The following is a 72,089-nucleotide window of genomic DNA, read 5'->3' as shown; positions in this document are numbered from 1 at the left end:
ATCAGAAGTAGTGGAGTGAGAAGAGGAATCGGCCCCTTGTGTGTGTGTTTCCTTGTTATATAGAGGTTTCAAGAGAAAGTTGTTCTACTGCTCTATTCTTTCTTAACACGTCACCAGTTAGCTGCAGGGTTAGTAATCATACATCATACATCCATATTATAGGCACAAAGGGCCTGACACTGAACTGGATGCATATGCATTCAAATAAACACACATAAAAAGTATTTACTCACTAGTACTATATGTGCCAGGTTTAGGTCATACGCACTTCAAATACACTTACACCTAAACAGGTCATAAGCACAAGAATAATTTTTTTAACAGTTTTGATAGCAAAAAATGCATTAGCAATTTAGGTTTAATTGAAGTTAAAACCCCTCTATAATACAGCAGATATCATCTTCTTTCTCGTGATCGAAAAACAAAATTCTGAAATACTCTCTTAAAATCTCATAATATAGTCACGATTGATGAAGAAAGCACTATCGGCTTTAAAGGTGCATCAACAATCAGCCAATCAGAATCCGCTAGCTAGAGCTGGTAACTGTCATCATCACTGTGTATGTGCCTCAGGCACCCACATGTGAGAGGGCTACTAGCAGGCATACCTGGTCTCTGTGTGGGTCTTCCTAAATTGCCCCTTGCCTCACCTGTTGTTGCTCTCCAACAGCAAGGAGGCGCAACTGTCAGATCTGCATACGGACGCAGGAGTGCACTTTTTTTTTTTGTAGGTATGTGCATTGCAAATTTGTGTATTTTACACTAGATAAATTGATATACGACCAACTCAGCTTCACCCAGAAAGTGTTTAATGTTTGAAGGGAATTCCTTGTTAGTGGATCTAATTAATTTGTAACTTTCCCTTTATTTATTATTTTTTTTACCCTCCAAGTGTAAAAGACCAGCTAGCGATGTCATGTTTATCCATCACAGTTTCTTTTTTCATTTTAGAAATACATACATAAAATATATACCATAAGTAATATTGGTACATAGTGTATATATGTTCTAGATGAGTGTTTCTTAAACCTGGTGGTCAGGACCCCTAACAGTGCATGTTTTCCATATCTCCTTGCTTTAGCACAGGTGTATTCATTACTGTCTGACACATTGTAACAGATCCACAGGTTCTCTTGTCACCTGGAAAACATGGTCTGGTAGAGGCCTGAGGACTGGGTTTAAGAAACACTGATCTAGATGACATTCCTCTAATATTCATTAACAATACTTGTGCATTATATGGTATATCATAAACTCAATAATGTTAAATACAATTATTTAGATTTACATTTATAGTTCCAAGTCGAGTGTACGTTCTCAGATTTCTGACTTGTGCCGCCATCTATTTAGTTAACTCATTGACAACTTCTAATAATCTCAAACAAAAATAACTAAACCTCAAAAAGTATTTACCAATACGTTTGCACCGAGCACTGAATTCATTCAAAATAAATCACTGTAAAGTGTCTGTTACTGGCTGACGTAGGGGTCACTTACAAGGTAATCTCTGTGCTTCTTAGACATTGGAACTCTATGGTTCTTGCAGTTGAGGAATGGGTCAATCTGGAAACAAATGTGTCTAGAAGGCTATGTAAAATTTAGGTAAATTCTAAGGTCTGTAATAATGTAATGTCCGTGGTGTAAGGATTGATTAGCTTGTATAAACCTCACCATGCTGCCTTTAGTATGAGTGAATCCTGGGAATTGTTGTTGGTTATTTACACAGAACCACTATATTACACAGACTTGCCAACTCTCCCGAAATATCCGGGAGACTCCCGCATTTTGCGAGAGTCTCCCGGGCTCCCGGGCGAGTGTGGCAATCCCCCGCATCTGGATAATTCTGCCCACTTCCTAGTGAAGTGGGCAGAATTAAGTCCCAAACGCCGCGATTCCCGGTGAATCGCGGCGTTTGGCCCCGCCCCCCCGCTGTCAAATGACGCATTTTGCGTCATCACGTCATGGGGGCAGGTCCAAAATGACGCCACTTGGAGCCCCGCCCCCCCGTTACGCCCACCTCCTCTGCAGGCTCCCGGATTTCACCAACAGAAAGTTGGTAAGTATGATATTACATAGTGCTTTCCCTGCCTCGTTGGAGCTTACAGTCTACATTCCCTACCACAGACACACAGGAGGAGTCAATTTACCTACCAGTCTGTTTTTGGACAGCGGGAAAAGCCATGCAAACAAGGGGAAGAAATCATGCAAACGCAGGGAGACAAACAAACTGGTTGGAATTAAGCTCATGACCTCTGTGCTGTGAGACAGCAATGCTAGCCACTGTGCCACCACTTTTCTAGGTGTAGGATTAGAGTGCTAGGAAAATCCCCAAGTGTGTAAAATTTAATCCATGGTGCCTCCAATTTAATTTGGTCGTTATAGCTGATTGCATATGTTAAGTACATGCAGTCAGCTCTGTCATTTGCTGCATTGGTTTCTTTTTCCTTCACTGAACATTAGGAGCCAAATTGAGTTCACTAAAGGTTGGTATATTCTGATTACGAAACTGGCTGCTGGTGGCAGAGGGGAGGGGGTAGGTGGGATGGTTATAGGGGGCTTATCATTATGGACTGGGCACTATGATGTGTATTGGGCAGCACGGTGGCTCAGTGGTTAGCACTTCTGCCTCACAGCACTGGGGTCACGAGTTTGATTCCTCACCATGGCTTTATCTGTGTGGCGTTTGTATGTTCTCCCCGTGTTTGCGTGGGTTTCCTCCTGGTGCTCTGGTTTCCCCCACACCCCAAAAGCATAGTAGTCGGTTAATTGGCTGCTATCAAATTGACCTTGGTCTGTGTGTGTGTGTGTGTGTGTGTGTTAGGGAATTAATACTATAAGCTCCAATGGGGCAGGGACTGATGTGAGTGAGTTCTCTGTACAGTTCTGCGGAATTAGTGTCGCTATATTAATAGCTGATAATAATGATTGGTTATCTGAATGGGGCAACTATTATGTGCATTGGTCTTTTGCATTGGCTCTTCTTTGATTATTGGTCACTTAAATTGCCTCTGTATTCTGTATTTGTCAACTGAATGGTCTCTGGATTTGTAAATCAGTCTGAATAATGTGCTCTATATTACACATTGCTCAATATATGTGCATTTTACTCTTCAAATGGGTGCTGTGTTTTGTATATTCTCCCCTGCATGGCTGCAGCTCCATATTTTGGCAACTTTAATGTATTCTGCATTGTGTATTGTTAATAGAATGTGGTCTGTGCTTTGTGCTGTCACCAGAACGGTGGATCTATTGGGATTCCATCGTATATTGATCACTTGAACGGCTCTACTTTTTAAATTGATCACCAGATGAGGATTGTTGCTGAATATCTTGCTAACTATCAATGTAACTCCTATCTTCTTTTATCATCATCATCATTTATTTATATAGCGCCACTGATTCTGCAGCGCTGTACAGAGAACTCACTCACATCAGCCCCTGCCCCATTGGAGCTTACAGTCTAAATTCCCTAACACACACACAGACAGAGAGAGACTAGGGTCAAATTAATACCAGACAATTTACCTACTAGTATGTTTTTGGAGTGTGGGGGGAAACCGGAGCACCTAGAGGAAACCCACACAAACACAGGGAGAACATACAAACTCCACACAGATAAGGCCATGGTTAGGAAATTAACTCATGACCCCAGCTGTGAGGCAGAAGTGCTAACCACTTAGCCACCTGTACAGCGCTGCAGAAATATTGGTGCTATATAAATAAATGATGATGATGGAACAAGTTCAATGATGTATAAGAAACTTCTGGAAGTGTTTTCTGATACTAATATCCTCCTTTTAATCAGAATAAACTTTCGGTTCATAAGGCAAATATTAGACCAAACAGGCTGATGTAACACAGGGCTACCAAACTCTAGTGTTTTACAGCTAATTTTAAACTGTCTTGCACTTTTCATTATCGGCTAGGTAGAGCTGCAAGAAGCTCATGTACAGCTGTTAATTGCTCATGTGACCTGAACCCAAAATCCATACAGATTGTAATGTTAGACTAATGCAAATGGTACATTGGAAATGCAAATGCTCTAGCTATAAAATACCCTAATTGTGTATCCTGTGCAAAATAACTGTTGGTCACATTGCTCCATTATCTTTGTACTGTCAGTAAAAATATTGAGGGTTGAAAAGTTGGCTGTAGTTCATGGCATGTAGTTCATTATGGCATGTGATTAAACACATCTTTGTGGACTTTTTTCCATTTTGCAAGTAAATATGTCAATATAGCCCTATTCTATAAGTAACCATTGGTTAGGTGCACTCTAGTAAAGTGAGTGTAAGCTATACATTTTCTGGCAGCTTTTTCATCCTCAGGGACGGCTGTATGTAGTCCTTTGTACACATGTGGAGCCTACCGCCGTGTTATAAACCCACCATTGGCATACTCAGTTTAAACCAGAGTTTCGGTCTCTGTTATCAGCCAGCCAAAGCAGAAGGGAAGGTGAATGTTAGATACACTCTTCTAGAGAGTGCATGGAATGGGATACGGGACTTGGGGTTATATTTACAAAGCCCCTTCTGCACGTTTAACCGTAAAATAAAAATCTCTAGAATGCAAGGGCAAAAAAAAGTGAAAATAAGTGTTTTTTCCTGAACATTTGTAGAAACATAAGTTGAAACCTATGAATTTAGATCATTTTTCATTTAAATTAGGACTAATCTAAAAAAAAAAGTAAATGTGTAGTTAGAAAGGGACTAGTGTTGGGTAGGGGTTGTAACCATAATAGATGGACAGGTAAGTCCATGTGAGTAGGGAGACTTGAGTTGTTAGAGATAAGAGGAAGGGTGGTAGCTGGGGGAACAGAGAAAAAGGGCAGACTGTAGAGAAGAAGTCAGACAGTATTATTTCCGATAACCCGAGGATCAATTCCACAGGACGTAGAACTTAGCTAAAAGAGAAACACAGAAGGAGTCAACAGAGTTAGTACAAGTAATCCAGGATTAGGACAGATATGGCAGACATCTGGGGTTAAATGTATCAATCTGCGAGTTTCCAGCAGGTTTGAAAAGTGGAGATGTTGCCTATAGCAACCAATCACATTCTAGTTCTCACACTCCTGTCCTGGACTGGAATTTTGGGCATAGTCTTTCCTCTGCTTCCTTTGACTTCACCTCTTGCTTGTTCCCATTTGGCCGCTACTTGTGACATCCACAGAAATCCTTCCAGTTCTACCCACTCATCAGTTTCATCTGTACCATCTATATGATTGTGTAATGGACTTTGTGCCTGGTACCTCTCCATTTGGAGGGTATAATTCATCTATTTCCATGACCTGAGATATTTCCTAATATAATAGAGAAGACATGGGCAGAGAATAAAGACCACACTCTCAGACCCTGCTTAGAGCTCAGAGGCCTAAACAAACTCATTGTCAAAATAGTTATTCTCTTACTTTTGTTATCTGAGCTTTTTTATCACGTTTGTAGAGTTTCAGTAGTCACAAAACTTATAGGAAGTGCATAATTTAGCCCAGACTAAAGCAGACAAGTACAAGGGCATCTCATTGATTCATTGTTTTTGTAATCTTCCATATTGTTTTATCATTTTCTCTTTGGACAATATTTTCATTTTCTCTTCAGATTTCTTCTCTGATCACCAACATGCCAATGTGATGACAACAGTCTCTATGTGATATGAGAAAAGTTTATGTTTGAATAACTACAGGTTTTATTTTTAGGATATATTATCTCAACATCTGGGGGTATATTTACTAAACCGTGGGTTTGCAAAAGTGGAGTTGTTGCCTATAACAACCAATCAGATTCTAGCTGTCATTTTGTAGAATGTACTAAATGAACGATAACTACAATCTGGTTGGTTGCTATAGGCAACAACTTCACTTTTTCAAGCCTGCATTTCAGTAATTATACCCCCTGGACTTCTGATAGTTCCTAGTAAGGGTTAAGAGATAACGATTATATCTAAAAGCCCACCAGACATTTCATGACTCTGAAACTTTTCTTCAGTATTACTCACATAACGGCTCTCACGCAGAAGGGAGTGAACGTCATAAACAGGAGTGCTTCTACAGCAGACCTTCTACAGGAGTCCTTCTACCGGAGACCTTATACCTTTATTTTAGAGGTTGATGCTTTCTAGTTGGAGTAAGAGTGGTGTTATCTCAGATGAACAAAGTTGGAAAGAATCATCCGTGCCGCTTAAAATATTTTATGCAGGAGAAAAAAAAGTTACTCCTTAGGAGATTGGGAACTTCTGGTCATTAAACTGGTATTAGTATAATGGAGCAATTGATAGAATTAGAAGAAGCATTATTTGTTAACACAATTTAGACTGATCAAGCAAATTCGCAATGTCCCCAAACAGTACAACAATTGAACACAGGACAAGCATGCCGTGCACTCCAGTTCTTTCTGTTTAATCTATTGTTCACTCTCTGCATTGGTTCCCAAAATGTGGAAGCAGGTGCCTTTTCTCGGTTGTTTGATTGTTATAATTCAGCTTCTGGCTAGTGAGGCTGGTTATGGGGGCCGTGACTTGCGTTCCCTATGACAAAGTCCATCACTCCCTTGTGGGGGTCCCTTAGCGTGACGGACAATATGTTTGAGATTGCTTTATATAGGGCTGGAGACACATGATCTGCTGCTCATTGTCCGCAGAATAGACAGCATACAAAGGAGTATATTATCTAGAGGACCGAGATTTGAATCCTGTCTGGTCATAAAAACAAAGGACATCTTCATGAATATTTTAGTGATTTCTCCTTGTAGCCTGCATTGCTGCTACCAAGACAGTCTATGTTTCAGTTGACGTTAGTGGCTTCATCATCATCATCATTATCATCATCATCATTTATTTATATAGCACCACTGATTCCGCAGCGCTGTACAAAGAACTCACTCACATCAGTCCCTGCCTCATTGGGGCTTACAGTCTAAACTCCCTAATATACACACAGACAGAGAGAGAGAGACTAGGGTCAATTTGTTAGCAGCCAATTAACCTACCAGTATGTTTTTGGAGTGTGGGAGGAAACTGGAGCACCTGGAGGAAACCCACACAAACACGGGAAGAACATACAAACTCCTCACAGGTAAGGCCATGGTCGGGAATTGAGCTCATGACCCCAGTGCTGTAAGGTAGAAGTGCTAACCACTAAGCCACCGTGCTGCCAGCCGGGCTTCTAAATTTTATGATTAATCCAAGTTGTTCTGACATTCGAGAAAAGTGGAAACGGTACTATTCACTTCCTTTAAAACATATCAGAATGTTTTATTATGAGTATACTTTCACCATAAGTATGGATACATGTAATGCTTCATTCCCAAACAGTGCCCTCTAAATTAGCATCAAGTATGCTCTATGGCTAACAATTGCATTTAGACAAATTACACAAGTGGGCTTGGAATGGGCGTGTTGGCATATTCATTTATATTGGATTAGAGAATGGGGATGCAGTACATGGGAGCATATCGCTGCTTTCCTGAATAACACAAAGCGCAGTGCTCCAGGTTACTGTAGAGGAAAAGGCTGGTTGGAGACCTTACCGACCCATTATCCTGTCCTTGTCACATGCTGGCAGATTAATAGTAGTGGGGATTGCTGGAGCCAAACCTCTGTTTATCCTAAAATCTGGGGGACTTGGTTCTCAGGACTGCAATGTTACATCACTGCCCCCCTCTTAAAGAGCGTTGCACATTCATATTCTAACTTATAAAGAGGAGCAATTGAATGTGAATAACACAAAAACTTTTGCAAAGGGAGATTAAAAGGAAGGACTTGTATACATAATGTTCCACAGGTTTTATAATGTTCTCCTGTTTATGGCGCTATTTTCCTGCAGTGCTAGAAACATTTCTGCAAGATAATCTCTGTATAAGATGCAGAGGAAATGGCAAATTCTGGTAGAGGAAACCCGACCAGGTTCATTTTCCAGGTGGCTGAAGGACTGACCCCAACTAGTACAATGCAAATTGTGTCAGACCAGCAGGGTCAGGGAAACTTCTATAAATATAGCAATGCTGAGGGGAGGGCCATTCCAAGGACCCTTTATCTTGGGGGGAAAAAAAAGTATATATTCTATATACACTGTATATATAGGACAGGTCCACTTGTGGCTTGTCCTTTGAAATATAACTTGATTAGTTGATTTATATTACCCTTCTTGTATTATTGGTATTAATAGTTACCCATTTGCTTCAGTTCTAATTGTGCATTGTACATTATTGTGACCCTTTGTTTATGTGACACCCTAAAAATAAATACTAATAATAGTATAGTACATACTTGCCTACTTTCTCGGAATGTCCAGAGTTCCGGAACAGTAGACATCCTCTGTGGGGGCGGGGCTTAATGAATCAAATTTGCACCATTAGTCCTGCCCCCTCTTAGGCAGCGCCATTAATTTAATTTCCTAGTGATTTTCTAGCAGGGGCTGGGCTACGTGGCATAATGGGTCACCACACCCCCTAATACACTTGTCACATGACCTTTCCTCTGCAAGTATGATGCAGTGCACACAAGTGTTCATAAGGAATGGATAGCAGATCATTCCCAGTTAAATATAGGCTGCTATAGTATTGTCCCATCATTAATAATCATTGCTATACTGGGCCTGTTTTGTATAGGCATCAATTATTTTTATTTCTTTTTCCATTTGGTGACTTATGAACTCAGTGTAGTACATTACTTTTCCATACTCTGTGTTCACAATTTTGGCAAAGTAGGCTGGTATGAATACCATTAGAAATTCTATAAAAATTCAATGACAGTAACTATATAACTTCCAGGGGTATATTTACTAAACTGCGGGTTTGAAAATGTGGAGATGTTGCCTATAGCAACCAATCATTTTCTAGCTGTCATTTTGCAGAATGTACTAAATAAATGATAACTAGAACCTGATTGGTTGCTATAGGCAACATCTCCACTTTTTCAAACCCACAGTTTAGTAAATATATCCCCCAGTCTGCTTGTAATGCAATGTAGAAAAATGGCAGCATAACCCTTACTTTTATGGCTGTTTCCCTAGAGAATCCATTGTACGTAAGATGTAGCCATCAAAAGAGGTCACACAGTTAACTAAAGCAAGTAGTTGCCCTTATAATGGAATTTTCATTTCTATCCGTATATATAGGCCAGTACTGATCATTTTCAGAGTGATTCCTTGGCAGCCTCCAAAAACTAAGGTTGTATAACCAATTTAAGTAGGTATATATTATCCTTTTTTTAATTGTCTATAGCCTTATGAAATGCTTTTTATATGAGCTTGAATATTTTCTATTAATTTTGACAGCTGATTTGATCTATCTATCTATCTATCTATCTATCTATCTATCTATCTATCTATCTATATTATAGGCTAAAGTATACGTGCCCTCTTCCCCCCTTCTAGGGTAAGCTTGATAAAATCTTGTCATTGTTACACTGGTTGGTTTGATAACCGCCTAATCTGTGCTTATTTAATTCTCATTGCTGTATAATGTTCCCTGGTAGGGGGTAAATTTGTCTCCAATTTCCATGCTGGCTCCACTCTGAGCCTTGTTTCATTGATGAGCTAGTGAGATGAAATCTCCTGCAGCGAGATGTAAATCAGCACTATTAGGAAATTAATAGGGAGCTGTATGGTATAACCTGCCATGATGCCTCTTAAACCCATCTTCACATTGCATGTAGTGGACACAGTCAAGTACTGGCTGTTTTTAATTTTTTTCCGCAGCCTGTAGATTTCAATGCAAAGACGTTAATTGTCAGACATATGCGCAAGTTGTAGCACTATGTCAGCTCTGTGTTTTGTACTACAGTTTCCCACACATTGTAAGATATATTATAGTCTATAAGGAAACATACTACATATTGTGCCGACACTGAAAGAATCACATTATTCCATAATATTCCTTGGAAAGAACTGTGCATTTTACATACTCTCAGACATGTCACAAGCATTTTGCTTGTAGCTTTTCTATGTGTTTTTTTTAAAGTAATAATCATTTGTTGTACCACAATACTGTTTGTTTGTAGTGTACAAAGCCCTGCTCACTTCCATGTTCCACGGTGGAAGTGTATCACGCTCATACATAGGAAGAGCGACTACAGTAGTTCCAGCAACCTGCTGCTAGACAAACATGATTCTACTTTTCTTTTCATACTACTTGATTGTTCTTTATTTCATATACTATATATGATGTATTCATTTCCTGTTCTAAAGGGCTCGGTATACAATACAGGCATTCATTAAATGCCTTCAGATAAAATGTATTTTCATCTACTACAGAAATGGTTAATATGCCTGTAACGGAACTAAGACAGTGATGGCTAACCTGTGACACTCCAGGTGTCGTGAAACTACAAGCCCCAGCATGCTTTGCCAGTAGATAACTAACTAATAGCTGGCAGAGCATGCTGGGACTTGTAGTTTCACAACACCTGCAGTGTCACAGGTTAGCCATCACTGAACTAATAAATATGGGGACATTGTGGCCAGAAGCCACTGTCTAATGAATCACCCCTCCAGTTGCAAAACCAAAGGCTGGCTGGGCTGGGGGGACAAGGGGGTATCTGCCCCACCCCCCGCCCCCTGGGCTGGTCCCATACTGGGCAACCTGGACTTGGTCATTGGGCTTCCTGTATCTGTTTTTCGATTTAAAATGTTGCCATTGACTGAGCTCTCTATTATTTGTACAACCACATCCACTGTTTTGTATAAGGATGGCTTTGAATTTTGGGTTCAAATTTGTTAGTTTAGTCCTGGGAACAAGCTTGTCTAGAGACATCCCTGTCTGATAGTGACCAGATAAGCTGCATTTTAATAGACATTGGTTCTGCTAAACAAATGGTGGTTTCCACTTTGTGCCAGTGACAGGTGCTCTTTAATATATTGCCAGGACAGTTCCTGGGAAATAGTGACTGTTATTGCCTCTCTATTAGCCTATATCAATTCATTTATTTAGATTGGTTCATGCATGAATTCTTGTCAACTTGCATGCTGTGATCTAGACTCACTCTGCTGTGTGTAATACACATGTCTATCGTTATTGACTCCCCTGAAGAAAATAGTGTGCTTTTGACAGTTTTAAAACACCTATCTCTTCTTTTTTTTTTTACAATACTGGATAATCCTCCTTTCACTGACTTGAAATGAGAGTATTTTTCACTCACATTTCCAGACTCAGGCCCATGATGAACAGCTCCGAGATCCCCATGAATCATAATCACATAAGTCACATTTGTTAAAGGCACTCTCTACCCGGGTAAAATATTATTGCCAACGTATTTACAATGTCCGAGCGGTTTGATGTATCAGACAAGCAAGAGTATTAATGTGCCGCGTTTATCAATTATTCTATGTTACTTCCACCAGTCCGTCAGATAAATGGATGGGGCTAAATTATGTATAGAAAATTCCCTCAATGCATTCCAGTCTCATCTGGAGGAGGAAAGGAGAATGTAGCAACATGAAAGGAGGAGAGAGAGAGGAGCGTGTTTTCTAGAGAACGAGGATAAAAGTTAAGGGTCAAATTAAAATAGAAGAAAGAAGGAAATATTTTGGAGGTAAAAGTACAATTAATTTCACTCAACACTCGTCATTGCATACAAGTTGGTGTCAGTTTCCCTATCCCTAGTATGAAAGGAGGAGGGCACTGCATGCTATAGATAATGTGGTTAGATATAGCTTGTAAACTGTACAGTGAGGAAAGGACAGAACCCAAAGGACAGAACTCTTTCACTATAATGGTTTAATGTGTGACGCTGTGACTGATGGGTTATCAGTCTCACTGGAGTAGAACGCGCTATATTAAACGCCGGCTGACATGTTTACAAGTCTGAACTTTCCAGTGCTGTCACTAGAGGGACAGATCAACTATCGTCCTGCCCCAGGACATGCACCTTCCTCCAAGGGCGCATTACCTGGTAATTAGGACCTTAAACTTCCAATTTTCCTCAAAATGCTAAGTGTGCTTAGCAAAATGTCTTTAAGAGCGTAGTAGGAAGCGTTTTTCCTATTATTTCCCCCCCCCCCCCCCTCAAAACTTGGACTCGACTTCAAGCATCGGGCCTTTGACTAATTAAGAATTGTGGTAGATTGTCTAATTACAAATCTATAGACCTCCTCTTCTCCCTCTGCCATAACTAAAGGCAGGGAGTATGAGAAAAGCAGAATGATACATAAATTATAGCCTAATTTTTACCTGCTTCAACTGCATTGCTCTAAAGGTACAGCTGCCTCTTAAATCTATCAGGCCAAGGTATTTTGCTCCTCACATCTAAGCAAGCAGTGGGATCTTGTGGTAATTTATTGGTTAGAGCAGTGACCAGGGCCTGTGTGACTGTCCCCTGCTGAGCTAATTACATTTTTCTGCATATATAATGTGAACTACAGACCATTCATTGCCAGAATCGGCTTATTTGTCGCTGTTAGAATATTTACCTTTGCTTCTCTCCTCTTTATGATTTTGACAAATTTAAATTCAAATGCTCCTTAGGTTTCTAGTTAACCCCATGAGTGCTCAAGGACCTCAAAACATTAATGAGACTAAAGAATGAGACATTTCTGTTAATAACTAGAGAGTCCCTGTAGACAAAACCACTTAAACGCAGACATGTGTGCCTCTGTAACTCTACACTTGCCTGCAAAGAGTTAATAGTCTTGGTTCCAGGCTGACCAATAGTAGTTAGGTGGGAGTGTCCTGGATTTCTATATAGGTCCCCTCTGGCTGTGTAGACTGCCCCATTCTTCTTCACAAGATACCCACCACCCAGCCCAGGTGACAGACTAGCCTGCAGCCGTGCAATGTATGCTTTAACCATATCTTTTTCCCATCACCACAGAGCAGGCACAGTTGGTGGAAAGGGCACTACGAGCAGCAGCTGATACATACTGCGCTATCGCTGATTGGCCGCAGGTCACTGTCCCCTTCGAGGTAACGTGACTCATGGTCCTTTAGTTGGAGGATCCCTTGATCTGCCATTGAGTCTAGAGGGGGTGTACTAGACACTCTCACGCCAGATTTAGCGCCGGCCAAGCAGTAAGGGATTAGCTCTTGGCGTTAAGTGCATTCAGGACCAGTTCGCCATCCACGCTTGGTTCAGGTAATTAGTTGATTAGCTGCCCTAGACTCAGCAGCCTATTAGGAATATTTTGAAGGAATAAAAATGCAGGTGGCCCAGTGACCCAGCCCAAGGTATCCCACTTTGTGACCAGCCCAGGAGGCAAATGCCCTCCTGCCCCACAGCCAAGTCTGCCCCTGCCAGCAGTGCACTTTCTCCACCACCAAGATTTAGTATTAATAAACTGTGACCTATTTAGCCACTTTATACAGTCTCTGTGTCTTTATTAGATAAGTTAAGATATGACAATAGAAGGTTATTGTGAAGGAGAAGAAAAGACATCCAGAAAGATATGCATTCTATTGGTACAGTGACAAAATTCAATATTCAAACCAAATTCCAACGTTTATTGTCCCGTCTCCAACTTTGGAATGATTATTATCTGTTGTAGTGCCAATTTGCCCATAATAAAGGACAACTCTACCCTACACTTAAAATGTATAAGATATTTAAAAATAGTTGCAGAGAAGGTTCCAACTGTTCAGTGTGAGTGGAAAGTTCCCAGAAGAATGGGGCTGGGGTGCTGCCTCTTTGATATCACAAAGTAGTAGTAGAATAGGGGCACTGTCAGAAAGGTCTTTTTATATCTTGGTGAACTACATTTGACATTTTTGAGCGGAATTCTTCTTACGGATCAACTCCACGCTATTGCTTCTTGTGTTCTGTCTGTAGGACGCAGTTCAGAAAAGGTGTTCTTGCCCTCTGCACAGAATATAATCCAGTGGTGTTGCTATTTTGTGGGCAGTAGTAACTAAACTAAGAGCACATACATAGGGATAACCTATTAGACACATCTGCGACTGCCCCACTTCAGAATGTATCTAAAACTGTTTGTAAATGTTGGTTTTACAGTGTGATAACAGTTTAGAATAACTGTTTTATAAAATGAACCACTGTGTAAGAAAACTAACAAAAACTATATAACTATATTTATCTAAATATATAAAATAACCCAAAATAAAACATTTATGTTATCAATAACATTTTAAGCTTACTTTCGATATAGAATAATAAACAGTTTCTTGCAAGACAGCCAGAAGAGTATATGTCAGTGACAGTGATTAAGGTAGTTTGCATTTTCCCGTTTTCCTGTTTTCTTTTCCCTGTGTATGAGAGGCCAGGGCAATCCAGTTCTATTGTCCCCCTCCTTATTGCAAAGCAATTAACCCACTGATGAACCCACAGAGATTCCTCTACAGAATGAACCAAACCGCAGCATAATCTGTGAATGATGTGATTTATTGATCGTGTGAGAGCGAAGCATTGGGCAGTGTATGTGTAGAGCAGCATGTGTATATGCATTATATAGGTTGAATCATGTATGTGTGTGTTCTTAATGGAGGAAAAACTGGGATTATTAACCCAGAGCAGTGTGTGTATTGGTATCATACACAGAGCAGGACTGCATATCTGTATTATATCCAGAACATTGTATTCAACGTGCACATCTGTAGTCTGCTGTATCACATAGGTTGAAGAGGTCACTGCATCAAGGCATGTCTGTAGAGCCCACAGACACAACTGGTCAGGACCACGGACAGTGACGTCTTAAACCTTCTATTACACATTGATATGTGTCAATCATTACCTATATAGCATAACAACATTAGCTAGCAAGGCTCATACAGTCTAATCATCCAATTGTGAGCTGTTTACCATCTGATAAGTATGAAGACCATAAGACTTGTGGGTCTAAAAAAATAACTCCTGATATATCTTTCCTCCTATAATTTCTAGGGAGTTAGGTATACTTTTAGATTATTGGTTGTTTATGTCGAAGTATATAATTTTATTAGAGATGCTCAGGCTCGGTGTTCCGAAAACTTACCCCCCCCTCCCTCGAACATCGCCAATCTGAGTACCAAGCCGAGCTCGGTACTTTCCCGCTTCCTTGGATCTGAACTGAAGAAAGAAGTCATTGTTGCATCGTTGGATCTCGCGGGTTTTGGATTCTATAATTACCTCCCTCCCCAGGAGATCCAGCGCCATTGCTCACACAGAAACAGGGGTAACAGTGTTCTTGACACTCTCCATTCTCCAGTGACATTGCTCAGTGCCATTGTTCACACAGAAACAGGGGTAGCGGTGTTCTTGTCACTCTCCATTCTCCAGTGACATTGCTCAGTGCCATTGCTCACACAGAAACAGGGGTAGCAGTGTTCTTGTCACTCTCCATTGTCCAGTGACATTGCTCAGTGCCATTGCTCACACAGAAACAGGGGTAGCGGTGTTCTTGTCACTCTCCATTCTCCAGTGACATTGCTCAGTGCCATTGCTCACACAGAAACAGGAGGGGTAGCAGTGCTCCTGTCACTTGACAAAAATTGACTGGAAATCACTGGAAATTAATGTTATTGAGGTTAATAATAATGTAGAAGCAAAAAAAGAACCAAATTATGGGATTTTAGCATTTTTTAGCAATTTATTTAAACAAAATACAGATCTAAAACCAAAACACGTGAGGGTGTTTTGCCAAAACCAAAACACAAAGTTAATACAGATCCAAAACCAAAACACGGGGGTCAGTGAACATTCCTAATTTTTATATACTGTATCAAAAGGTTTTACTCAACCCCGACAAAATGCTTCCTTAGCCAGATAATCTTGTTTGCCGGCATTAATGGGATGCTCTGGCATTTTAACTGGTGTTAACAAAGCCCTCTTCTCCCTTATGTGTGACACTGACATGTGTAACCAGTAGGGTGTTAATTAATGTGTGTAAAATAGAAAGACACCTTGTTAGCTTTCTGCTCACCTTTTCCAATATAGGGTTATTAGTCAGCAGCAAAAAAATATATAGGCTCTAAAAGTGGCTGCCACATATGGATTATCTGCCAAAGTGTCTTTTCTTAGGTATTTATGTACTAGCTGTACTCTGTCATGAAGCCCTCTTGTTTCTTCTAAAAAAAAAAAAGCCATTGTAAGCATATTTTCCAGTTATGTTAAATGTGGACTGTGAAATATGACTGTCAATTGATTCACAACTGTTTAAAGTGGGAAGAAATATAAGCAGGTGCTTTCATCTCTGAAGGGAATTGTAGCAAAAAGCACATTAAGGGATTGTACACCTTGAGACAACTTTAACATTAAGGGATTGTACACCTTGAGACAACTTTAACATTAAGGGATTGTACACCTTGAGACCACTTTAACATTAAGGGATTGTGTACCTTGAGACCACTTTAACATTAAGGGATTGTACACCTTGAGACCACTTTAACATTAAGGGATTGTACACCTTGAGACAACTTTAACATTAAGGGATTGTACACCTTGAGACCACTTTAACATTAAGGGATTGTACACCTTGAGACCACTTTAACTTATTGGCTTTCCTACAACTTTTAATACATTTCTGGCTTCTTCTTTGTAGCTGTCCAAGATCACAGCACTAATCCGACCAGTCTCTCTTTCTCCACTGTGTATGCACTTTATAGTCAGTCTGCATCAAAAGTTCTCTATCAGATATCACTGACACGTTATCTCTTGTCAGGCATCCAGAGACATAGAAGGTGCGGAGGTTCATCACTGGCCCTTGGTGCTCCGCAATCACTATATATATCTGGCAGCGCATTGGTCGTGTAGCCAGATTATTGAGTTCTCACAGCTGTATCTAGCCCTTCTCTTTCCTCTGCGTTATGTGTACCAGATCCAAGCTTTTACTCTGACCATCGCTATCAAACCTTGCTTACACTATTGTGTACCAGACCCTGATTTTGACTCTAATCATCTCCGCCACACTTTGCTTCCACTATTGTGTATCAGACCCCGGCTTTGACCCTGACCACCACTACTAACTTGTCTCCGTTATTGTATACCAGACTTCAGACTGTTGTCTGTACCACTGCTGCCAGTTAAATCCTGAATAAGATGCACGTCTAACTTCCAGTCATTCTCTGGATCATATTATTTATCCAATACGCATTGGCCTACCTGCCATGTCAAGGCATTATTCTATTGGATTGATATCTAACTCTAACAGCAAGCTTAACCAAAAGAGCCTAACTTAACACTGTCATCATAATCCTTTATTTAAATAGTGCTACCAATCCAACATTGCTGTACAGAGAAAAATTAGTCTTTAACATTTGTCCCTGCCCCATTGGAGTTTCGAGTCTAAATTCCCTTACACACACACACACACACACACACACACACACACACACACACACACACACACACACACACACACACACACACACACACACACACACACACACACACACACACACACACACACACACACACACACACACACACTAGGGTTAATTTATGTCTGTAGCCAAATAACCTACCAGTATGTTTTTGGAGTGTGGGAGAAAACCCACACAACCACAGGGAGAAAATACAAACTCCTCACAGAAAAGGCCATGGTTGGGATTTGAACTTATGACCCCAGCACTGTGAGGCAGAAGTGCTAACCACCATGCAGCCATATTACTTTGGTCTCCATTGTTTATTATACATGCAATCTCGTCTAGAGGCTACAACATCTCCGTCCAAAGGGTGATATGCTCACTTGCTGAGTCCAGGATCACACATTGAAGATGTAATACCATCTAGGAAAGGACACCCAAAAAACTGCAGAACAAAGAAAAAGCTAATTTAATCCATTTATAGCCAAGTGATCACAAGGAAGGGGGAAATCATTGCACAATGGCACTCGTTGACCAAAAGCTAAAAACACCTACCTTGAAAATAAATAATAAAACCAGAGAACTTAGGTTACGGACATTTATAGGTGCATCAATCTAACTCTGTCTTTAATTTACATTACACTGAAAAATTCTAACTACAAAGTCGCAGCACTAATCTCCGGTGCCAGTCTATTTTTTTACAGTGTTCAGTGTTTATTTAGCATCAATCTCTGCATTCCTGCACTGTGATGTTCTCAAGGGAGAGGAGGGTATTCCCCCCGGCCAAGACCCCACAGGGCATCCTATAAAATCTCATTTCTAAATCCAGACAAGAGTAAAATATACCCAAAGATGTGACGGCTTTTAAACTAGGTTACTGCTGTGGGTGAGCCTGGTGGTCTCGCTTGCAGGATAATCTTCAAAATTATTTATTGTGCTAATGATATAGAAGCAAATATTTAACAGGAAGGTTTTAAGGGAAAAAGACTGAATTCATTTAATATTAGTTTAATTTCATCAGTATTTGAATATAATTATAATTAACCATTAGAAACACTAATGTTGCTAATGCTGTGTATCTATCTATGTTCATATCTTTCATTGAAAAACATGTATCTTAGACCAAAAACGTACAGGGTATTACAATGTTTTCCTTCAAATCATTGTTACACCAGCATAAATGTCTTATTATCTATGTAGAAAAATGTCTTCTTGCTATTTACTATAGTATTACATACAGTATTACCTTATTGTCAGCATGTTGCACACCATAGACGATATATGAATGATATATACATACAGCATTAATTACATATAACATACTTTTATTAAACTAGTTTAATGTGGACTCCCCATATGTTGGTTGAGGTAACTTTAATAACCCTTTATTCACATTTTTCCAAATAAAACAGAGCAAAGCCTAAAAAAATGACATAATATGCCTACAATTATCATAGCAATACAACAATAATAAAAGGAAAAAATTAAAATATAAAAAAAAGACCGGAAAGGAAGGAAGGAGGTAATCATAGTGCAGGCTATACAGCCGAAGCTCAATTAGTCAATATATGTCCATAGAAATCAATGATTAGACATTTAGTTATCTAATATCCCCTAAGGTATTCCGTGGCGTCCATACTTTTTCAAAGATATGCATGGTATTTCTTATTCATGCAGTTAGTGACTCCATATGCTTAACATACTGTATTCCCTGAATTGGATGCATTCAGGATGGGAGTTCTGGATGTTTCCAGTGAAGAGTAATCAGGCAGCGAGTTGCCGTTAGAATATAATTGACCAAACGTTAAGAGTTTTTCAATTGCGGAATAGGTTTAGCTATTATACAAACAGAGCCAATAAGGTGCAGAGTGCCAGAATGAATGTAAATGAGCTACCTCTTCCCAATATGGCTTAAGCTTAGGGCGTATATATCAGTGCCTTTAGAACTATCATTTTTACAGGACAAGAGAGAGGCATTAGGCTATATTAGCACTTCAGTATTTTATAGACATTTCTCTTAGATGTACATGGAGGGCTTCTGAGTATGTTCCATAGGATTTCAATGAATAACTCATTTTGCAAATATCTATTCCTAATATAGAAATGCTTTGGGAAATAATAAATAGTTCACTGTGTATGCTCTTCGCTCTACACAATACCTCAAATAATATAAACAACTTATATAGAATAAAGACACGGAGACTTGAGTAAAGTGGCACTAAAAATATTTTTATTATAACCTAATTAAACCTGGTGGCGGAGAAAGGGCACTGAAGAGCAGCTCCAGCGATACCCAACCAAGCGTGGACATGGCAATATAGCCTTAAGTCCACCCACTTCTCTCATAACCCCACTGCTTGGCCGGCCCTAACCTGACGTCAGAGTAAACTGCACTCACCTCACTACTCACTCCCCCTCCCTTACTGAGCCGGGCGAGGCCCCTCCCCACAGAAGGGACAAGAGTAACCGATTGCCTTGTAAGGGGACAGATACCTGCGCCAATCACGATAGAGCCGTCTATATCAGCCGCTGATCGCAGTGCCTTCCTCCCCACCAAAACTGAAAACCTACCAACCGGCTTTATGCTAAACCACCATAATACACTAAAGCTTACTTAAAAATGGCGTGGGTGGGTGGGATTTTGCCAGCCGAGTGACTTACCCAGGAAATGCATCACCTCTACAAAGCCACAAGGACCTCCCCTCAGCATCACTGGCCAGACCCACACCCCACGTTAACTCTTTCAGGTAACTGCAAACACGAATGCAACACTGTCACTATTTAATTTCGTTTGTCTAAAAGGGGACTCTCTTGTACTAGACATCAAATCAACAAAACATACGTTTCTGATATCAAAGCCATGGTACCAGGATCTTTCAAGCAAACATTCTCGTAAGCACATGGTCTAAATCAGGGGTCTTCAACCTTATAATACCTTCCACCAACTTTTGTACCTTTGTTGATGGTAAAATCTCCTTACCGCCCACCAGTGCCGCAGTAACTCAATTTAGCATAAGTGCAAAGTAATTTTTAGAGTGGAGGGTTATTGTATTTAATTATACTTTGCTACTTGCAAAAGCTTATTTGAAAACGTCAATCTCTGCAGTTTCGCATATACAGGTTACTGTAGTCACATATATACATGCAGGGTGTTGGTGTGCCCTGTAACACTCTGTGACACAGTTTCTGCGCCTCCGTGCAGGATATACTTCTTGTTGCGGTGGACAGGATCTCTTATACTTATATTGAGTATAATATACTTATTAGGTGCCTCCAGTCTGTACCTATGACTATCACTGGTTAAGGGGACATCCTCCCAAAACTGTAAATTAAGTTAAACCCAGTCCTAAGGAATATGTACCCAGCAGCTTCTAGATGCGTCCGCTCACTGCGGGCACTAATGCAAAAGCCGAACTTCAGGAGCATGCACAGTAGCGCATTTCAGACACTGGAGTCCTGCCCCCCTTCCTCTTACCATTAGGCCAACGGGAATCGGGCTGCCATGGAAATGGAGATTAGCGCTCCTGTGGTACATTGCTAAAACCCCACTGCCCACCCTGAAAGCTGAATTGCCCTCTAGTGGGCGGTAGGGACCAGGATGACTACCACTGGTCTAGATAAACTGCAAAAACTGAAGGATTAATTTATGAAAATATATAGTGAAAATATTTTGACTCTTCACTTAAATTGTAGACCTGCAGAATGCAGTATAGACTTGCCAAAATCATTCAATATGAGGGGTTTGTTTAATAAATAACTGTGTCAGGAGCTGTTTGATGTAACCGCTTTGTCTTTGGGCTGTGCTGAATTGTAACAGGGTCCTCCTTCACCAAAGTGTAAAACTGCAGAGCAAATGCTCTTCTGTGGCATCACGTGCCTATGTTTGATTGCACACGGTTTTACTGGGAACTCGCACAAAGGGCCGGCCTTGCTTGCACACATAAAGAAGTACTGAAAGTCTATAAGTGATCCTCTTTATTGTGTTTGGTGCTTTAACCCATCCAGACTGGGCCTTATCTGAACTGGACTCTTTCAACACCTGCAGAAATGTTTGGACCTTCCATGGTACTAACAGAAACTGGTTATGTTAAAACTTTTATCACTAGAGCAGTGAATGATGTGAGTGAGTTCTCTGTACAGCGCTGCGGAATTAGTGGCGCTATATAAATAGATGATGATGATGATCCCAAACTTTCTCAGTTTCAGGCACCCTTAGAGTCTCCATAATTTTTTCAAGACACCCCTAAGCCAAAATAATTACTAAGTAGTCCTACGTCTTGCTTACACCGGCCCTGGCCGCGGCACCCCTGTGAGATTACCGCGGCACCCAGTTTGGGAACCACTGCACTAGAGTTTTCACCCATTTACCATCCTTTGGTGTTGTCACTACTGCCCCAGAGTTGAATGTTAGTAGTATCAATGTTTTAGTAGTATCATAATCAATAGTGTTATATTGACATTCCTATTTTATCTTAGCAAACTGTGGCCCTGTTTCCCTCTTCCTCTGCAGTACTTTTTATCTTTAGGCATTACAGTGGATTAATTTCCTTTTCATATTTTACTATCCTTACAGCAGTTTATATATAATTGTTTAAATGTACTTAATTTTGCACCACTTTAAAAGGGTCAGTCTCTTGTTTAATTTCACTGTTCAGCTTTCAAATTATACATCTTGATTTTAAAAATAATGATATGAACAACCCTTGGGTCAGAAGTCACGATGAGCCCCTAGAGGAAGCTGCATGAATCCTCTATCTTCTGTAGAGATTTCCTAACAGTAGAGTATCAAACCAGGATCAGGTAGGACTGGGTTTCTGTCTAATAGCCAGTGACCACTGACTGCAGATTATCAGGACAGGCAGGGGCAAACGCAGGATTTGTAGAGGGGGGTTTCCACACCATGCCGCCAGTGGGTGTGACAAGCATGCATGTGGCTATTATTTTAGGCAGTGATTGGCTGCTCTCCAACTCTCCCTATCCCCATAATATACATGGGCAATGGTGTGTGCACTACTGTTAGGTGCACGCAGCTCTCCCTTTTCAAGCAGAGCTGTGTGAAGCGGGGGCAGGGTACAGCTGCCACAATGATACAGTGCCCCTGGTTTGGAGGGGGTTTCCAGGCACTAGGAAACCCCCCCGCTCGGTTTGCCTATGACAGGATCAGATAGTACTGGGTTTCTATATAATAATGTCCAGTGATCTCATGAATGTAGATTATCAGGACAGGATCAGTCAGTGCGGGGTTTCTATATAATAGCTGTACTGACTGCATATTATCAGTACCAGATCAGACAGCGCTGGGTTCCTATGTATAATATCCAGTTTAGCAGGACAGTGCTGAGTTTCTAATATAAGTAGATCTGCTTACTGCAGTTTAGATTTAAGAGATTCATTCCTTTGGTTCGTTGGAGGTTAAGCAGAAGTCTATCTTTCAGTCCTCAGGGCCCCTGTAAAGTATCATGCTTTTGCTCAGGGGTGAAATTTAGGTAACGTGAATTGTAAATGGCCTATTGATATTAAATGATGTTTTCCCAACATTGCAATAACGCTTGCTTTGTTTGTGGGAGAGTTTATTGCTTTTTGGGATCAATAAGCGCGGTAGATTTGTAGGGGGAATTAGCATACTGAATAACAATTAGGACAAAAATCAATGACATTCAGACATATAAGTGACTCCAGGTAATCCCAGAGGCACATTTATTCTTTAAAATGTAATACAACTCATTTAGAATTCCTACGAGGGGGGAGCACAGGAGGCCAGTACAGAGCTCGGAAAACAGGCAAAATGAACAGGGTATTTTTTTTTATTTGTTCCTGGCAGAGAAACTTATTGGGTAGATGATGAAGCAATAAAGCAGGCTGTGAAATCCTGTCTAAAGAACAAAATAAAAAATAGAATGGCAGGATGTAGCCAGCTGATGTGCAGAATTCCTAAGTGGTGTTTTTGTCCGCACAATGTGGCACGGTTATCCTGGCATTGTTCCCTGAAGTTGTTAATCATCTACCATTATTTTTTAATGGTCACTCCCCGCCCACCCTCAGCATTTTCCTTATCGGTTTTACTTTATTGGGGGGGAGCCCTCCCATTTGCTCCTTGTTCAGCAGGGTCCCAGTATTTACATAAAAGGATAACCACTGCCGATAGGATGGTTGTACAGCTCTAACACCTCTAATGTTTTAATTTTTACAAAGGGTGGTTAGCAAAACTTCCCACTAATTGGCACACTGTTTATTTAAGCAAAAGATTTGTGGTCCTAGATAAAGCACCACCCACCATAAAGGTACAGAGGGAAAAGAGGTGGGTGTTAATTATGCTGGAAGTTGATTTGAGGGGACTTTCCTGCTGTCCCGACAGATGTCACGTTTGTCCTGACTCCCTGGAAGCTGAATGGCATGTTCACACACGCCATGCTGAGCAGGCACTAGGTGCAGCAGTGGCAGATGCCTTTCAGGGAGGGAATGGGCTTAGGGGCGGCCTAGCACTTCTTAGGTTCAAGAACACTCTCAGGGTGCAGAGTACGTTCCACCTCTGATGCAGCCACACCCCCAACATGATGTGAAAGTACTCCATTTGCCTAGGGCCGGATTAAAGGAATGGGCTAGGGGGGCCTCCATACCCCCATGAGGCCGCCCTCCCTGTGAGCCGCTGACCCCCCCCCCCCCCCGTGATCCGCACACCCGCCCCATGCACTTACCTTTTTCTGTCTCTGGGGCCCCCACCCCTGCACTAATCAATACTGCCATTGAGCACTGTCAAGAGCCCCCTAGATGCCCGAGGCCCCTGGGCTGTAGCCCAGTTAGACCTCGGGTTAATCCGGCCCTGCATTTGCCCCACTCAGAAGGAAGCCCACTGTTGGGAGATATTAAGTACTCCGTATGAAACATTTAGCTCCAGGATGAATTGTCTCACAAATAGTAAACACACAGATCAGATTTTTCAAAGATGATGACAAATTCAGCAGACGATCTATGATCATAAGGAGGACCTGCAATTGATCTGGGAAGATCAATAGAATCATTATCACAAATGTTTTTGTGTGTAAACAGATTATGGTTTACATTTTTAAAAGGACATTATCACTTTAGTAACTGTCCTTTTAACTCCACCAGCCCTCTCCACAATGGAGGGTCTGATATGCAGAGCTGAGCACCCCCATCACGTCATGTCACCAATTCATTATGGTGACAGCATGTGATTTCAGCATGCACAGGGACTTTGAAATCACGTCGCATCACCAGAATGAATTCACTAGAAGGCCAAGAGAGTACTCTGCCGCATTCAGCTGTGAGCACCCTGTTTATGGAGGCCCAATTTCTTTAGTGGTCCCCCCCAGTGCGGTAGAAGGAGGTTCCTATTATACCAATATAGGGGAGGGAGAAACATATTTTTTTAAAGTACATTTCCTAAGGAAATGTGCTTTAAGGCATTAAAGATTTTTTTTGTAGATGGCATATTCACTTTCAAAAAGTAGTTTATTCAAGTTTTAGGAGATTGTTAGAGGTGTGGAAAGGCTACTGATAGCGGCTGGAAGCTTTGTTCTAGAGAATGTCTCAGCAGTAACAGAATATGGGATGAGATTGTCCACTAGGGGAGGGCAGGCAAATTTTAGCCCGGGGGGCAAGACTTGACTCAGCAGCCTATTAGGAACATTTTAAAGGGAAAAAAATACAGCTGGCCCAGTGACCCAGCCCATGGTACCCCCGTATGGGAACGGCCCAGGGGCAGATGCCCCCCTGCCCCCAGCCCAGCCTGCCCCTGTTGTCCACCCACCAATGTGTAAAATCGGCTTTGGTCCTAGATTTTCACCAAACACTTGGAATTTTGCAGCGATATGGAAGCATTTGCCGGGTAGCAGTAGGTTGCACAGGCTGAGGGGAATAGCTAGACTGAGTGAGATGTTTCTGGCTAAGTACAGCGTAGATGCACCGGTGAGATAAAGGGGGTAGAGATGGTGCATTATTTATGGCCCTTTCTTGCAATACGGGCACATACCAATTTCCACACCAGAAAAAGGTTGTTGATTAAGCACAAGCTCAGAGGTGATCAGCAGGTTGTCTTCGGTTCTCATCCTATACTTTTAATGGGGTCTATTTTGTGCCTTCAAGTTACACTTAGGCATAAAAGAGCATTTCTAGGTGTACTGTAATAAATAGCTTCACAGTAAAAAGCTACCCATGAAATAAAAACAGACCTCACTTATGATTGATTTCAGCCATAAATGTGGCTAAACCATACAGTAATCTAGGAGAAAACCCCCCAAAATTAAATTTTTGAAAGTGGTGGTACTAACGTTGGTGCACAAATTGTTTTATATAGCACAAACCATATTAAATAGCACATGTACAGAATATGTAAACACTCACATCAGTCCCTGGCCGGTGGAATCTTACAGTATAAATTCCCTACAACACACAAGGGGGTGCATTTGTCCAGAAGCCAATTAACTTATCACTATGCTTGGTTTTTTTGGACTGTGTATAGAAACCTAGAGCATCTAGAGGAAACGTTTGAAAGCATGAGAGAACATACAAACTCCCCACAGAGAGTGCCCTGGTTGTAATAGTACCCATGACCCCAACGCTGTGAGGCAGCATTGCTAACTTGTGTGCCACATACAGTGCAATTCATCAATGAGGCCCTACCTGTTAGTGGTCATAGCTTCTTAAGGGGAATAAAAGCCACTGGATGAATTGCATCTGGATTGGCTATAAATACTGAAATTTAGCCAGGGGTTTTCATCCTGTAAGTAACATTTGGGATGCAATAAAGAATAGATGCCCATGCCATTTGGAGTTGTCCTCTATAAGCCATTTATAGGTTAGGCCTTACAATTTCAATATGTATTATGTTCCCTACTGCTAAAATCTTTTCAAATCCTTCTACTTTGACTTCATCACCCAATGTTCTATCCTCTCCAATCCTACGACCTCGTCTTCTCCCCCCACTATTCTACCTTCTGTAATCCTTTGAGTTCAGCTTAAACCTCACGACCAGTCCTCTCAGGAGTTTGTGGCTTGGCCGGAAGCAGGGCCGGATTAAGGGAATGGAGGCCCCTGGGCTAAGGGGGCCTCCATTCACCCATGAGGGCCCCCCCCTCCCGTGATCCGAGCCGGCCCTCCCCCCCTGGTGATCCAAGCCACCCCCCCCTGGCACTTACCTCCTTCTCCTCCTTCCCCGGCACGCTGTACACTCTTTACTGAGGAGATCTCGTGAGAGTGAGATTCTCGAGATCTCCTCAGTAAGGAGAATACAGCTCGCCGGGGAGGTACTGCAGTGAAAGTGCTCAGCAGCACTGATCAAGCTGGGGGCGCCCCCGCCCCTGACCAATCAATACTGCTGCTGAGCACTTTCAAGGGCCCCCTGGATGCCATAGGCCCCTGGGCTGTAGCCCAGTTAGCCCTATGGTTAATCCGGCCCTGGCCGGAAGTGGTGTATTTCTGATAGCTGCCGCAGCCAAGTGGTTCTTTCCTGGAAAGTGCCAGCACTGTGACAATAACTCTAGGTGATCATAGCTCTATGAGTTATGATCACAGATCTGTGGTCAGTAATGCACATAGTGTTAAATGGTCTATTTTCAAAGACACTCTGTGCTTTCCAGGGGGGGCCTGAAGTTTACGCAAAGTTAAGTGGAGGTTCCAGATGATAGAATTCTTTGCATCTCACTCCATTACTTGGAGCAGTCAGACAAGGAGAGGGGCCTCTGTTATGTGCATGCAGCGTGTGACAAGTATACACGGCACCTCCACTGTCAGACAAACATGCAGTGCAGATGTACCTACGCCACTGGGACCTGGGACCAGATATGGCTCTGCATATTAGATTTGGCATCCGATATATGTCAGACTTGACACAATATACGGCTCTGCACATTAGATTTGACACTAAGTAAAGCTACCCATATTGGGCATGACATCAGACCTTGTTCTGCATATTAGATAATTGGCGACGGATATGCCTATGCATATTTATAAATGGCACTTTGTATAGTTAGCACAAGGCCTGGCTCATAGTGGGCAATAGATACAATTTAGATTTGCCTTTTTGGCACCACATATGTTTCAGAATATTTTGCTCTTACATATAGTGCTTAGAATGTGGACACTTTTTTTGTCTTTTGTCAACACTCCACTGCTCACACTGTAAGTTTCTCTGGAGCTCACCACTGCTAGCTGATGAATGGTAACTAAACCAGGAAGCACTGCACAGGCTTATGCAGGGAGCTCTGGTTAGTGAACATATAGCAAGACAGGTTCCGGGGCCTTGAGGGAGACTTTGCAGGTATGATCCTCAGCAGTATTTTAATTTTATGACAGTGAAGCTGTCATTGGAGGAGAGGTTGTTGTTTAAAAACAATATAGTCAAAAAAGGGTTCTATGCAATGTGTGGTTTGTACAATGGGGTCTGCATAATGAAGCTGCCAATGTGTCTTGCAATTGGACTGTGTAATATGGCTTATGGCATATTAAATAGCACTGGTCTAGCAATTACATTGTAGGGGCCCCACCATGATTTCTGCCTATTACCCCATTTTGTCTGACATCTGCCCATGCTTTGTTGCCCTGCACTCCTTTATTTCAAACCTATAGATCACTGAGATCAGCATTGTAAATGGAGCACTGTGGACAGTGAATGTAGCTTACTCTATTGGTGTAAGTTTTCCTACATATATTATTTTTGCCTCTACCCTGGCAGTAGTAATAAGAAATTCTTGCTTCATATTTCCTTTTGCATGATTCAGCGGACCTGACTTTGACTTGTTTTATTGTCTTAAATCTGTGCCTATAACCATGATTGCTTATTGCTGGGATTTTATATATATGCTGCTGTTATACCGACAATTAATATTATCAACCTTTGTTTATATAGCGCCAACATATTACACAGTGCTTTACTGAAAATGCTAATCATTCAAATCAGTCTCTGCTCTAGTAAAGCTTTGTCTAACTTCTCTTCCACAAAAACAGACTCACACATACTAGGATCAATTTCATCAGAAGCCAATGAACCTACCAGTTTGTTTTTGGACTGGGGGAGGAATGGGACTTTTTATGTTGCAACAGACCTGTTGGGATAAAGATTATTTAGCACCAGTTCTGCTACAACACAAATTAACAGTCATACTTAGCTGGACTGACTTAGTGGCCAAGCTATCAGTTGCTAACAAGCCTCTATAAGAAAGGTTCAGCAGATTGCTAAGTCCTGCCTCCCCTTGAAATTTGTTCAGGAAAACATTGTCTATTAACTATCACTGGGTTTCCATTGGTTATATTAAGGTGATTTTGTTGGTCGCTGGGGACCTCCCTTTCAGCTACAATAGGAAGCAAACAACAGACAAAACTAGGGGCTAGATTTACTAAGCTGCGGGTTTGAAAAAGTGGGGATGCAACCAATCAGATTCTAGCTTTCATTTATTTAGCACCTTCTACAAAATGACAGCTAGAATCTGATTGGTTGCTATAGGCAACATCCCCACTTTTTCAAACCCGCAGCTTAGTAAATCTAGCCCTAGGTCTGTACCTTACATCTTGCACTAGGTTCAGATTATAAATTGTTGTAGATGGAGAAGAGTCAGGCTTTAACTCAATGTTAAACCCTTATCATGCCACCTGCCTTCCTTCTTTTCCTGTGGGATATTACATATGGGATACCCCTTCTGTAAATGATTAATCTATTAGAAATCACACCGGAGTTATGTGACCATATAAAACCACAAAGTCATAGACAGAATGCTTTTAAACTAGTCATGGAATACCCACTTGCATTATCTGTAATAATTATACAAGGGATGCATTGATCTTAATTCACATGTTCTTATAATGTATACTGAAATGATGACAATAAAACTTGCTGTTGATACCTATATTAGCGTTGTATGCATATATAGAGTATATTTAACTTATCCCTTGTACACACAGAAGTTTTGCATTATTTTTTTTTTAGACATTATTTTCTTTTCATTACGGTTGAATATATGTAGAGAAAGGCAATCAATTCAGCCGATTCTGAAATTCACTGTCAGCATATTAAATCAAAAATCCATCCATCCATCCATCCCGATTCACCAAATATTTTCCTAACAAACGCCCACTGGAGAATCAAGTCAATAACGGGGTATGGGATGTAAAGAAACCAAGCAAGCATGAACACATGTTAACAACCGAATAAAGGAGCTTACAGCTCATTTTTCCTTACTGAACTAGGGACAAACATCTGTTGATGCCGTCTGTGACTCATGACGTGAGATGTGACTGTCATTGGCCCACACTATACACTTCTGTTTGGTACATAGCTGTCTGAACAGTACAGCAATATTGCCTGTTTTTTTGGGGGAGGTTTTACCATAGATGCCTCCTCTACCAGAATATCTGGTAGACTCCCGAATTTCTAGGAGATCTCTCGGACTCCCAAGAGGACAGTGCAACCTCCCACATCTGTAGGGGTGGGACTTAATGAAACCATTCACAACAAGTAGTCTCATCCTGGCCCACCCCCTGCTGCTATAGGCTGAAATTTGCATTGAGAAGCGGGGGCATTGGGAGAATGATGACCCCATGATCTGGAGCAGCATGATCTCCGCTCCAGAATTTTTTACACAAGTTACACTTACACTGTACAAACTAATCTTATCTGTACAGATTCCCCCCTTTTTCATTTAGTACTGGCAAACATCTGAAACCCAATTTTAATGTGTACTTGTAATTGGCGCTATTAGTTTTTCTCAGCCAATACATTGCGATTTCAGCCAATGTATTTGTTATGTATTTGTTGTTATAGCCTATAATTTTTTTTCTGTACATGTCATCAGTGCTCTTAGCTATATAGATGTAAAATTCCCCATTGCAATATCAACCAGTGGTTTTTTTTGTCTTACAAGGTTCTAACTGTAGCTAAAATTATAAGCAAAATCAGTGGTGGGACTAAGCAAATCGGCACACTATACTGGTAGATATAAAAAAAAAGGTGAATTCAGCTGAGTCGCTGCAAAGTGAATTTTTGGGGAATTCAACAATGTAATTGTCCTGTGATTTGGATTATTTTCTCATTCGATAATAGGAGCTATGGATTGCAATTAATAGGTGTCACTGAGCTCAGGGATATTGTTGTCCAAATACCTACGCCTACAAGGCTGTTTTACAACACACTGTGCACTCTAAGTAAAGAATGAGACTGGCTCCTGGCTGGCACTCGTGCGGGCAGTAAGCCTCTCTTCCAGGCTTCTCTGCCTGCCAGAAATCAATTTTCAATGTAATGTCTGTGTTTTCCTCTGTGTTGAGCTAGTTAATAACCATTGCTGGGGGAATCAATCAATTCTATGATATCTTATTACTTACGCTAATTTAATCACAAGGAACGCATCATTTCCTCAGTTCACAGGGTTATTTGGAAGGGGAGGGAGAGAGGGCTGCTTCTTGTAGACTGGGATTTCAGAGCAACTGTGTAACTTTTCTACCATGTCAGCTAAAGCACCCACAGCTCTACAATACAACATGCATTAACAATTTCTGTGCCAGCAATTCATCCCAGCTCTGCCTGAATGTTGTGTCCGGAAAGCCTCCATTCAGAAGAACAGTGCACCTGGGTTGTAACAATAACCCCATATGCTCCTGAAAAAAGAGGAATAAAAAACATGTTATCCCCTCACAATGTATCTATCCAGCTCAGATTTGCACTGAAACCCAAGGAGTCACAGCTTCCAATACATATATTTTGTACAAATTACTAGATTACTTTTATCAAACGTCCACTAGACCCCCAAATCGACATTTTAAGATATTAAGCATAAAGGTAAAACTCATTGTTCACCTGACATGACATTCCACTGAAGCGCTGGTAAAAAAAATATAAAGTCACAGTTGCCTACACTTTCGAATTATTTGGGAGACACCTGATCTAGGAAGAGACCTCCCGGACCCAAAAAAGAACAGGCAGTTCTCTACCAAGGGTGCTTACTAATCCGCAAGGACGTGCTGTGATGGTGTAATTTGCCTCTGCAAGTACCACCATTCCTAGTAAACACTAAGGGCTAGATTTACTAAACTGCGGGTTTGGAAAAGTGGAGATGTTGTTGGAGGAAATGCGGAGCCAATGAAAGGATTGACAGAGTGGTGAAGCGAGGGAAAGGAAGATTAGTCGAGCTGCAGCATTCAAGATGGATTGTAGAGGGAAAGGCGGGTGAGGGGAAGACCAATTAGGAGGAGGAGTTATCAGGGCAGTAGAAATAAGTGAATGGACAGGGTTTTGATAACATTGTGAGTGAGGAAAGGGATTATTATGACAATGTTGTGGAGGATGAGGCAACTAAGATAAGGACGTGAGGAGAGAAGCTGAGGGCGGAGTCAACAATGAGACCAAGGCAGAGGGCGTGGGGAACACAGGTTGTTGTCAACTGTGAGCAAGGAGGTGAGGAGGGAAAATGACATTAGTAGGGGAAAAGATAGAGAGCACTAATTTGGACATGTTAAGTTTAAGGTGGCATTAGGTCATCCAGATGGAGATGAAACAGAGGTAGTTGGACACATGAGAAAACAAAGGAGAAGAGGTGTTGGGGCATAGGTAAATCATACTTGCCAACTCTCCCTGAATCTCAGGGAGACTCCCTGAAATAGGGGTGATCTCCCTCACTGCCTGAAGAGTCTGGCATTCTCCCTGATGCTGACGTGGTTGGCTTCACCATCTGTAGCATGATGACACAGTTCAGAAATTGTGTCCTATGTCATCTATTGATGCCTATGGAGGTGGTCATTTTCATGGAGACCAAGATTTAATTGAAGACTGACAGATAAGACAACATGACTTCAGTAATGGAGATAGAAATGTAAAAGACACTTCAGTCTCTAGAGATACATTAGCTGCTTTTCTTTAACGCATAGTTGCCTAATCTCCCGGAATGTCCTTGAGACTCCAACATTCTTGGGAGAGCAGGGCAACCTCCCGGTTTTGCCCCCGCAATAGAAAAGTGGGCAGGGGGTGGGGCTTAATGTCACAAATATTGCGTCATCTTAGTCCCGCCCCTGCTGTAATTAGCCAAAATTGTGACAATCGTTTAGGGGCGGGGCCAAAATGATTCGATTCGTCAAGCCCCACCCCCCGCACGCCCACTTTTCCCGGGATCTCCCTGAAAAGTTGGCAAGTATGAGGTAAATTTGGCTGTCATTTCTCTGCATGAAAAAACATAAAAATCATTTCGACCCCCAATGTGTGTTGTCCAGGTGTAATTTTGAACCATTTAGCTGGATTTAGTTTGAATGAGGCCCATATTGACCTCTAATGGTGATATAGAAACAGAAATACTTGTGTAGCACAATTAATAACTCAATATCCTAAAGTGAATCATAACTACAGTATATGTGTGCCCTCTGAGGGCAACAGATTAGAGTAGAAACATTTTTGTTGTGCAGTACCTTCTACATCTGGCATTTGTGGTAGAGCCAGATATTAATGCAGCAGATGCAAAATTAGGCTTTAAATGAAAGTTCTTTTGAAAGACTAACTCTGAATAATAATAGTAGCAGCCAGCAGGAACTTGTCCAAACGTGTACAGTGATGATTGCCTCTAAATATATCTTTATTGTATCTGTGTAGTTTTATTTTGAAACTTTTTTTTTCGTATATAGTGCAATAAAGCCATACATGGTGCTATGTAACCAACATTTCCCTTATGATTCCCAGCAGTATTCACAAAATGCTTTTGGCTTGAAATTAATTGTTGCCATTTTTGCTGACTGTATTTCTCTATCCAACCACTTCCTTGTTTTTATAAGGGCAATTGATGGCATTTTTTGACATGTTTAATGTTGTTTTATTTCTTATGAGCAAAAATAAACATGTAAAACAGACAGATGTGCAAAACACATACCTTCCAGAATGTTTCATCCCTCGAAATACTCATAACCTTCTCTTAACCTTCTCTGATACACAAATGTGGATACATATACTTCTTGTCTTCTGAAACTATACATACAGCAGGTCATGTGCCACTCACCTCCTCCTAATACACAGATGTCAGGACATGTACCTCTCACCTCCTCCTAATACATATATACCAGGACATGTACCTCTCACCTCCTCCTAATACACAGATGTCAGGACATGTACCTCTCACCTCCTCCTAATACACAGATATCAGGACATGTGCCACTCACCTCCTCCTAATACACAGATGTCAGGACATGTACCTCTCACCACCTCCTAATACATATATACCAGGACATGTACCTCTCACCTCCTCCTAATACACAGACATCAGGACATGTACCTCTCACCTCCTCCTAATACACAGATATCAGGACATGTGCCACTCACCTCCTCCTAATACACAGAAGTCAGGACATGTGCCACTCACCTCCTCCTAATACACAGATGTCAGGACATGTACCTCTCACCACCTCCTAATACATATATACCAGGACATGTACCTCTCACCTCCTCCTAATACGCAGATATCAGGACATGTACCTCTCACCTCCTCCTAATACACAGACATCAGGACATGTACCTCTCACCTCCTCCTAATACACAGATATCAGGACATGTACCTCTCACCTCCTCCTAATACACAGACATCAGGACATGTACATCTCACTTCCTCCTAATACGCAGACATCAGGACATGTACCTCTCTCCTTCTCCTAATACACAGACATCAGGACATGTACCTCTGACCACTTCCTAATACACAGATATCTAGACATATATGTTTCCCCTTCTCCTAAATATAATACACAGACATCAGGACATGTATCTCTCACCTACTCCTAATACACAGATACCAGGACATGTACTTCTCCTCTCCTTCTAATACAATGATACCAGGACATTTACATCTCACCTCCTACAAACTAATGTCCCAATACACCAATTTCAGGAAAGGTACCTACATTTTTAAATTACTCCCCCACATCCAACGAATGCTGGGTTTGGGGGGTTAAGGAGGAGGGAGGGAGTGAGCTGACAGCTGTCGGCAGCTCCTAGTCCCTGTACAGTGTGTGCTGTGTCTCGGGGGGGGGGGGGGGGGTGTGCTGTGTGTCGGGGGAGGGTATCCTGTGTCTGATGGTCTGATGGGGGGGGGGGGGGGGTGATGTGTCTGGAGGTGGTGGTGGTGGTAATGGTGGGGGGGGGGTATGGTGTCCGGGGGGGAAGGTATATTGTGTCTGGGGGGTGGAGTTCATGCTGCGCCTGTAGGTTGGGGATATGATGTGTCTGAGGGGGGGGGGGGGGATATGCTAAGAATCTAAAATAAAAATAGTATTCAAAAGTGAAATAGTGCCAAATAGTAGGTATTTTAGTATGGCTAGAAATATACTGTGCTGTGGTCTCCAATTTAGGTAAAGTGTTATATGAAGAAGGTTGTGGACACCCTCGCTTGCACTGAAGGTCGGGCATAGCTTGCTAAAGATATTGAGCATTGTGGAGTGCTGAGCAACGATGGAGAGCTGTACTGCTGCTGATGAAAATGCACGCAACTTTAGTTCATCTCACCGGCTGTCTTGTAAACTCTTGAGGTGTCGAAGTGGAACATGCCTCAGCTCTTACCTTTCACTGAAGAAATGAAAAAGATGCACTTGTATCTCAATGAGAAACAGCAAGCAGGGCCATAAATAGGGCTGTGTGAGAGGGGTGCCCGCTCAGGTCGCAACGCTGAAGGGGGCACAGTGGATAAAATTGAGGTCTAGAGGGGCGGCAAGTTTTCCTTCTTGCCCCAGGCGCTAGTATTCAAATGGCTCTGGCAGCAAGCATGCCAAAGCAGTTTATCCACCGAGTCTACGCTTAACAACTGGGCATTGCTTGCAAAGGTCACCCTGGCACAGGTGATCTTGTTCACTTGAAGAAGGGAAGGGAAAGCTTCCAAGATGCTGTTGACTACCTTCTCTTCAAGAGTTACTTCAGATTTCCACATAGATTTTGTCGTAGCGCTTTCTGAGGTTAGGTAGAAGCCTTGCCAGCAATTCACACAGATTGAAATTAGGGAGAAAAGTTCCAATCCTACAGACTCCAGCAATGCAAAGCGCAGTGAAACTTCTTGCAGAGAAGCATGAAGAATGTGGACTGGCTACCCAAAATGTCTATATGTGTGCCCAAGACTGTGGAGCTAAAAATCCCTAAACACTGTCTTCCACAAAACTTTGAAAGCATGTTGCCACTCTTTCAAAGGTCCTCAACCCAAGCGGCACAGAATTTTATCAATTGCCAAACTTCCTTGGGCATGACATCAGGGTGCACCAGCAGTATTACAGCCTCCCAGAAGGCAAACTTTCTGGCTCTTGAGAGGGGAAGACTGGCTGAATTGAAAGGCAAGAAATGGACATTGATGTAGAGGGCAAGTTGGAAATCATCTGATGTATGGTTTTGATTTGTTTATTTTTAGGTTCAGGTGAATGAGTCAAGTGATCATGCACTCGATCAACACTTCCCCGTCAGAACGGAGACAGTGCATGGACCCAGCAACACATGACTAATGCCCAGCCAAGGCATCCAAAGGTCAGTGTAGCACACAGTTTTGTTATGCAAAAGCATGTTGCTTGCTCTGAATTTCGCAAAAACCTTGGACAGAGATGAGATCAAGCTGTGGAGAACCACATGTTTAAGTTTATCGCGATATACTGGGTGCCCAGAAAGCATGATTGCATTGCCTGTATCATAGCTAAACCATCAGCACTGAAAGATTGAAACTGGTTAGCTGTGAAATTCTACATAAAGAACCGTGTAAGAGCTCTAAAGAGAAATAAAAATTAGTTGAAACCATAAGCAGTGGTTGACCATAACTGTAACCTACATGGCTAGGTGTTGGTATATGCGGGTGTGTGGATGTCCTCAGACGAATACATGAAACGTTTCCCACCATGCAGTCCGTGTCCGTTTGATCAAAGTCAGACTGAAAATCTCAAGTGGTAACAAGTTGTGACAATCAGCTCCTACACATACCCATATGATTATCCTGCTGACAGGACATTAGAAAAGGGGTGTCCCTAAGTGTTATGTTCCAGGCAAGGGCCCTCACCGTGTGTGTATAACATCTTACGACTCTTGTCAGCGGACAAATGATGGCCAGATCACATGGCAGAGAAAGAGCCTCCAGTCACCCCCACACAACATCCAATGAGAAGCAGCTGGTGTTTGGCCAGGCTTGAGTCACCGACAGTTTTCAAGAGTCAACGGAGTGCACGCTAAATAGTGTGTGGAGACAGGATGGAGATCAGAGTTGTGGTGCCACAGAGGATTGGGGCAGCTGAAGAGATTAAGAAAGAGGCACCGAGAAATGTTAAGAAGAAGAGTTTAACTGAGAAAAGAGGGAATACTTATTGTTGTGAAGAGGTGAAAAAGGGGAGAAGGACATAATGGGCAATCAGTGAGAGGAAGAGGAAGTCTGATTGTGGAGCTGAGAGGTCAGCAATAGAAGGAGGAATAAGGCTTTGAATATGGAGACAAATTGGGTAGAGATAAAGCAGCAAATGACTGTATAATACAAAAGTGGAGTGATAAAGGGGGGGCAGTGGGCAGAAGAAGGATAAAAGGAAATATTAGTGAGTATTAAACAGGTCCAAGGAGGTTTTTAAGAGACAAAAGATACAAGAGATAACAAAAGAAAAATACAGATTGGAGAGAACATAGAAGGAGAGTGATACCTAGAGTATAGCAGAGAAGAGAAAGATGAAGGTCTCAGAATACCTGAGAGAGTAGGACAGCTGATAGTGACAGAGAGAGGATAACTGAATAAAAGCAGACTGACAGGAGAAAAGTATAGAGTTAGTATGAGAATAGTGGAACATATAGGGCCTGATTCATTAAGGATCTTAACTCAAGAAACGTCTTATTTCAGTCACCTGGACAAAACCATGTTACAATGCAAGGGGTGCAAATTAGTATTCTGTTTTGCACATAAGTTAAATAGTGACTGTTTTTTCATGTAGCACACACTTATGTGCAAAACAGAATACTAATTTGCACCCCTTGCATTGTAACATGGTTTTGTCCATGAGACTGAAATAAGAAGTTTCTTGAGTTAAGATCCTTAATGAATCAGGCCCATAGTCAGTATAAGGGCTGGTTAGTGATCGAGTGAAGAAGAAAACTACAGACACCTAGCCAGAGGGGGAGATACCATATCGACATTTGTACTTGACAACTGCACTGTCCAGGGAGAGACTGACCCAATCCTACAATGCTGTGCAATAAATACACAGAACTCTACAAGAAACAGTGAAATTAGCCCCAAAAGAACTTGTACATAAATGTACATTTTTATTTATTATCACCCTATAATTAAATCAGTAAAAGGTAGTGATTCTTGATATGGGTGGGGGTGGGGATTTACCTCTGCAACAGGGTGCGACACTCATTAGATCAACTAATCTATTGACAAAGGAGCTTCTATCATATTGAACCTTGAAGAGTACCACATAAAATAGAAAAAATCTTCTCTCAACAAAAACGAACATATGCAGTATGAAGACGAGATTTGCAACTTTTGAATTCCTAAAAGTTTTGCACACAAAAATAATCTTTTATTTTTCAAGCAATAGACCTGCGAACACAGACTTTATTTTTATTTGAGGTCTTTAACAGTTGCATGGTACATCTACTCCTGGAGATCAAAAGTGGCACATGCCATTTTATTAGATGTCTCAAGGAGTCAGGAAACAAGACTTATCAATATTTATATGGGCCTCAATTATTTAAGGAATGGAATATATCCCACCCAGTGGTATTGGGAGCAGATTTCAACTAGGTCTGTACATAGCATGTGTCACGTATTTGATGGGCAGAGGGTGCTTGCGTACTGATTTTAGCGCTACTCCACAAGGAGGGGCGGAGTCTAACTTGCCCCAGGTCTTTGCCAGGGACCCCCGCAAGGGAGTTTGGACTTCGCTGCGGGAGGCACACAGGTCGCGGTCCTCGGTGGGAGTAATCAGTGAAGCGAGAAGGAGAGGAGTCAAACAGTCCGGGTCAACAAGTGATAGTAGCGGTACAGAGGGGAGATCCAAGTGGGAGGTCAGTTATCCGGGTCGGTATAGAGATAACAGGTGCCAAGGGAGAACGAGAACACAGGTCAAGGAAAGCCGGGTCAAACACTGGAGAATCAAACGTAGGTACACTTAGGAAGGCAGGATCTGGGGGACCCAATACTCTGGCACCAGACTGGAAGGAGGAAGGGGTAGTGCAGCTGGTTGCTGAGCAACCAGACGCGAGACCCCGGAAGAGAGCAGGCGCCTGTCCCTGTGTAGGAGCTTCGGACACAGGGACAGCGCCTGACAGTATGATAGATCTAGTAAGCACAACAAAAAAGGAAAGTATTTTTTAAACAATTTAGTGCAACATCACTAATGTATTGGTGGACGTTTGTATCTACAATGATAGGAAAGACAAACATACATGTCATATTTTTTAAAGAAAATCCTTCTCAGAAATGAGAGAATTTCCTGTGTAATATTCACAGCAGCATGATATCACTTGTTTGCTGGTGGCACCTTAATATCCAAATATAATAGTGTGTGGAAGGACAGTCAGTATAGCACAGATATACAGAAAAGATATTTTTTGTCTCATGGTCAGAGTGGTGAGAGGAAGCTCGGGCATCATTCTCAATGTCCAAAAAAATTGTTGTAAGGGTAGGTAATAGATACAAAATATGTCTAGCCTTATGAGCGAAGCTTGAACACCTTGTTTCAGAAGGTTGTGGAGGGGAATAAAATGAACCAACTGAATTACCAAGTGACATGTATCAGTGCAGTCGCTTCAAGCCCTTGAGAGAAAGAGAGAGCCTGTGGGGGTTTAATCCCCTAGATCTTTTCAGGAAATGTAAGGAGGTAAGGTTCAAAAAAGTAGTGACTGCCCTACATCATGGTAGAGGTATTCTCTAAGAATCTTGGGAGGATTTTCTGGGCTTTGTGGAAGAATATTATGTTGCCTTATTTAAGGAAAAAGCTTTTGGCAAGGGAATGAGAAAAGCCTTTTTTGAGGGTAACATCCAAGAAGTTACGCATTTGAAGTTTAACCCCTTTGTGCAAATTTTATGGAAAAAAAGTTGCCATTGATAATTTAAGAAAGAATAATTATAAAAAAAAAGGATCCAGATGTACTTTGACCATTTTGTGCTTTGTAGTTGACCTCCACCGTCCTGGCCAATAACTCTGGCTCTTTGATCGTGTGCTCTCTCTAACGACTGCTTGCAGAGTATAGCATTTATCTGATAATCTAATTTGTGGTGTCTGGAACCCATGATCAGGGATCTGCATTAGAGTCCCAGCAAGTGACCCATCCACTGGTTGTTGCAGTGTCGAATCAGGGATAAATTATTGCCTGCTATTTGGACATAATAACCTCACTTGCCTGCCCCAATTTAAAGACATAGAAATAGCCTCTGACAAAGAGAGTGCCTGGTTCTTTCTTTCTTTCCGCTGTGTACAGTGTGGGGTGTCCCAGCATTGTTTGTGAGTAACTCCGTTAACTGCTATTGACAGCGCTCCTATTACTGCTTCATAACAACATGCTGAAACCTCTGTTCAGGATAAGTTCCATTGCCAGAGCCCATATCAAGTGAAAATGTGTTATACAGCAATTGTGTGCAATCCAAATCAGATCCAACTGTCACAAGAGCTCAGTGCGCGCTCACTGTACATTCTGCCAGCAAGGTTTATGCTGTTACTTCAGGCTCTGCTCTCAGACACAGTGACTGCAGACCAGAGCCACCAGCCCCACCTCATCTGCCCTGCTCCTTCCTCCTGCAGAATGTCACACATTTTCACCATTGACCTTATTTAATTTTGGATTGTTTAATGTGAATTACAGGAAGATTCTGATCCTCTCATGGATTATAGTTCCAGACTTAAAATAATACACAAGAACGCAGTGTTTCCTCATATTCATTTGTTTACTACCTACATTCCATTGTCCACTTACTAAAGTGCAAAGCATTGGTTCATACTAATACAACTTGTGGCACGGTAATCAGTTTACCACCATGCAATGTTTGTAGGTCTAAGCTATCATGTGTCATTGCATGATAATCCTGTAAACTACAGTGGTTTACAAAAAGCTAGACTTCTTGTAAAATCGGTGCGTTGCATACACTTGCCTTTACAAAATAGCAAATATATAAAAATAAAATGTAGAAGCAACATCTGTACATATATAAATAAAATCTTACCTGTCCCAGTGATTCAGCCTTGGCTTCTCCAGATAATGATTGAACGTAGCCCTGGAGAGACCAGCCTGCAATGGTAAAATGTATGAATTATCCCATATTCCTAAATCTCCAATTCTGTTTAACACATTGGTATGGGTAGTACTGTGTTGCAATGTGCACAGGCCTGGATTTACTCGTTTTGCCCAATATTTCTGTGCCAGTCCATGCCACCCCTTATGTCCTAATGGTCCATGGTCACATCCCTCTAGACTTAGATGTGGGCAGTTAGATGGATCTGGGGTGTTCCTTGCTAACTACCTGTTAGATGTACATAATTATTTAAATGAGCTACTGGGGGGGCAGAAAGGACACGTTTTGGGAGATGTCCCCATTTTACAGGTACGTGCATTCTTTTCCTCCCTATAAGAGGACTTGACATTTCTGGCTGGTCAGTAGTGCAGGGAACCCTCATCACTATACAGTTCTTTCAATAGAAAGAACCTTTTGCACCTTCAAGTTGTGGAAAAAGCACATTTCTAGAGGTACTTCAATCAATGTAACAATACACATGAACCACTGGCAACTTTGTCCCAGGAATTGTGTTCCAATAGCTATTAGAGATCTACTTCCTACATGAAGGCTTGGGAGACATCTAGGATAGAATATTTATATAATATCTCCCCACATTTGAGACCAGGATGTAGTCGAAATATTGACAGTCACAATATCAACAGTAAAAATGTCTACACCATAATAATGACAGTCATAAGATCGACACAATTAAACTGTTGACATGTAAAATGTGTACAGTGTTGTAAAGTCGACAGTCAAAATAACATAAATCACTAGATTTAAAACTGCAATATAAAAAAAAACCCCGCCATGCCCCCCTCCCAAATAGCTTATCAGACCCTAGTGCTAGCCAAGCCAAGGCAAAATCGCGGGAACAAAAAGCATGGGGTCCCCCCTATTTTACAATTATCGGTGCTATGCTTTGCCAGCCGGGGAAAACCCGAAACGAGAGATCCCCCTCCCATAATGGTCAGCACGGAGGCTGGATTCACTAGGGAGATCGGGACCAAAAAAAAAAAAGAATGCAGTCCCCCTCCCCCTCCTAGGATTAACCAGTCCCATGCTGATATCATTAGGGCTCTTTCCAAGTCTGGGTTGGAGGGTTTAGGGTAATATTCATTCAATGATAAAAATCCATTTGTCCCTGGTGCACTACAGGGTCCCAGCATGCCAAGACTTCCATTAAGTGTTTGGGCATGCTGGCGCTTGTAGTACTACAGCACTAGCATAGCCATGGCAAGCTGTCACTTGGGGACCCACAGGTCCCGCTGAGACCTGTGGTGCAGTAAGGAACAATGTAAATTAACAGACACAACTGTAAAAATTATTTGAACACTCCAAAACATCCCTCATTCACCCTATTTTTCTCACCAATATCCATGATCTTTATCTGTAATAAATCCAAAGATCCTTAGCCTGGCAAAATCTACCCCCCCCCCCACCCCCCACCCAGACACACATATACAACACAATACTAGCTCCTAAGAGCTCCCAGCGCTAATGAGCTGTTACCCAGGGCCGTCTTTCCCATTGGGCACAATGGGCAGGTGCCCGGGGGCCCTGCAGCCCAGGGGGGCCCGTCGGGGGCAGCAAAGAAAGAAAAACCTGAAAAAAAAGAAGAAAATACTTACCTTGCGGTCAGCTGGCGATCCGGCTCCCTCCATGGTCTCCTCCTCCGTCGCGCTCGCAGTGCATGTCGGGCGTGATGACGTCATCGCGCCCGCCCGACATCCATTGCGGAGCGCGACGGTGGAGGAGACCAGGGAGGGAGCCGGATCGCCACCTGACCGCAAGGTAAGTATTTACTTCTTCTTTTTCAGGTTTTATTTTTTTTTGCTGCCTCCGACGGGCCCCCCTGGGCTGCAGGGCCCATATATATAATCTTTTTTTTTTTTTTTTATATATAGGGGCCCCGGTGCACTGCTGTGCCCGGGGGCCCAAGATGTTCTTAAGAGGGCCTCTAATGTAGAAGGTGGCGCCAGTGGTTTTGGAATAGCTTGTACGGTTTATGTTGTTTAGCAGTCCGGATACTTCTAGAACCCCAAGGGGTATATTTATATTCATTTGCCTATAGCAACCAATCAGATTCTAGCTGTCATTTTGTAGAATGTACTAAATAAATGATAACTAGAATCTGATTGGTTGCTATAGGCAACATCTCCACTTTATCAAACCCGCAGTTTAGTAAATCTAGCCCCAAGACTTTACTATTATGTTTAGGTGTACTTTTGTATAGTGATAGCTGTAGTATTGTCAAAGGCAGCTGCTTACTACACCACTAGGGAAGCGCTATTCTATATCTTCTTGTGTATGTTTAAGGTTCATGTAAGTCACATGACAATTTTGTATGAAATAATTAAATTATATTTAAAAGTGACAGTGGTGGAAAATTACTCATTTTGACTCACATCCTCCAGCTCTGACACCAGAGCAGGTTTTCAATGAAATAATGTCTGTACGACTTCAGCTGCAGCAATGTTGTCATTCATCTGAATGAGCCCTAAATTACTGATCGGGCGGTGGCTGAGAAGGACAGAACATGAGATAAGAGAGAACAAGGCAAGGAGCCAGATTAATGAGATGAGATATTTAGATAATGTAGGTATGACGAGAGGTACAGGATTAGAGATAAGACTGAGGCATGCCAGTAGACATGGAATAGTAATGGATGAAGGACATTGAAAGACATGAAAGAAGAAAAATACATTATTCTATTTCTAAGAGGACGAGGTGGCTGACACAGACCCAAATCATGGTAGAAAAATGGATGAGAGATAGTTGCATTGGATACATAGGGGTATATTTACTAAACGGCCGGTTTGAAAAAGTGGAGGTGTTGCCTATAGCAACCAACCAGACTCTAGTTAGCATTTATTTAGTGCATTCTACAGAGTGACAGTTAGAATCTGATTGGTTGCTATAGGCAACATCTCCACTTTTTCAAACCTGCAGTTTAGTAAATCTAGCCCATACTGTAAGAGAAAATGAAGACTTGAACAAATAGGAAAAGAAATAGGATTTGAGTCCACTAATCAATCCACCCCCTTTGACCTAACAATGGCCTAATGATCCATTCACCTGCAATCAACAGTGCAAGCAATTATCAATAATAACTGTTATTGGCCACCCCCATGAGATCCCAAACGCTGTGAAGCAGTTTCATCAACACAGAGAAGATAAAGAGACAAGAATCTAGAACCTTTTAATTATAATGCAATTAAGTATATTCAAATAAAATGGTACTGACTGACTTATTAGGGGACTGAAGTTTTACAATTAAACATTTAATTTCCAATTTGATATAACCTCCACCAATTCAATAATTTTAGAAACCTAATACCCACTGCAGATCAGATATTTTGCTTTCTTATTGATTTCATGAGATAAACTAGAGGATGACAGGTATAACTAATTCCCAAATCTAGTGTGTGAAATCTTTATTACAATATGCAATTTTATATGCCAGTGTTTATTCAACATAATACATCTTTATTTACATTTTGTGAGCACGTTGAAATAATCTGTAATTGTGAATTATTTTCACTTGACTTGTGAGCTGATCTTCTAAAAATGGCTAATGACTATAATGAAATCCATTTAAACAAAAACACACAGTTGAACTCATTGCCGCAATGGTGTCAACCAAAAATTTATTTTTGAAGGTGAGCTGACGTGCAGCAAATTGTCCACAATAAAAAAAATGATATCTAGAAAAATCATTTTTAGGCGTGCCAGTAAATCCAGGCGACAGATGAGTGCTATCTGCATGTGTGTGTGTGTGTGTGTATTTGCCGATAGCACTAATCAATCGCTGTTTGTGGCCTAATTGTAAACCTTCATTAATATTTGGGACTTAGGAAAAACAACTGGGCTGGCCAGTGTGCCGTCAGCAATAGAGTGACTGCCCACTTTTGGATAACCCCCTCTCCTTTAATTCTGTCCCCCAACATGCACCAAAGGGTAATAATCTCAACTTTAATCCTGCACCAAGGATGGAACACATGTAACTAGTTCATCATGAAATAAAATGATCCTGGGAACGTCTTTTTATAGGATTTCCAGCTCTGCTCTAAGATTTTAGGTCATTAGTAGTGCCAGGCTTCATTGGAAACAGTTCAGGCAGCAAGGTACGAAAACATAATCCAAAAGAGTAGTAGAAATACAAATCGCACCCAGATAACCGAGGAAGTACTTATGCCAGGCCTGGGCTTCAATTGTCTTATCTGTGCCAATCTATCAGCTCTTTAATGTGCAAGCAGGCAAACCTATTTGTGTGGTTTTAGGAATATATATGTGTATATATATATATATATATATATATATATATATATATATATATACACACAAGTTAACCCGTGCATGATACTCATGCATTCTTGTCAAATCAAGCTACTTAAGGTGTTAAAAAGGTTCTTGTCATGCATTTGGGCCTAGCCCAGGCCTCCTCAGGGGAAGAGCGTTATTTCCCGACGCAAGCGCCCTTTTTTAACGTGGTTTTGTCCACATGTCACCACCTCATCATTTTTCTCCATCACCTCATCCTTCATCTTCATCGCCACATCCTTCATCAAGCTACTTAAGGTGTTAAAAACTCCCCACTGTCACCCCCGGCAACCACCAACCACTCCCAACTATCACTTCTCCTTCAAGAAATATATAGGTCAGTGTATAACTCTGCCCAGCAGGTGGCGCTGCAGCTTGGTTTTTTTTTTGTTCCACACACGCCACTAGGCATTTATATAGTAGATAATAATCCTATAAAGTTTTGGGGAGCAGTGTGAGGGCATGCCAAATATTTGAGTATTTGTGAGTAGTTACAGCTGCATTTGTGAGATGATGGTTTGTTCTCTGGCTTTATTTATTACTAGTGATGTATTAAATACTACAGTATGAAATAACACTATAATAGAGGAGGTTAAATCTGAGATCCAAACTGTAACTTCTTTTGAATATTCATTTCCTGCTGTCCATATTTTCTGCACTTTTGCATTACTAGTTATTGTACAATCATTTGCAGATTTAGTTACAGTTAAAACTACACTTGTTTATTGCTTCTGGCGACCGATACTTGTGTTCACCAGGATTATCTTGCTGAGTAAGCAACAAAAAGACTTCACTACGTTTACCCTCCTACGTACCAGCATCTAGTGGAAATAAAAACTAAATAAAACCCCTTCTATATGAATAACCATATTGTGCTGTTCAAAATGTAAAACACTTCCATTTGTTTGTCATTTTGTGTCACTTTAGTTTTTGCAGAAGTTATGTGCAAAATGGTTGTGACATGGAAGTGATGTTATGAAATATAGATATATTTGAATTTATACTCGGGAACATTTGCAAAATCGCAGCTTCATACATTTGGCGATTTGTATAACTAGAGCGGGAAAAAATCGGGACCGTGATTTGTCGAGATTTTGAACGCTCCCGAGAAAATTACAGCTTGATACATTTACCCCCTGGTCTCTCTAATTACTTCCGATCTGCCCAACCAATATCACCACATTGGTAAGCCTAGCTCCTTTTGGATACTGAAATTCTCAACTGGCCTTCAAAAATAATCCACACTCAATTCTCCTGGCTTCCATGCCTGTCCTTCTGATGCACTAGAGACCTAGGTGGCAGCAGATGAGGGCCAAACTAGCCAACACCTCTGCTGTCACTAATTCATGGCTCCAGGATCATTCATTACTGTCACTAAGCTCATAGCGATGAATACGCCCAAACCTCCCAAAAAGCAGAGCTGCCTTATAGCACCTCCACTGCATGTAGGTTCTGGGTTATATGCATAGCTATCTCTTGTGCAGGATAAAGGGGTCTATGTGCGATGTGGCTGAAAATGTCCCTGTGTAAATAATTTACTTGCTACGGGGTTTATCTCTATGAAATATATGTCTAGAATCCTGTCAGTGGAACTATTTCTCTGCAATATGTGACTGACAATAGAGGTTTCATAGTCCAATATAAGTCTTGAGATTGAGCAGTGGCCTATGCACATGTTCGAGGATGAATCCTCATCTTCCTAGTCTGTAATCTAACTATAAAAGTCTGTCTTTTTTATTATAGCGCACATGTAAGTTTTTGCCTTTACCGTATTTTTACCATTACCATTTACGTTTGTACCTTTTACCTTTATGCTGCAATAAGTGTTTTCACTTAATAACGCATGCCAGCGGTATATTCCTTTACAGCACACAGTGTCCTACAAATATGATTTTTAAGCTGTAATGACATGCTGACTTAATTTCAGCAGCACACTAAGCTAACACAATAGTGTTAAAACATGCATGCATGCATGCTTTTCTGCAGCACCAAAGTGGCTGTGGTTTAATAATAAGTGTGGCCAACATTTATTTATTAACATTTATCTGTTTTTAATAACAAAGATAAACTCTGACTGGCTGAACACAGTTTGTGCTCCTTCAGTTGACATGGTATGGTAGTAAGCCAGTAATCTACCGTTTGCAAGAAAACTTGACCTTGTCCCCAATTGTAAAGCGCTACAGAAAATTTGACCAATAAAGGTTCCACGAATGATTTTCCACATTATGCTGACCAATGAAGTTAGGCTTACAGTGGAAGAAGCATGGTTTGTTTTAGGAGGAATTAGGAACTCATTAATACGTTTGGTTTAGTAAAAAATATAATAACAAGTGGTAGTCATAGGCAAACCGAGGGGGGGTTTCCTAGTGCCTAGTAACCCCCCTCCAAGCCTGGGGCACTGTATAATTGAGGTGACTGGACCCTGACCCCGCTTCACACGGCTCTGCTTGAAAAGGGAGAGCTGCGTGCACCACCTAACAGTAGTGCATGCAGCATTGCCCATGTATATTATAGGGATAGGAAGAGTTGGAGAGCAGCCAAGCACTGTCTAGAATTATAGCCACGCCCCAATGCATGCTGGTCACGCCCACTGGCGGCGTGGTGTGGAAACCCCTCTCTACAAATCCTGCGTTTGCCCCTGGTACTGGCCCAGATTATAGTTGGTAACCAGTACAATTATACATGTTCAATGTGCAAATGCAGTATGCGCTTTTCCTTACTGTGCATGTACACTAGAAAGGATTTTTTTCAGTCTGCTCAGCCATTGCTGAACAATGGGCGAGCTGGGGCATACATCAGGTGCGTTTTGGTGCATCTTCACCCAAACATCTTTATAAGCTGGATATTTAAGTAAGCAGAAGTGGAAATGAGAGGGCAAACTGGGAGGCATGTCCTTCATTTCTGAGGACCCACAAAAGGTTTTATTGGAAAACATACAGACTAGGATTTACAACGTGTATCTATACTTGTATTTACAATGGGCAACTGTGTGTCAAGCAGTTGTATGCACTGGAATAAAAACACGGGTAGTCTGTGTTTTTAGCACATGGCCAGTGTACGGATGGTTCACAAAGGAGTCATCTTACAAGGTCACACAGTAGAAAATCCCAAGCAAATTCATTCCTCTTGTCTGTATACACATATGTATGAGTGCCAGCAGGTATAAAATTATAAAAGGAAATGCAAAGATTTGCATTGTGTCAAAACCAGCACCAGATTACAGATAAAATAGCTATATGGAAGTGTAAGAGTTAATGTTGTTGTCTCTGTTTTTTTTTGTTTTGTTTTAATGTTTTTTTTTAATTCTTTTTTTGGTTGCGCAGATAAAGCTTCTTCACGCTGCAACTGTCACACACAGTCACCTCCAGAAGGAGTAGCCTCCCCCGAGCCGGGCAAAGCTGTCATTACGAAGGATTAGCATCACAAAGGAGTGTCACCCTATGTTTCGTAAAACGTCACGCAAAAGTGACAACTACTACAAACACAGAGGAGAGGGCCCTGTCACAGGGAGGTGACACCGAGGGGACTCCGACACTGTCATACTCTGACATCTCTCCAACCCCTCTACCCACGCTGCCATTTCTTCTCTCCTACCTCCATTATCACCATCACAATATGTCAATAGGCACTTGTCAGCACTGGGACGAGGTGTAGTAGGTGATTATGACTAGGGAGGGAGATAACATATGAGGCATCGTTCAGCTGCACAATAGGGCTCTTGATAGAGGTACAATTACACATGACGAGTTTGCAAAAAACTTTTGAGACGTTTTTTCCCACTGTGCAAAGATCCTCTCCCACTTCAGGCTCTGCTTGTCCCATGGAAGGAGCAGATTGTCTCCTTAAAGGGGAACATCCACATGTTAAAATGGGAACAGATTTTACAGCACTCTAACACACTTCTGGTTGCTAATTCAGTACTTAACGGGCGCATTCATAAACTACCGGACTGTTTAAGGTGAAATGAGGCATGTGGCTGTCCCAGGCCATTGTGACTTATATTGCTGTAATTATTAATTGTTCAATCCGGCGCTAATTGAGCACATTGCTGTGCATAGTTTAGGTCAGATAATCTAGTACTAGCACAAAAATGATATAGGGGTCTATTTATGACCCATCGCATATTACTTATTATATATTATTATGATCCTTTATTTATATAGCGCCACTGATTCCGCAGCACTGTACAGAGAACTCACTCACATCAGTCCCTGCCCCCATTGGGGCTTACAGTCTAAATTCCCTAACAGACACACAGACTAGGGTCAATTTGAAAGCAGCCAATTAACCTACCAGTATGTTTTTGGAGTGTGGGAGGAAACCGGAGCACCCAGAGGACACCTACGCAAACACGGGGAGAACATACAAACTCCACATAGATAAGGCCATGGTCGGGAATGGAACTCATGACCTCATGGTCACACCCCATATGTCCTGATTGAAGAAGAGGTAAGGTTGGGCGATATGGATTGATCAAAGCTAATTGTTGATTAGTTTCAATTGGTTACTGCACATTTGCACTTGGTTTGTGAATATCAACAATAAAAGATGGCATTAGGACATTTCAGAACTGTTTTGCCTTTTCCTCAGAGCTGTGTGTGTCTATATACAACTCATACTATACAATCCTGCCTCCAGGTTAATCTGTGGAGCATGCAGCAACTATTTACATGCTATGAGTAAGTATTACCCTTGGCTTTCTATTTATAAAACTTAACATCATGCATTTGTTTTAATCTCCTCTTAGTTTCACATAGTTTTACATGACCTCAGTATTTTGTTCATGGATCTCTAGTGCAGTCATCACTCTCAACATTCCCCTTATATCTTGGTTCAATATAGTGGAATCTGGCTTGTTAACTCTCCTCTGTTTCTTTTGTAATCCAAACATTAAAACATAACTTTCCCCAATGCCCCGTACTTGTGTTGCATATGAATTTTTTTTATGAAAGTTTCAGTATGTTGTAATAGCTTATAGGAGTGTAAGCTAGTAATATATCCGTGTATGTGCTGAGTTAGATCACATCCAATACACTCTATTCTTAAAATATAACATTTCAGTGTTTTATACACTCAAGTTTTAAGGATGTTCTATATTGTTGATGTTAATAGACATATAGAAAAATGTATTTAAAATTGGACATACTATTATTATTTTTATTACTATATTGAATGCATACTGATGGCAGCAGTAGTTGCTATGAAGTATACATTCAGATGCATATGCAGTTATCCAGCATGTAGCTTCATGTACAGTTAGTCCTATACAATATGACAGAAATCCAAAGAGGATTTGAAAAGGATATGGAGATGGAACTTCTGGTCTTATTAATATTTTTTCCATCTGCTTTTCATAGCCTGCAGTTTACCCAATAAACATGCACAATGTTCTCCCAAGAATGTCTTAGACTGCAGCCAGTGAGCAAAGCTTTAAAGGCAAAATGAAGCTGTTGGGAGGAAGTGGGGGAAGAACAGCAGGAGCAATTAATGGTCTTATGCACAGGAAAAGATCAATGAGCTGAAGTTCAGGGGCAGCTTTGGATCCACCTGTGGTATATTGTCCTGCTTTGTGGCCTCCAATGAGAGGGGCTAAGAGGAACCCAACTGCGTTTTCCTGGTGGTCTAGTCAATAAGGACACCCACAAAATGCTGGGAAAAATGGGAACAAACTCTCAATGTGCAACAGGTCTATTGGCCAGAACTGTAGCCTATGGGCACAGTGCACAAATAAATATGCCACAGGCTTAAAGCCTCATGAACTTGGTGCCAAGGGCCTAGCGCTCAATTAACCTGATGCCCATGGGCCTAGCACTCGACTGAATGTGCCACAGGTAAGTTCCCAAAAGCCTTACCTGATTCTTGTATCTATTATTGGCAGCTCTTTTACTATACCCCTGCTATTTTTTGAGTGCATTGCCTCCAGCAGCCTTCTCCACATGAGCCCGGCGTCTTCAGTCTTATTTTCTTGATCCCAGAGCTTCTCTCATTGGAACTTCTCCATCGGACTGAGCCGTGCTGTACGCAATGGCTAAATATTAGCCATTGCGTCTAGACGGGGCAATGATGTGGTGAGCCTGGATTGGCTCACTGCAATGTGAAAATTGGATTAAACCAAAGCAAATCTTCTTAGATTAGCTTGATCTAGGGCTGGAAGTTGTCGAAACCGCCAGGACCTTACCTGTTTGCCGCCGAGCAGGTTAGTGATCTTCTTTATCTCCATGCAGAGTACTCTTCACATGGATATGCACAGAAAAGTATGCATATTAAAATGGTTTTGGATATCTCTGACATTGACTCCTTATGCCTTGACACTTTGTATGGTGGCGGGAAAGGGACAGGCAAGCATAACCAACATACAGTAAGAGTATATTCACTTAATTGCAACTGGAATAGACCTGGACACAGACACTGATATGTTTGTCTTGGGGCATGGCTTTAGCATGTACTGGAGGGTTGGTGCAAATATGCACAATGATGATGACTATCAGCAGCACTCTCTTACAGCTTCTGATTGGCTATTTGCGGATTTAACTCCAGCTGATAGTGCTTCATTCATTAGTATCATGACAATGTTAGAACAATGCTTTAGATTGATTAGTGGCTGTCTGTTGGCATTCATTAATTGTCATTTCCATGTGGACTGCTGCAGAAAAGAAGATCCCCATTTAATAATTAAATTATTAGGTTGTGTACAAATAGGGTAATAATACATACGATTAATGCTTGCATATCTTACACTGTGCTTTTACATGTAAATATAGTCTAAATTCTTATGACAACATCAGAATAAAATAGCCATGTTTTTTAAGGATTCACGTATATTGGTCCGATATCCTATAATTATATGTAATTTTACATACACATGGAAAAGTTAGTTTAATATTCTTTTGAAACAGATTTGTCAATAAAATTCTTTCAAACCAAAACACCTTAAATAACGGCAGAGGGCTTAAAAAAAATATCGTTGAAAAAGTCCCCTGTGGATGAAACGCGTTGGGTTACACACCTCTAGCGGCACACACCAGATCCTACCGGCCGTAGAACAGGAAGTCAACCTACGTTCCAGATGGGGTGGAATGAAGAACAATTCCGGCACTGTTTATTATCATGCCTGGAGCCACTGCCTAGTGCATGTACTACTTTTATTTGTTCGCATCATAAGATGTGTGCTTTTCCTACATACTTATAGAGTGCAATTGCGTCCAAATCTACATGAGACCCTTATTGTGCTGTCATGGCTGATTAGCACATGGATGGACAATGAATGTATGCATGTAGAATAAAACAGCCTGTAAGTTTGAGTCCTAGTGTACTCTTGTATGTTTAGAATTTACTGTGAAAGAAAATGTTTTCTTCGCATTAGAATGAGATATGATCATTAATAGTCAGTATTCCCTATGTCTGCCTTATTCTGGCATTAGAATGTTGCTGCTACCTATGCTCTGCTTTTGTTATGATGCAATAGTGATTGAAAAGGGAGAGTTGACTCTGACGTTACCTATGCTGTGTATGTGTTAAGGTATCCTAGCCCCAGTGAGTAAGAAGTATGCATGTGTTTTACATAGCGAACTAAGATTCTCTTTCTACAAAAAAAAAAAGGCTTGTGTTCCAGAATCTTCTCCCACTGCCAGGGGATAACCACTCTTAACTAACACACTGCAGCTGCCAACATGGGAGGGCTATTATGTGGCTGCCACATAAGCATGTCTCTGCCAGGCTACAGCTCAGAAAGCAGCCTATTAAGAAACCTATAGGTGGAGGAAAGTTGCTTCCCACATTATTCCAGGAATCGTTATAACCGCCCACACAATGCTAGAACTAACACCGGGAAGTAATGTTACATAACTGTATCAATAGGGACAGTCTGCATTTTAACACCCTTTACCTTAAATAATGCTTTAGTTTGGTAAAAGTCAAACTTCCAGGATTGCAAGCTCTCAGGGACAGGGCCTTTTTGTCAGTCTGTATATGCTACCCCTTTATACCACAGGCTAAACAAATAAAGATTATAATAGTATTCACAGTAATGTTTAACCCTTGACGATAGAGCTGGTCCCATTGCTCCAGCATAAGACTGATTCTTTAACCTACTAAACTTGTCTCTTTCATGCTGCATGAAAATAATTTTAAGGGAACCAGCGGAAGGAACTAGTGTCCTTCTCACCTATTTCTGAGACGGCGACACAGGGACTTGACCTCTTCTCACCTCAACACTTTTGATGAATTTCCAGTCTGGGGTGAAAAAAAAAAAATCTCTTTTAAAAATAATGTCAAAACCCCAATACAATAATACATGGCACTGCCAGGGATCAGGCAAAATGTCTCTTCCCACCGACCTTATGAGCTCTAACTTCCTCCTGAGGTCTCTTTGAATTTTTCCAAACCACCGGGGCCCACACACAGCTAGGCCGCAGCCCAGGTCTGGAAGACTGACAACTCCCAAACCAAGGGGCTGAGCCCTGCATGAGTGCGGGGGCAGTTGGCACTCTCTCTGACAATACCTATTGGGCTGGTACCTGGTTTATAAAACCACTACCAGCTGCGTCTATTCATCCTAAATAGCAAGTCAATATTGTTTGAGATGTCAAGTTATAAATCTTAAATATCCATTAATTTGGGTTGCTTGACCACATCTCCCCTTTAATAGAGCGTGCTTATGAAAATACTGCTTGGCTTCACTGGTTCCCATGTGGTTTTGTAGAATCTTATTTTCTGTTCCTCCAGCGGTGAAAGGAAGATTTGGTCTCTATAGCATACAATGCTTTTTATCTTAGAAAATAGAGTGCAACAAATTGAATGTACGTAAATAATACAAACCTCATAGTTCATCACTAAAGTATTAATACACCTTGCTAGTTGTGGGGCAGGAAGTGATGTAAATGATGACATATTCTCTGTTCTGCACTGATTGGTACTGTATAAATAAATGATTATAATAATGATACTTGCCCATATCTGTCATGACCTATCTTAAACATTTATTCATGCACTTGTTTCAACCATTTCATACAGTCGGTCTACAAAAGGTTTTTTGTTTGTCCAGCTCTTCCCAACAACACACTCTTTAAGGCTGCCCACAATTGATATTTCTAAAAATCTTTGGCACATTGAGCTGTGTTTAGCGGCTTGCTGAACACAGATTAGACTAGAAGTCAAATAGAACGACTTGTTCTCTATGAAGAAGTACACACAGAACACTGTAACTGGCGTTGAGCATAACAAAATGTACCTTTTTTCATTCTCTTGCAGTCTCCCATCCATGGTACCTCTTCATAGAGAACAGTTAGTCCTATATCATTTCTGGTGTGAGCTGCATTCAGCAAAAGTACCATTGATACTTAGAAATGCCATTAGTACACAGACTTATACAGCCATATGTGCTCCAGCATACCTCCCAACATTTTAGTATCGGGACAGGGAATGTGGCCACGTCACTTTAGGGAATTGCGCAAAAATCTCAATTTTACATTTAACTCTAAAGTAGGCCCTTAATGTGTAAAATTAGGACGTATTACCACGTCTACAGTGAGGGTCCCAAACTCACATACTGACGTCACTGAAGTTCTCCTTTTGATGTGGGACACTGTTATGGTTTTTATACTTGAATATAAGCTTAAAAGATAAAGTAAATTCTTTTATTTTTTTTCCCCAAAAATCCCTCTCTTCCACCAACCAATAAAACCTCATTAGTCACTTTACCATTGGGGGTCCCGATAGTTACTCAACCTGTCAAAACCTTCCTAAGTCTATTCTCTAGGCAGCCGCTCTGAGGAACTTTTAAAATTTGTGGGGCTTGCTCTGGCCTTCAAGACGTTGTTAATTGGAGAAGCTGCAGCCATTGGACACCCATGGTTTCACCAGTTGGGGGGGATATGATTTTAAAAAGGTTCTACTTGGTCTGGTGGTAGCCAGTATTTTATTCTTCCCCATTCTCTTATCATTGGTTCATGTTGATAAGTGATAGACAGTGGAACTGGACATTTGCTGTCATCACCATTTAATTTATTTTGCACATTCGCAGTGATAGAGTTAAACAATTGCATTAAGAGGGCACAGATGTCTATTCATTGCCTTGGCTCCAAATACCCACCTGCTGCTGACCTGGTTCCACCCTCTCTTTGCTTAGAATATGTGTCTTGGCTTTATGTGGTGAAAGCATGCCGACATCTAGTTTTCTGGTCTTGTGCGCAGAAGATGTGCCAGTGGCAGCTCCCCAAGCTGCAAGTAAGCCAAGAATAATAATGGTCAGCTGATTGAAAGCAGTGCCAGGTGGTACTAGCATGATACACTACAGAGGTACATGATATGCAGCTGGTTTAGTGTATGGTGCAGACTTTTCACAAGTTAATTTTCTTTAAGTCAAAATAAACACCCTCAAAATTATTTTGATATGTGGTGAAAAAGAGAAAATTGTTTTACTCTTCTCTCTTTTTACTCTGCTATTGCTCACTGCAAGCTGACATGTTCTTTGAAAGTCTGTCCAACATATCGAGTCTCTGACTATAAATAAGCAGAATGGAAGCCACAGGAGACTTTTCTTCTCTAGCGAGTTCACATATTACATTTAAAGCAAAAACATTGGAACTTTTTCTTGCTTTCAGTATATACTAGTATATTAGTGTGATGAAAAGAGGGGTGAACTTTAACCTACCATCGATGAGCACCGTTTGCACAAACTATACATTTTTACTTTTTTTGTCCTCTAGTTTACCGGATTTCCAGAGAGGAGGGTACCTGGCGTGTTTAATAAAGGTTATTCCCGCCGGGACCTACTCTCCTCAGATTTTCCCATTCTCATTTAACTATATTTTATTATTATGTATAAAGTATGCTTGAAATATATTATACATCTGCAGTACATCTATTTGGCAAGAGTACTGTAGCCACCCTGGGGCTAGACCGATCCTGCCAAGACAAGATCCAACGGCAACCTGTTCCATAGGTGCACTAAGCTCTGCCTCTTGTAAACTGCCTGTAAGGTGACTATGCACGCAGAGGGCCAGCTAATGCACACACAGGAAGTACTACTAAGCATGGAGCTCTGGACTTCACTGAAAAATCTGGGGTTAATTCGGGCAAGTTACCAGAGATAAGTCATCAGTGTTTAGGCTCCTTTTGTCCATTGTGCAATCCTGTTATCTCCATACATTGTGGAGCCAGAACCAGGAGACAGGTGGAAAGCTGTCAATGCCGGCTCAGGAAATAAGGGCTGCCAATTGGGTTACCAGAAGAGCTAGCTCCCTCCCTGTACTTAGAAACCCCAATCGTAAGAACTAGAGCAAAGATAAAAGGCCATGTCCAGAGACCAGAGGAGAGACTCTTTGATTTCAGCATTTAGATTGTGCTGCTGGATGTCAGGATTGGTGACGGGTTACGACTCCTACTGGGTTGATCAAGAAAGTGGAAGGTACAGCAATGGACTGTGAGGACCAGCAGTATTCTTCCTTCTTCCTCATTCCCTGTTTGGTCTTGTGGCTCTGTGTGCCTGCTAAGAGCAGGGTGACATTGAAACTGGATAGCTGCCATGCTGTCAGCAACAGGAGAGGAGCCTAGCTATAAAGTATCAAGTCCAAAGCAGATTCCTCAAAAAAAGGTTTCTTTGTAGTCCAATGGGAAATTCTACTGTATTTGTTGTAATCCAATGCAAGAAAGAAAACCCTTTCCTGCACCCTCGAAGAAATCAGTGATCAGTGTGAGGGAGTACCGATTTTTCATAGTGATATTGACCCCAAATAGGAAACTGTCTTTCTTTAAAAAGAACCCTGCACCAGTTTGGGACCTGGAATCCGTGAGGAACCCTTACTCCAAATTTTCTTGTATGTAGGTAGTCATGGCACTTATTTCAGTCTCAAACAGTGGTCTATCATGACTCATCCCACTTCTGTATCTTTTTAGCCCCCCCCCCAACACATAGCATCACCCAAATAATCTTGTGGGTTACTGATACTGGGTTGCCCATCCACACCTTCTATGGCCATTGATCAGCCCTTCAGAACCTAGGGTAGTTCCATCTTTTGGGAGAAGACAAAATGTATAAAATTCCCCATGGCTCCAGAATACAAAAAGAACTCTGTGTATATGGAGCAAATTCCCCAGGAGAAGGTGATGAACATCTTAAATTGCAGAAAGGAATATAGAGGAATTGCCACAATGCTCACTGGAATTGCCTCCTGTTCTGGTGAGCAAACCCATTTCCTGACAGCTCAGAACTTTTATGGGCACTCTTTCTTCCAAGTGCCTCAGCAGCTACAATAAAGACATCCATCCATCTCTCGGCAGAAACTTCTCTTTATGTCAGGCAATGGAAACCTCCCTAACTGCATAGACTCCACAAAGCACTCAGCTGGCATGGCACTGGTCATTGGTGGCCGGTGTACTAATAGGAGATAATGAGTAGCTGTCTCTTTCTACTGACGTTGATTCTCCTAAATGCAAGCATTGAACCAAATGGACATAAAGATGAATCCCTCTAAGAAAGTGTGAAGGTCCTGGCATGTGAGCTCATCTTTAAAGTAGCCTCTCTGAAAAAAGGAAAGCATAAACTCACTGTTCCATCTGGTCTCTAATACGAGGGTCTGGAATTCAATTGCATACTGGGCAGCTGAGTGAACACGTTGTTCAACCCAGACTAACCTTGCAAAAGCACTGTAGTGTGACCTCTAAAGTCATAGACCAGCTTCAACATTGCCAAATACTCATTTCTGTTACCCATCAATGGATCATTCTTCTCATGGAGTGGAGTGGCCTGGTCAAACCATAACTAGTCAGCAGAGAAATGACATATCCCACTTTGATCCGCTCTGTGGGGTATGATTCTGTATGCTGCTTGTAGTTTGAACTGCAGGGATTCTGAGTCAGGAATCCACAGCACCCTTTGGGATGCCATCAAAATTCAAGGGTGTAGCAATTTTAGGCTCCTAAAATTAAATTCTGACTTTCCTCATACAAATAATGGTAGGAGTGAGGGTCTTATAAAGGCTGCAGACAGGTGAGGTATCTTAGTCCTAATTGACTTGATTTTTTTAATATATATTTATATTTATTTATATATATTTTTTTCCAATAAAATATTTTTAGTAATTTTAGAAACACATAACACATACATTTTGAATATAACTAAGCATAGCTTATCTGACTAAAACATAATCAGGCCGTAAGAACTTTCTTATGCACAGGTCATAAAAGCTATAAGCAAGCAAAAGTCATCTGCTTTTAAAAGGTAAAATTCCATACAAATATATAAACTCAACAGATTTGTAACTTAATAGTTATCAGTACAGAGACATCACAGAAAGACTGCATACAGCATTATAGTGTCGCACAGGGCTGGCATACCCAACAAGAATAGTGTGAGGAATCATTGAAGGGGTCATCATAACTAGCTCCCATCTCACCATCCCCAACTCCTAATCGTCCTGATGAGGATGGCTAACAAATTGTGATTTGTACCAGTTATTCCAAATTTTACATTTGCAGAGAGCCTCTCTACTTTAGTACATGAATCTTTCGTGTTTCCAAACATCATTCACCAGAGCAATCCAGTTTGAAACACCAGTAGGCTCAGGGGCCATCCATCTCTGTGCTATGATCACCTTCGCAAGTGAGGTTAAATTAAATATATATTTAAACACTATCTTATTAAAGTATTTCTCTAATTTGAGACGAAAGTGACAAACTCGTGGACACAAAGCAGGGGTATCTTCTAGTGTTGATTAAATACATTACCACACGACGTTCTAGAAGGTTTGCACCATTGGGACACATTCAAATCATATGTCAAAAAGTACCTGAGGGAGCATTGCACTTGGGACAATTGGAATTATTTACAACGTCTCAAGTTATGTAATCTAGTGGGAGTAAAATATACTCTATGGAAAATATAAAAATCACATGTTGGAATCTTAAGCACGAATTGGCTTCTCTAGTGCTACTATTCATGATACTCCAATCCTCATCAGAAATCGCTCCCAGGTCAATCATCCGATTGGCTGTAAGAGGATTTAGAGTTTAGACCCTCCGATGACAACTGTAGTAAAACACAATTATTGTCCTGCGTGAGCCCACCATGCGAATCAGGTTTTTCAAGGGTAAATCCGCTATTTGAAGCATGTTCCCACCAAACTGATACGTTAGAGCATGCCTAACTTGCAAATATCTAAAAAAAAGGGGGTTGTGGGAGTTCAAACTCAATTCTCAATTTCTCAAAGGATTTTAAATGGCCATCCACATAAAGTTGACCAAGTGTATGAAACCCCACCCTACGACACAACACAGCTCCTTCAAGCTTAGTACATTTTTGGAGAGCACCATTAAACCATATAAGTGTATCTAGATCCAATCATTCTCCTTCCAGAAAGTCATGTTGCACAGACCATATCATGGAAGCCTGACGTATAATGGAAGCCACTTTTCACAATTGACTTGATCTTTAGCAGAGTGCTGATTATAGTAAGTGAATGGAATGTGCAATTGTCATTATTGATGGTACATTACCACCTATCGTCTGTAGCTGGTATTGCAGCGGATCTTCACAAGCTAATTATAGCAACAACTTGCCAGTCTTGCCCCTGCAGTCTTGGGATTTTTAGCCATGACACAGACTTTTAGACTCATCGGATTGATGCATGTACTGTTAATGCTTCACCCGTACTCCTGCTTAGTGTGACTTTGAACACAACAATCGCCATCCTTGCTGATAGTCATTGGTTAGCGTTGTCTGCTGTTGTGAATCTCCGCAAACATTTTTCTAAATTTATTTCTAGCGTATGATCTTGTTTTGAATTTCGTTGAGTCTAGCAAAACCACCTATGGTAATAACCACACCCTGTTTGTCATGAGGGGGCTTGCAATGTATATCACACAGGGCCATGCATTTGCAACCCCAGCTATGACAGGAAGGGAGTGGTATTCCCTATGGCTTGGATGCAATACTTAGTGGTATATTCATAGATAAAGGACTGATTCATCAAGCAACATAAGTCCCGTTGTGTGAGGTATTTTAGTTTTGTAAGGTGCCACAGTGCTGCGCATCGCCGTACACTAGAGAAAACAGGACATACATAAATCAATGACAAACAAGGCAGACAGAATAAATGCAGACATGAAAACAAAGAGTGAAGATTGGGACGGTTGTAAGGGTGTATTAGTGTAAATAGTATTATCGGGGATAAGACAAGTTTTAAAAAAAGAGATGGGTCTTCAAAGTGCGTCTAAAGATTTTAAGGCTGTGGGAAAGCCTGATTGGGCGTGGAAGGAATTTTATTCCATAAGTGGGGAGCAGCACAGGAGAAGTCTTGGAGGCGTGAGGTGGTGACCAGAAATGAGACAAGGCGCAGGTGAGATTTGAGATGCATGAAGGGGTAATGTTGTTGACTGTCTTGTAGGTAAGGGTGAATAATTTGAATTTGATTCTGGAGTTCATAGGGAGCCAGTGTAAGGATTTACAAAGTGGTGTAGCAGATTTGGAGTGGTAAGAGAGGAATCAGTCTTGTAGCAGCATTTAGAATAGATTGAAGTGTGGATACATGGGTGTCCAGATAGCAGGAGGTTGCAGTAGTCCAGTTGGGAGATGATGAGAGAATGGATAAGGCTTTTGGTAGCATGTTGAGTAAGAAATGGGTGTATTCTGGCAATGTTTTTAAGATGGAATCAACAGGACTGGAAGAGAGTCTGGATGTGAGGAATAAAGCAGAGGATGGAGTCAAGTGTGAAACCAAAGCAGCGGGCTTGTGAGACTGAGGAAATTGTGGTGTTATTGACAGTGAGGGAATAAACTGTTAGACTTTAACTATCTATAAACATTGTAGACATATAGTAATATTGGGTGTTCTGTAATGTGGATGGGAGTAAACTGAACTAAGGTTGCACATTCTGCCGCAGTATTCCTGGCTAAAAGCAAATTTCTGGTGAGCATAGGGTGCACTTAAAGATACAGTACATAAATTTAAAATAGTTGGAGGCCAAAAACACACTACAATAGTATAATGTCACTTTTTCTCCCATAAGTTAAACAGCTCTTCATTAGAGATAAGCTGATAAGTATAATATACAATACGTACTGTAGATAGTACTGCCCCTTTAAGAGAAAACATTGACATAGGCTTAATACTTAGAGCACATTTTTCTACAGACTGCCAGGAAAAACACAATATGGGGCAATTCCATTTTTTCCTTTCCCTATAATATTCCCTATCCCTATAATATTCATATTCTATGTATATATCCCTATAATATTCATATTCTATGTATATATATATATATATATATATATATATATATATATATATATATATATATACTACATATAGTATACACTGTATCTAAAACAATATATTTCCTGCTTCTTGCTAAACACACTGCCCTGCAAAAGGAGTCGCTCTTTTATTTTTAATGATTAAAATATAATTGTTATTATATACAGCAAAAATAGGCAGGATATGAACCCAGCATATAGAAATGCTACTGTGCAATGGAGCATGATGAGATTTCCTGAGAATTACATCCATACATTTTGTAAGTTGCTAATTTGCACTGTACAAGTTGCAGCATTTCTGTTACACATTATGTTCTTTTTCGCTTTACTGCCACAAACCTGTCATGCCCTCGTGGTGTTTGCTCTATGGAAGCCCACACAGTATTTCACAACTTTTTTTTTTTTTAAGTATCAAACTCATGTTCCTTGGAATGTGTATGAATGTATGTCTATGTATTTGTATTATAAAGGGAAAAAAGTTATGCATTTTAACAAGGTAACCATCAGAAAGCTGCCCGATGTTCCCCTTGCACTTTATTGGCACCTCTATGAATTTATATTTAGTGAACATAGGATCCTTTGGGCTTTACATGAATGCAATTAGGATAGGAGCACTGGAAATTATATATTATAATAAATTAAGGTCTCCGAGCCTAAGAGCCTCTATGTGACGTCTGAATTAGTCCATGATATAGAATAACTACTATTACTGCAGTTAAACATATGCTTTTATACTGGTCTAAGTCCTGATAAGATACCTTTACTGAATATGCTAAAGTATTGCGGAATAAAATAGTTCCATCATATAGAATAACTAGTATTACTGCAGTTAAACATATGCTTTTATACTGGTCTAAGTCCTGATAAGATACCTTTACGGAATATACTAAAGTATTGCGGAATGTTGGTTTTCTTAGCTCTGCTAAGTAGAAATAACAGTGATGCCGAGAGGGAGGAATCAGGAGACACCTGTGAGACCCTACTGAATATAGTGAGAATCCATCCATGCAGAACTAACAGTGTGATAATTTCCCTTCTAAGGGCATGAAAGGTGACACTGGTGACAAGTTCACACCACAGAATAAGGAGATCTAGAAGAAGAAAGTAAGAGACATAAAGTCACTGCTCTGTGAATACACCTAGGGCCTGATTCATTAAGGATCTTAAAAAACTTCTTTTTTCAGTCTCCTGGACAAAACCATGTTACAATACAAGGGGTGCAAATTAGTATTCTGTTTTGCACATAAGTTAAATACTGACTGTTTTTTCATGTAGCACACAAATACTTGATAGCTTATTTGTACACTGAAATTTAAAGTTGATATTTGTGTGCTACATGAAAAAACAGTCAGTATTTAACTTACCGTATGTACCAAACAGAATGCTAATTTGCACCCCTTGCATTGTAACATGGTTTTGTCCAGGAGACTGAAATAAGAAGTTTCTCAAGTTAAGATCAGGCCCCAGATGTTTAGAGTTGCAATAAAATTTTAAAACTGTGTTTCCTGAATTAGTGATGGTATCTCTTCAGCAAGCTGTTGCAACTAGTAAAATGACTTATCAATAAATCTGATGCTGATGCCCAGTTAGTAAATCCTGTGCCGGAGATATATGTAGTTCTCTATGGAATGAAGCATGCACTCAGCATACAGTATCGTACTGTGAATGGGCTCTGGCTGTTGTTTCTATGAGAAGTGCACATCCTGCTTGTAAATCAGGAAGATGAGTTGACGTCACCTGGGAGAAGTATTTATAAATGATCAATAAATTATTGTAAACACCAGAGTGCTCTTTAGGTTTAATTGCTCTGTTAATATTTTATGTTGGTGACATGTGGAAAAAAACAAAATCTCTGACAATGCTCCGTAAGAAAAGTAGAGACGTTTTACCTACTTATTGAGCAATGACAAAATCCATTTCCCAGAATCCTTTTTTGTCTGTCTAGCAGAATCCGTGTAAATAGGACTATTTGTACACTATGGGCTCGTTTAGAGTCTGAGCACCAAAAGTGTGTGCCTACATATATATATATATATATATATACGGTATATATATTGCTAAATATCGATGACTTGCATCGCCTTACACTTGGAGAGGTGAAATGAGAACGGGCAAGCATTAGCATAATACAGTAAGGGCGCCTTTATGTAATTAATTATCATCATCATCATCACCATTTATTTATATAGCGCCACTGATTCCGCAGCGCTGTACAGAGAACTCACTCACATCAGTCCCTGCCCCATTGGAGCTTACAGTCTAAATTCCCTAACATACACACACACAGACAGAGACAGACTAGGGTCAATTTTGATAGCAGCCAATTAACCTACTAGTATGGTTTTGGAGTGTGGGAGGAAACCGGAGCACCCGGAGGAAACCCACGCAAACACAGGGAGAACATACAAACTCCACACAGATAAGGCCATGGTCAGGAATTGAACTCATGACCCCAGTGCTGTGAGGCAGAAGTGCTAACCACTGAGCCACCATGCTGCCCCAATTATCACGATTAGACATGAACGTATCTCCAGATATGCCTTTTGGGAGGTGCATTACTTGCAGGTATTAGAGGACTGGGGCAATGATACACAATAATGATGGTGACTATTAGCCGCTACTGATTGAGAATTGACACCTCCAGCGTGACCTATTAGCATCTATATTATATGAAGTCGCACCCATCTACTCACATTGCTTAATTAACATTTCCATCTGGATTACTGATGGAAAGAAGTTTCCCATCTGATTTTAAATGGGAAAACAACAGATATGGTGGTGTTTGTATTTCTTTACATTTTATATAGAAAATATGACTCAAGACCATATTCTCTCCTGTGTATGTGGCTCTTCATTACTCCAGTTTTTGAGCTAGAGACATCTTTAATGCGTCTGACTCAACATATTCCTTTAATTGCACTTTTATTTGCATGTGTCTCTTCCTACTTACATTCGGAACATATATGTGTCCGCCTCTAAATGAGCCCAGTAATACTATTCCAAAGATCAGTGATAATCACTATACAGTGCCGTTTATTTCATAGAGGAAATACATCCTGGTTGCCTTGTGTCTGCGCTCCTAGCAGCTACAGTAGGGGAAAGCACTAATCATCTACAAACCACAAAAGTGTAGATCCGTAGCATAAAGGGAAGGGGATGGATTTGTGGGCCAAGGTTGCAGTGTGGTAGTCAAAAGTTTGAACAGGTCAATGGGATTAATTTATCTAATTTTACAGTGAAGTGAAACAAAACACGATTTAATTTTGAGGATTGGAAGATTGTGAATATTTATTAAAAATTTTCAACAGGAACAGCAGTCGTGAAATGCTGCTGTTCCTGGATAGTTCAAATTTACCTTATCACTGTCTCTTCTCTCCCGAAGACTGCTGTGTGATCCACAGCAGCCTTCAAACGCGTCTGAGGAGGCGGTGCAGCATGTGAGAGGGAGGAGTCATATGACTCCTCTACACATGCGCCGTTCTGTGGAGCAGAGCTGAAAAGTAACACATACGGTAATGTATGCAGCAGTACATTGCGGTATATAGCAGTCCCCATAGACATCTATGGGGACTGCTCTAGAGTTCGGAGAGAAATGCAAAGCAGCAGAAAGCTATGATATCTGCTGTGATGCACTGTTAATCAACGTCTTTCAATGTTAGTCTGTCTCCCGAAAACAGCTGTCTTTGGCGTGTTTACATGAAAAAAGAATCATAAATAAGCCCCAATGCAATGAAAAGCTTCAAACACACAAAAGGGACACATGCTATGAAGACAGTTCCCTAACACATAAATGAAGCTACATTTTGCACATTTCGGTGGCAGACCTTGGCTTTAAATGTTCCAAGCAGAACTCGCCCTATTCTTGATCCGCCAGGACTGATACTGTGGTTTGCCATTGCGCCTACTCTGCATTGTAAAAACAATCAAATCCCATTCACTTACATTTTCCATACCGCCACTTGTAAATTTCCACTGCCCCAATCACACCACAATGCAGAATGAATTGACAATAACAGATCCCCAGCTCTATTTATAGACTGTAAATTTCAAAGAAACGTGGAACTTAAAAATAGGAGTGCAGAATGCCATTCGGTGAAATGGTGAAGAGCTAACGAAACTCAAAGATAGTATTGTCAGAACTTTGCAGCTCTGGCAAATGGATCGCTATGCTGCAAATCTTTGCTCCAATTTCGCTCATCTCTTGTCCATTCCTTATAATTAATTGGCTGATTGCGTATCTGTCTCATTCTAAAGAAGGAGAATCACTGAAACCGATATACACATTGCAGGTCTTTTATTGCTTAAATTCGTAACTCATTTTACAGTATCGCAGTCCCTATAGCAAGGAAAGAGTTACCAAAATATAGCAGTGGCACGGAGGTAGTCTAAAATTTTAATGGTGATTTTGGTGTGTGTATTCAAGGTGAAAGGACTCTAGCCCATGAAAAATTAAACCTGTATTCTGTCCTGCAAAATTTTTATGTCGCTCAGTTTAGTAAATTTTTCATTCCACCTGCACTTAAAGAGAACCCTCTCTCGTCGCTAAACTCATGTTAATAAATAATATCCCTACTGCTCAATGTGTATGGTATTTACTTATTTATTTGAGCCTTGTATGTGTTTATACATATGCCACATACACAAAGTGTGTCTCTGCATATTAGCAGAAACAATTGTAGATGACTTAAAAAAAAAAAGCACAAGTTCGTTTTGAAGAGATTGAAGTGGAATTTATATATTGAACTGCAAAAATATGACCCTGCCTCCTGCCCTCGTCTTCAAACGCACCGCAAATAACACTTAAAATATGCGCATTACCATAAAACACAAACACTCAAATGTGCACAGTAAATAATACAGTAAGTACTCCAAAAACATACTGGTAGGTTAATTGGCTGCTATTAAATTGCCCTTAGTCTCTCTCGGTCTGTGTGTGTGTATGTTAGGGGATTTCGATTGTAAGCTCCAATGGGGCAGGGACTGATGTGAGTGAGTTCTCTCTGTACAGCGCTTTGGAATTTGCATAAGGGGGAGGGATGCTGGAAATTGAGTTATTTTGGCCCCGCCCCTGCGACAAGATTAACATTTTGTCACGGGGAGCGGAGCCATTTAGGCTCCCTACGCACAGGTTGTGGGAGACTTGCTTCCACTCCCGGGAGACCTACCCGGAATTCAGGAGTCTCCCCAACATTCCGGGAGAGTGGACAGGTATGCACTAGACACATGCAAAATTTTAAAAACTGTTCAGCGAAATAGTCGCCTGATTCTGCGTTTGGCAGCGAAATTTCACACACGTTTTGCCAGTGGATCATGGCCCTAAATGTTCCCAGTCCTCCACCACGTCATGCAGCGTAATAAATGACCCATCGTCGTCCTAGTTGTGTTCATTCTGGGCAATGTGAATTTAATAGTACAATGCGGATTGTCATTCTGGGGAATAGCAAAGCAATAGTAGAAGTTGAAGATTGTATTGCCAGAACTTGCTTCTCTGGAAAACAGCCTGTTCCACCATAAACTTTATTTGTACGAAATTTCATTGCAATGTTATTCATCTCTTACACACGTTACTGCCATCTTTTGCCTGTAGCACAGTTAGGGGCCTATTTCTGAAGCCCTAAACCATGTGGAAACTGCTTTTTCGCATGGTTTAGGCATCTACTATATAAATGCCTAGTGGCGTGTGTGAAAAAAAACCCAAACCAAGCTGCAGCGCCACCTGCTGGGCAGAGTTATACACTGACCTATATATTTCTTGAAGGAGAAGTAACAGTTGGGAGTGGTTGGTGGTTGCCGGGGGTGACAGTGGGGAGTTTTTAACACCTTAAGTAGCTTGATGAAGGATGTGGCGATGAAGATGAAGGATAAGGTGATGGAGAAAAATGATGAGGTGGTGACATGTGGACAAAACCACGTTAAAAAAAGGCGCTTGCGTCGGGAAGTAACGCTCTTCCCCTGAGGAGGCCTGGGCTAGGCCCAAATGCATGACAAGAACCTTTTTAACACCTTAAGTAGCTTGATTTGACTAGAATGCATGAGTATCATGCACGGGTTAACTTGTTTTTAAATAAAATGTTTATTTAAGAAACGCCTAAGGCAGGAGATATTGGGGATATCACTCTCTGATACATTTAACTTAGTCAGGGGACGTGTTTAACAATGTCATACTCTCATGCTTTCAGCTTGGTCACAGGGAGGTAGGTAACTGCATTATAATTATGCAATCACGGAGTACCTTGTGAGTTGGGGTTCCGTTTTGAATTGATAGTGAAAAACACATTCACTGTTAGGTTTTATTTAAATGAAGAAAACCTCTATAAAACAGCAGGTATAATCTTTCTTCTTGTGTATGAATGAAAGTGTAAAAATATAATAATTCTAAAATACACCCACAAAATCATATTATATAGGCACGATCAAGGAAGAAAGCACCTATCCGCTTCAGAGGTCAATATGCAAAGAGCCAATCAGAAACGACCTTTATCATCATCATAAATGTGCATTTGCACCAGCCCTCGGGCACCCGCAAGGAATACAGCAATATGCATCTGTATATGCAGCATATATGCATCTGTGCGAGTCTGCTTCACTTTGCAATTAAGTGAAGACTCCCTTACTACACTTGAACTGAGTTTGCATGTCCCTTCACTCCCCCATTCCGCTTCTCCAAGCGTTAGGTGGCGCAATTTTCATATCTGCTTACTGACGCCCCGGTATGTGTGTTTACTTCTGTATTAAATAACATAATGTACAGAAGGATGAGTGATAATAAAACAAATCTGCTGAAAACATTATAGGTATAGCTGAATTTTTCCTGATTGTCTGTATCCGTCTTCTCATTCTGTTTGCTTCCTATATATATTTCTGTATTGATATTATATAATAGAATGTGGAGAGGTTCCGTTAAGATGGAACTTGTGGTTTATTAGTTTCCAGCTTTGTGACCCTGACCGTTTCATAGCAGTAAATCTAGAATGTGTAAGTACAGTGGAACGTGTGTTAATCCATTACATTGTGGCCTGGGGGGGCAGAGACTTTAACCCTTCCCCTAAAGCATAAAAGCAGTCAGGTGGTGCTCTCATTGAATGGAGTCAAGTGCTGGTAGGGTCACTGCCTCTGGACCACTACAGTAAGGTCTTCTGGCCCCCGAGGCCCTATTTATTTGCGTCCTCCAAGCCTGCATGGAATAAAGTACCTGGCTATGCAGTCTTAGCTCTGCTCCCAGGCCTGAGAACCTGGGTATTGGTGCACAAATGATGGATGAGGTGCAAGGTATCAAGGAAGCAGAGGCCAGCAGAGGTGGCTCCCTACAGATTAAGGGCAGTGAAGCCTTCAGTAGGCCTGAGATGAAAACCTGGGGTATCCACACTCCCAATTACTTTGACTCATTCAGCTGTATGTAGAAGGTAGTGAAGCTGGGGGGGAGATATTGTGTGCAGGAGACTGTGCTTCTAGCAATGACTACATTGTGCATTGTTCTAGCTGGGAAAGTTAAGGATAAGTCACAGTGACATAGGGTAAGAAAAATACACAAATTAATATGAAAACAAAGAGACACTGAAGTTTAGGGGGAAAGATGTCTTCCATTAAATTACTGATGCATTTATCTGTATGGTCTATGGCAGGGGTAGGCAACCTGCGGCTCTCCAGGTGTTGTGAAACTACAAGTTCCAGCATGCTTTGCCAGTAGATAACCAGCAGATAAGTGGCAAGGCATGCTGGGATTTGTAGTTTCACAAACACCTGGAGAGCCGCAGGTTGCCTACCCCTGGTCTATGGGATGGATGTATTTACGCCATGGAGCTCTGAGCGCATGATGAGCAGGCAAGGGAGGGATAACAAGCCTACTGAAAACAGAGATTATTTCTTAATTTCCCACTGACTGTGACAGAGGTCATTGTTCAGAAAGCTGAGTGGGAAGGTATTATTTTACTGAATGAGTAGTTGATACCTGGAACAATCTTCCTGCAGATACAGATGAATGAACAGCAGTAACGGAATGTTCTCATACGTGGAACAATGACACAAGGAGTAACTATGACCTAAATAAAGGCAGACAAGGTAGATGGTCTTCATCCGATGCGAATATTCTGTGTTTCCACCTAGGCCACCATCTGTGAGACCTATTGTTACGTATCGCTAATTCTGAGTACGTTCCTGAAAAGCAACACTGATCTGCGTATCATATATTTGTCCGTCATTCTATTAGTGAATCTATGATAGCTACCATGTATGTGGCTACATAATGCAGACAGTGGTGCAACAACCAGCCTATGCACCTGCGCACGAACCAGCCCCCTGCGCATGCTCGGATTGGCCCAGTGGAATGCCTTTGAAGTGGATTTACGCATATTGCTGTCCCCCCTTCCCCCTCCAAGCACCCCAGCTTTTGCCAATGAGTGATTGCTTGTAACATAATGGAGAGTACAGTTTTGCATTTAATTTAATAAATAGACACTTTGCTACAATATATATTTTGACATGTTCTATTTTTATTTACTTTGCCTACTTTTGCCAATGAACTGCTTTGTCCAGCATGATGGTGTTTCTTTGCAGTGTCAAGTCATTAAAGACAATTCAGTTTGCACAACATAAGTCACTGCGGCCTGTCCCAACGTACAGAGGCCGCTGCCATCCTCATAGTCAGAAAACAGTAGCAACGAACAATGTGCGGAAAACATTAATTCATTATCCACAATGAACGCTGATCTCTCCCCAGAAACAAATGTGTTACAGTGCAATTACAATAAGTGTGCTCATTTATAAAGATTGATTAGCAGTCCCACGTTGTTCTTACTAATCGTGTTAATTATTTGAGTGGAAAATTTTGGAAGTGCCGTCATTTTTAATGTGTGCGAAAAGCAGTTCAATTGTAAAGGCATCAGCAGTGATAATTTAACGACCAGATGTGGAGCTAATCATTGCATCTATCTACCCACCCCGAATTGTAATCCCGTTTCCAATAGAGCCCTGTTCACATGAATGCATGTCAGTACAGAAACAAATTTTGTCAGGTCCGTACAACTGTGTACTGTATCACTGTGAGACGTACAGACCATGAATCCGCAGAAATGTTAGAAGCGATGCGACTTTATAAACTTGCAAATCATCCGTAGTGGGCCAAAAGGCTAGTATCTGCAATCACAAATAATAACAGTGCATACCACATGTGACTGGAAATAAGTTTAAGGGAGTGCTCTACCGCAGAGCTACATAGCTCTCCTTACAAGTAGTAAAGCTACAACAGTCATATGCAGTCACTGGGTAGTTGTCAGTGGAACTGATTGGACAGCTGCATTGGTCGTCCAATCAGCTCTGTTGCCAATTAGCCAGTTCTTTTACTTTCAGCTGTCTTGAAGGGATATTGATTGTTGTGAGCATGATAGGGCTTTGGGGATCGGTGAGTAGCTGTTCTACAGAGCAGGTATCAATGGAACTCATGCAGTACTACTAGTAGTAAGTGACGGGGGGGTCACTTGAAAAATATGATTCTGGGGTAAAGTTCTTCAGTGTGTGACTTTGGTTGGTCCAGTGTGATTAATCATTGCACTGTGTGTTGTCTTCAAGTGACTTATACAATGTCAAAACCTTATGTAGTTGAATTCTATTAAGTATGGGGAATGCAACAGGACAAACTCTGCATCCTGTCGTCACATATGTGGAGGCCATCATTTGTCGTGCAAAGCATTGTAACCTCATTCAGGTCAGGTGATTGACTTGGCCATTGCATATATATAAAAATCTATATGTGTATACATGCTAGAGATGCTCACTGTCCCCTGTAAAGTGGTTTTGGATCTGGATTAGCTTCGTGTTTTGGTTTTGCCAAAATCGCCTTTTATGCTTAAATCACATAATTTTGCTCTTTTTTTTGCTCCTACTTTATTATTAACCTCAATAAAACTAATTTCAAGTCATTTGCAGTCAATTTAGGCCATCTCACAAGTCACAATATTATTTTCATACACTTTCAAACAAAGACTGCAGCGACCTGGCTGGATGATAAGCGACAGAGCAATGACACAAACACACCGCAGTTCCTAGCACATCTAGGACACATTAGCACACACACACACACACACACACACACACATATATATGTATTATGTATATATACTTATATATACATTATATATATATATATATATTATATATATATATATATATATATATATATTATATGTGTATATATATATATATATATAAACTAACTCCGATCGCTGCTAAGGATATTGATGATGACAGTGTTGTGGGGGTAGATTGCAGACGTCTGGATGTAGGTAAGAAAAGGGACCTAGCTGATGATGGACTGCTTGTTATAGTTTTAGCATAAGTTTCAGATTTTCCCAACAGGTTGCCATGAACTCACTTCAAATGCCGTAACATGGATGAGGTTCCTAGATGGTTAAGGTCCCTACCTCTACTGACTGTGGATTTACAAATGCTGCAAATGGCTAGAGAACTGTTGTCAGGATTTGGGTAAAAATAATTCCACACATAAAAGGTGGATTTTTTGGTCTTATGTCCAGGCATTTCTATTCTACCTATGACACTGCCCAACTGCTCTTCAGACTGGCAAGAACTGTGCTACCCCTTCTGTGGCCTCTGTGAAATGGCGCTGGATCGCCGTGGAGGGCGGTACTTATAGAATCTAAAACTCGTGAGATCTAAGATCCAACGATGTAACAATGACGTTTTGCTTCATTTTCAACTCCAAGGGCGCGCAAAAGTACCACTCCTATCTGCTAAGTTCAGGTGTGTTCAGTTCTCGGGGAACTGAGCCTGAGCATCTCTCATTCTCGCTTTCTCGCTCTCTCGCTCTCTCGCTCTCTCTCTCATATATATATATATATATATATATATATATATATATATATATATATATATATATATCTACTATATAAAAGCCTAGAGGCGTGTGTCTGTGTGTGAAGAAAAAAAACCAAGCTGCAGCGCCACCTGCTGGGCGAAGTTATACACTGACCTACTAAATTCTTAGTGTGTGTGTGGAAAAAAAAACTCAGAAAGGGCTGAAATTTGGTATACTAAGATGTTTTTAATTTGTTAATTTAATTTGTTAATTGTTAAAAGTGTTTAGAAAGATTT

The 72,089-nt window shown here is 41.1% G+C and overlaps 1 long non-coding RNA gene across 1 annotated transcript; it reads right to left on the bottom strand.

Annotated features, from left to right (window-relative positions):
* Positions 1-15,588: 15,588 nt before the first annotated feature.
* Positions 15,589-54,949, bottom strand: LOC142160512 (uncharacterized). Its single transcript, XR_012693251.1, has 3 exons — positions 54,825-54,949; positions 40,361-40,425; positions 15,589-17,661 (listed from the first exon to the last, which is right to left on the bottom strand). It is a non-coding gene; the product is annotated as an uncharacterized LOC142160512 (long non-coding RNA).
* Between the last annotated feature and the right edge of the window lie 17,140 nt (positions 54,950-72,089).

The sequence above is a fragment of the Mixophyes fleayi genome, chromosome 6 (genome assembly GCF_038048845.1).
Source record: "Mixophyes fleayi isolate aMixFle1 chromosome 6, aMixFle1.hap1, whole genome shotgun sequence".
NCBI classification, from domain to species: Eukaryota; Metazoa; Chordata; class Amphibia; order Anura; family Limnodynastidae; genus Mixophyes; species Mixophyes fleayi.
The sequence above is the reverse complement of the archived record's forward strand: the minus strand, read 5'-3'. Positions and strand labels throughout refer to the sequence as shown.